Source organism: Drosophila subpulchrella, chromosome 3R, assembly GCF_014743375.2.
Source record: "Drosophila subpulchrella strain 33 F10 #4 breed RU33 chromosome 3R, RU_Dsub_v1.1 Primary Assembly, whole genome shotgun sequence".
NCBI classification, from domain to species: Eukaryota; Metazoa; Arthropoda; class Insecta; order Diptera; family Drosophilidae; genus Drosophila; species Drosophila subpulchrella.
This window is the reverse complement of record NC_050609.1, coordinates 13,274,925-13,332,055: the sequence shown is the minus strand read 5'-3', so window position 1 is coordinate 13,332,055 and position 57,131 is coordinate 13,274,925. Positions and strand designations below refer to the sequence as shown.

The 57,131-nt window shown below is 40.0% G+C and overlaps 13 protein-coding genes across 13 annotated transcripts; 6 read left to right on the top strand and 7 right to left on the bottom strand.

The window, feature by feature from the left end:
- Window positions 1-5,917: 5,917 nt before the first annotated feature.
- Window positions 5,918-6,969, bottom strand: LOC119563372 (probable palmitoyltransferase ZDHHC24). The gene has a single exon (XM_037876723.1). It carries the CDS (start codon window positions 6,878-6,880, stop codon window positions 5,969-5,971), a length of 912 nt encoding a protein of 303 aa, XP_037732651.1. The 5' UTR covers window positions 6,881-6,969; the 3' UTR covers window positions 5,918-5,968.
- A 68-nt stretch (window positions 6,970-7,037) lies between these two features.
- On the bottom strand, window positions 7,038-8,101 carry LOC119563376 (probable palmitoyltransferase ZDHHC24). Its single transcript, XM_037876727.1, has one exon. It carries the CDS (start codon window positions 8,006-8,008, stop codon window positions 7,163-7,165), a length of 846 nt encoding a protein of 281 aa, XP_037732655.1. The 5' UTR covers window positions 8,009-8,101; the 3' UTR covers window positions 7,038-7,162.
- Window positions 8,044-9,263, bottom strand: LOC119563375 (probable palmitoyltransferase ZDHHC24). The gene is made up of 2 exons (XM_037876726.1): window positions 9,128-9,263; window positions 8,044-9,024 (listed from the first exon to the last, which is right to left on the bottom strand). The coding sequence occupies exon 2, from the start codon at window positions 9,006-9,008 to the stop codon at window positions 8,154-8,156; it is 855 nt and encodes a 284-aa protein (XP_037732654.1). The 5' UTR covers window positions 9,009-9,024; window positions 9,128-9,263; the 3' UTR covers window positions 8,044-8,153.
- Window positions 9,264-9,389: 126 nt separating this feature from the next.
- On the bottom strand, window positions 9,390-10,367 carry LOC119563374 (probable palmitoyltransferase ZDHHC24). Its single transcript, XM_037876725.1, has one exon. It carries the CDS (start codon window positions 10,286-10,288, stop codon window positions 9,428-9,430), a length of 861 nt encoding a protein of 286 aa, XP_037732653.1. The 5' UTR covers window positions 10,289-10,367; the 3' UTR covers window positions 9,390-9,427.
- Window positions 10,368-10,381: 14 nt separating this feature from the next.
- On the bottom strand, window positions 10,382-11,390 carry LOC119563373 (probable palmitoyltransferase ZDHHC24). The gene is made up of 2 exons (XM_037876724.1): window positions 10,618-11,390; window positions 10,382-10,550 (listed from the first exon to the last, which is right to left on the bottom strand). Exons 1-2 carry the CDS (start codon window positions 11,324-11,326, stop codon window positions 10,516-10,518), a joined length of 744 nt encoding a protein of 247 aa, XP_037732652.1. The 5' UTR covers window positions 11,327-11,390; the 3' UTR covers window positions 10,382-10,515.
- A 9,768-nt stretch (window positions 11,391-21,158) lies between these two features.
- Window positions 21,159-23,145, bottom strand: LOC119563440. The gene is made up of 3 exons (XM_037876831.1): window positions 22,761-23,145; window positions 22,039-22,698; window positions 21,159-21,643 (listed from the first exon to the last, which is right to left on the bottom strand). Exons 1-3 carry the CDS (start codon window positions 23,116-23,118, stop codon window positions 21,432-21,434), a joined length of 1,230 nt encoding a protein of 409 aa, XP_037732759.1. The 5' UTR covers window positions 23,119-23,145; the 3' UTR covers window positions 21,159-21,431.
- An 892-nt stretch (window positions 23,146-24,037) lies between these two features.
- LOC119562990 lies at window positions 24,038-24,720 on the bottom strand. The gene is made up of 2 exons (XM_037876169.1): window positions 24,594-24,720; window positions 24,038-24,513 (listed from the first exon to the last, which is right to left on the bottom strand). The coding sequence occupies exons 1-2, from the start codon at window positions 24,637-24,639 to the stop codon at window positions 24,119-24,121; spliced, it is 441 nt and encodes a 146-aa protein (XP_037732097.1). The 5' UTR covers window positions 24,640-24,720; the 3' UTR covers window positions 24,038-24,118.
- Window positions 24,721-43,411: 18,691 nt separating this feature from the next.
- On the top strand, window positions 43,412-43,987 carry LOC119562937. The gene is made up of 2 exons (XM_037876093.1): window positions 43,412-43,509; window positions 43,698-43,987. Exons 1-2 carry the CDS (start codon window positions 43,440-43,442, stop codon window positions 43,952-43,954), a joined length of 327 nt encoding a protein of 108 aa, XP_037732021.1. The 5' UTR covers window positions 43,412-43,439; the 3' UTR covers window positions 43,955-43,987.
- A 4,705-nt stretch (window positions 43,988-48,692) lies between these two features.
- LOC119553434 (calmodulin-beta-like) lies at window positions 48,693-49,130 on the top strand. The gene has a single exon (XM_037863827.1). It carries the CDS (start codon window positions 48,693-48,695, stop codon window positions 49,128-49,130), a length of 438 nt encoding a protein of 145 aa, XP_037719755.1.
- A 222-nt stretch (window positions 49,131-49,352) lies between these two features.
- LOC119561602 (calmodulin) lies at window positions 49,353-50,271 on the top strand. The gene is made up of 2 exons (XM_037875202.1): window positions 49,353-49,995; window positions 50,051-50,271. The coding sequence occupies exon 1, from the start codon at window positions 49,471-49,473 to the stop codon at window positions 49,966-49,968; it is 498 nt and encodes a 165-aa protein (XP_037731130.1). The 5' UTR covers window positions 49,353-49,470; the 3' UTR covers window positions 49,969-49,995; window positions 50,051-50,271.
- Window positions 50,272-50,331: 60 nt separating this feature from the next.
- Window positions 50,332-51,081, top strand: LOC119551974 (calmodulin). Its single transcript, XM_037861692.1, has one exon. The coding sequence runs from the start codon at window positions 50,439-50,441 to the stop codon at window positions 50,931-50,933; it is 495 nt and encodes a 164-aa protein (XP_037717620.1). The 5' UTR covers window positions 50,332-50,438; the 3' UTR covers window positions 50,934-51,081.
- On the top strand, window positions 50,945-51,582 carry LOC119551983 (calmodulin-related protein 97A). The gene has a single exon (XM_037861705.1). It carries the CDS (start codon window positions 51,088-51,090, stop codon window positions 51,532-51,534), a length of 447 nt encoding a protein of 148 aa, XP_037717633.1. The 5' UTR covers window positions 50,945-51,087; the 3' UTR covers window positions 51,535-51,582.
- Window positions 51,583-54,344: 2,762 nt separating this feature from the next.
- Window positions 54,345-55,913, top strand: LOC119561232. Its single transcript, XM_037875048.1, has 2 exons — window positions 54,345-54,875; window positions 55,432-55,913. The coding sequence occupies exons 1-2, from the start codon at window positions 54,441-54,443 to the stop codon at window positions 55,888-55,890; spliced, it is 894 nt and encodes a 297-aa protein (XP_037730976.1). The 5' UTR covers window positions 54,345-54,440; the 3' UTR covers window positions 55,891-55,913.
- Window positions 55,914-57,131: the final 1,218 nt, after the last annotated feature.

Genomic DNA, 57,131 nt, shown 5'->3' with positions numbered 1-57,131 from the left:
AACCGTTAGAGCGCAAAAAGGGTTTCGCAAATAAGTTTCACCTCGTAAATTAATTTCCCGGGCTCTTGGTAAGCAGATACAATTTGTTCGAGTGTGTGAGTGGTGGAGTGAAATGTGGAAAACCGAGGGGAGTGGCAAGACTCTGCCCAAGACACGACCTCCGCTAAAGGTCAAAGGGATTTCGGAACTAATTAATTAATTCTCCATCCAAATTGCAGCGAAATAAAGTGACAGCAATAAAGCGAAATAACCCAAAAATTAAACCAAAAATAGTTTCGTTGTTATTTGCATTTCTATTATTTCATTTGATAATTTTATTTGCTTAATATGCAAATTGTTTCTTTTTTTTTTTGGTTGGGGCTAATTTTCATTTGCGGATTACCAGAACGAGTGCGAAATTATTTAAATGGTTTTTCGCATTTATTGGAGAAGGGGCTTAACCGATCATTGATTGGATATGGTTTTAAGGCCCTTTGATTTATTATTGTAATGCAATTGTACGGATATTTATTTATTTACACTTAAATGTGTGCACCGAACGTTTTAGCTTATAATGGCTTAAGGGCTGAGAGCCCTTTGTTGAGCTTTAAATGCCAGGAAATTCTGCATTATAAATGTTATTTATTACAAATAATCACAATTCTAAACTTATTATTTTCATTGTGAATATTGTGATATAATTTAACTACTTGGTTATGCTCAAAGAACATGGGGTTTAACATATTCTAGTGACAATCAGTCTTCCCTTTAGTTTCCACCATACTTTCCAGATAAGCCTCATATCCTTTTTTAGCCTGTCACTTTACCCGAAGGCTGATTTTCGGCCCATTCCCTTTCATCCAAAACAGCTTTCGCTTCGATAAGGTTGCTGCTCCTTTCCCTGTTTGTCGGGAGGTCCTTTGGGCACATTGCCGCGTTTATGTGATTCAATTTACTTCGATTAGGCATTCCGATTGGCGGGAGGAGCTGACAGATGTGCCTTGTCACGGCTGACAGATTTATATAGAGTCAAGTCGGGGCGGGAGCGTTTGAAATTAAAATGGCTTTTGCTCATCAAGTTCCGTTCCGGGGCGATAAGCGCGTGGGGGAGATGAACCCCGCCGGGTGACAGCTGCTCCTGTCATGTGTGTGCGGGATATTTGGATATTGTGTATTGCATATTAGGACGGGGCATTCCAGCAAACAGTCAAAACTGTTTGATATCCGGTGGCGACGCCGGTTCCAACTTTTGCGACGTCGTCCAGACAACACCACGTGCCCTCCAGGACTTCCTTCTTCGTCCTCCTCCGATCGGGGTCCTCAATCCTTGGCCTTCGGCTACGTTCCTCCTCCAAGCTGTCACGTTCCCGTCTGATGGAAAACTGTCAACTTTATTGCTCATACACTTAGCTTAACTTACTACAAATTACACTTATATTTCGATAATCAAAAAATACCATTGATAAGGAAGATTCCACTTTAATATAATTTTAAGGGACAGTAATATTATTATTAACGTGTATTCTTAAGAACCCTTTTCCTTAGGATTATATTACTATAAAATACTAAATGGGAAATTCTTATTCTAAAAAATATATTATTAATATTTGAGTACCCATTTTATAGAAATAAATTTAAGGAACTAATAGAGGTAGACAATTTAATATACAGATTATTTTATTTTAGTTATTTTATAACCAAATATTGTAAAACTTATAATAAAATCCCTCTCATATCTTTTAATATATTGGTGTATATTTCAGACAACTTATTTTCAAGTTTCTTGGAAATCTCAATATTTTATTTTTTTTTTTCAGTGTCAATCTCCGTCACCACGTAGCCCAAAACTTCCGGGCAGCACAAATTTTGACTCCGGCATATGGTGAATCGGATTCCCCGGCAGAAATTTTCCGGAGGGAGCCTCCATTATGTGCATGGCATTGCACGTGCCACGTTTCGGGGTTGAGAGGGTGGATGGAAAAGCGAGGGGGTGGAGGCTGTTAAGCGGCCAAGCGAACAATTGAAAAATTAACAGTATTTATTTATGATGAACAACAAAAAGAGAGGGAAAGGCGTGCCAGATGAAGCTCATTCGCGAATCCACGCCCAAAAAAAGTCCCCTCCTCACACAGCTCCTGCAGTCCAGATACCCAACCCCCTCGCCCACGCATTTTCCACCCACCCTTTTGAATTTTACCACCACTCCCCCGCCCCTTCACCCCCGCAGTGCGTGCTCGGCATGGAAAAGTGGCGAATAATGCCAAGGGCCAGAAAACGAAAACGGCCAGTTGCAACAATTTTTTAATTGGCGCGGAAATTGCTGATGGAATTGACGCTATGAAAGGCAATTTCGGACTACAAGCTGCAAGGCTGTTGGCCAATTTGCTGCTGAATGCAAACGAGATGCATCAGAAGTGCGAAAGGGATAAGGAAGGAGTGGTGCGAGTTTTTAAAGCCAAAGCTCACGAACTTCAGGTACCAAGTAAGCTTTATAAATACCTTTATTATTATTTTAAAAAAAGTTAGAAGTATTATAATTTTAATTAATTTTAATTACCTTGGTAAGCATATTTAATAAGGATTTTTCTTAATTATCCGATTTAATATTTTGTAAAAGTTCCTTAAGTAACAAAAAAGTCCCTAAACTTTAGTTACAAAATATCTTAAGGCCAAAACTCACGAGCTTCAGGTACAAAGTAATCTTTATAAATGTCTTTTTTATTATTTCAGAAAAGGTAGAAGTATTATAATATTTTGGGTAACATTTTGGTCTTATCAAAGGATGGAAAGATTATAAAAAAAGTAAGCATGTTCAGTAAGGTTTTTTTTTTAATATATCAAATTTGATATTTGAAAAAGTTCCTTACCTAACCTTTGGTTACAAAATATACTTTTCACTATTCAAGTACCTTCGGAATATTTCTACCCTATAAACATGCTAACGAAATGGGGGCAGCTATTCGATTGATACGTACTTTATAAAAAATATAAAATATTCAAGCGGCTAACTCTACTTAGAGGCCCTTAGGCCATAAATTCAAAAGGTAAATGGAAATCAATGCAGAGTTATAGCACATTAAAGCCATAAATAAGGTGGAAATAAAGGCGAAGCCGATCGAAATGGGAATGGGCAATCGAGCTGGTCATTTATTTAATTTTTCGCACGATTTCAGCATTTGCCGTTTGCCATCCGGAAAAGGCCGCAGGCCATGTGGAAGCGAGATGGGGCGATGGTGGAAGCGAGACGGAGACAAAGGAAGTCTGGACGAGATAGAAACATCAGTTAAATGACCGCAAAACGAAGGAGAAAGGGGGTGGGAAACGGGCGAATGGCTGAATGTGCGTACGTGCGAGGGGTGGTGGAAAATGGGAAAGTGGCAGCGTGTGAAGTGCCGGGCAAATAAAGTGGGTGGCAGGAATAATATCAAGGGGTCACCACACACAGTCGGAAAAATGCAAATAAAGGCAGGGAATACGAAATGGCGAAATGGCAAAAGGTGAGGCACTTGGTGCAAATGAAATTACCCAAAGACCCAAAGAAAAAGTGAAACATATACGTGAAACTAAGTGCATGCCATATGAAATATATGCAAATGCGGAAATGCCAGCAAACAGCAAACAAGTTCTCGAATTTCAAAGAAAATATGACAAACTCATTTTCGTATGCGCCTAATAAGAATGCGACAATTGTGGCAAAGTGCAAAATTCGGGGTGAGTTAACATGAAAGACTCTGCCGAAAGAGATGGCAATAGTAACATTACAGTCCACTTTTCCCGTCAGGGGAAATAATTGCAAAACAAACAAAAGGAAAACTCGCTGAAACCGAAAAATCATAAAAACTGTCGCTGCTTAGTGGCTCACTTGGCGATGCCATTTGTCCATCATCCAAAAGCAGAGGAAAAGCACGGGGAAAGCAGAGGAAAAGCAGCGGAAAAGCAGCGAAAAAGCAGAGAAAAATCAGAGCAGTGACTGCGCAGCAGCAGCGCAGTCAGCGTCTCGGCAAGCAGAGAAAATTCTTGGTGAGAAGTCTGCAGAAAAAGGCGGTTCACTCGATTGCTTTCGTGGGTCTGCCAAAATATAGCTAGACAGATGGTATTAAAATTATTGCTGGTCAGGGTTGAGATCACTGAATTGTTTAGAATTGCTTATATTACGAATATATTTAAAGCAGCCGGAATACTACTAATTTGGCCCGTTTTCAGAGCACTTTTTCCTTCTGTTTGGAAGGTTTTCTTTTGCAGAGCAGAGCCACCATTATGATTACACTGACCCCCATGAACCTCCATGTCATACCGGTTCCATGTCCTTTTCCCTGTCCCAAAAACCCCTTTGTCCTTTGAACAGTCGCACATTGTTGGCAAATGCTTAGCTGTGAATTTTGTCCTGCACACAGGAGTTGGATGGGTTTGGTTGGGGTTTGGTTGAGAGACAGCTAACAGACCCGTCTCCTGGCAGTGGTTGCTATCTGAATGTGAGGCCGAAAGGACTCAATGCCCATCCTCCATTCGAAATGGGCCCGCATTTTAAAGTTATCTATGCCACAACGAATATCTAAGCTCATTCTAACTGCCATGCCAACGTGTATGCCATGGAAATATCCACAACAGATGCGGATACAGGTTTCTTTCTTCCACAATTTCCACTCTAAAACTGGGCTTACAGGACTGTTTTGGGTTAGATCTTTAAAGACCCGTCACCACACGTATGAGCTGTTATTTTTCTCCTCCCATTTCGACCAAATGCCTTCGGAAGTTGTCCAATTGAGTGCGCTGCAATCAGGCATCAGAGGTCATCAGCCATCAGAAGTCAGGGGAGGCGGAATTGGAATCGGAATCGGGAACTCTGATATGACCATCGCAATAAGCGATTGCCGGAACAAATGTCGCTGACGGGGATTCCCAATGCCCCGCCCCCTTCCGATTGGCCAAAAAGTGTTGACAATGCCATTTCTCAGTGGACTTCAGACTCGTGCCTTTGGCCGAAGGCAGCTGTTCCATGGCCTCCTCGAATGGTTGTGCTCATTTTTCAGCCAGTTTTGATTAATGGTCAGGCGGTTAGAGCCAGAGCCGGCGGCGACTTTTTTATTTGGCAATTATGTTGTTTAGACCTCGCAACAGATTTCGCACCTCGAACATTTTTCATGCACCGAGACACGGAAACGCCCACTCTTGGACTTTGATTCCATGTTTCGGGGCTTGTCACTGGCAGGCGCCGTCATTAATTCTCCCATAGCCCAAACCCCGACTGCCCTCCACAATGGTCTCTATCTCTATCCCGAGTGGCTTTCATTTTTCAAAACGGATTTTGGCTTTTTCCGACACTTGACAAGTGTTTTCGACTTGCGGCAGAAGGTGTCACAAGCCATGGACAGATTTGAGGTTGACTTTGGTGGGCAGAGAGGTCTTCTCGGCGATTTTCGAGGGCGGGCTATTATGCAAATGTAGAGCAAGTCTGAAGTGAAATTGTAGGCTGTTATCAAGGCGACTTTTTGATATCCTACCTGTCGAAATACTGAAATATTTCTATTACTTGCTTTAACCGAAACTAGCACTTTAATATTAAATATATTTTTGCTTAATATTAAGACATATATTTAATATTAGTATTTCGACTGGTAGGATATCATATTATAAAGACAAATGATAGATGAATAGATGAACTTAATTTTTTGCATTTTCTGTTAGATATATTCTTAAAAAATAAATTTTTGCTTGCTTCCTTATATACTATCTTAATTACACTTTCCCTGCAGAATTCTAGAAATTCAGACCAAACGGCTAAGTCTATTGACTCTTTATTAGAATGAGGAACGGGATTCTCAGTACCAAACTGGCAATCCGATAAACTTGGACATGTGGCAAATTCCCCTTTTCATCCCCTCGGTTTCCCTTGGTAATTAGCAGAACTTAATGAAGTGAAAGACTCGATTGTGTGGGATTCAAAATCAAATATAATCAGCAAGAACGATGAGAAGATATCCAAATAGATTTAAGCGGTATTCTTTGACTTCCATTGGGTGCCATTGTGGCTCAGGGGACTTTTGATACTAGGCGATAAGCAGGTCCAAAATCGACGACGTCCAAGGACCTGGGCAAAGTTTTCCCACAAGCCCAAGTTATAGGTGCGATCAGAAGTACTATGCATAACCGAGTTGTTTCGGATAACAACTATTTGCGAGATAAACAGGGCACCGGGAAATACGATAGCGAATATGTTCATGGTCAATATTAATCTTATTATGAACTGACCAAGCAGGTCATGTGCACTCGGATTCATGAACTCGGCAAAAAGAATAAAATGCATCGTGAAAATGTCGAACAATTCAACGCCATGCTTATGGGCGTACAGCAGATTATCGTAGAGGGCCAATCCGCTGCCAATCATTGCGTAGAACGAGAACCACATGAAGTACCGCTGGTTATTGTGGCCCACACAGTTACCCACGAAATTGCAGTGATGATCCCGTTTCAAAATGCACGTACTGCAGGTCTTGCAGTGCCAGGATCTTGGCGGCACAGTCCTTTGGCAAAGGTCGCAAAAGTGCCACAGACTCTCCTCCCCCTCCGCAGGTTTCAGCATTTCCGGCGGCAAGGTGTCCATAGTATTCGAGGTCTTCGTGCAGGCCCTCAAATTGCCCAGGATGTTGTAGGTAAGCCAAGTGCTTACCACAAAATGCACCGCCAGTCCAAAGATCCCCAGAAATTGTGGCATTACATAGAACACGTCGAAAAAGTAAAAGAAAAGTATCATCGAGACATTCAGGGACACTGCAATGGTATCAACCATAGGTTTGATACGTCTTTTAATGCGCTTTGGGATACAGGTGATCCCTTTCTTGTCCCCTTGATCCGGTGAATCCATCTTAACTCGAAGCCTTAAGGATTCAATAGGGTCTTCCATAAACTGCAGATCACTAACTCGAAACGAACTGTAATTTAGTATGTATGGTACTGAACGTACACTGAGTACTATTCCAAAGGAATGTTTGTTATGACATTGAGTTCGGGCAACGAGCTTTGAATTTTAATATTAGGGATGGGGTATCTTTAGCATACATACTTTTTATTTGCCACAGCTTACAATTATTCAGATTCGCTTACAATATGATAAAATATAAACTTTTGTCTATTTGTTATATGTGAGTTTTCGATTCTATCTATTCTATCTATTGAATATGGAATATCAACACTCGCTGATGTCCTTCTCTTTAGTTAACCACTTGGTGCCGTCATGTGGCAAAGCACTTTTAATGGTAGGCGATAGGAAAGTCCATAGACCCTTCTTACCCACAATCATCTTGAAATTCCTCCGTATTCCTCTGTTGTACTCCTCACTATAAAGGTCATGCAAAGTGCCATTTATGCGTAATGCCAAAAACTGAACAATCAAGGCAGATCCTGGTGCAGCAAGTGCGTAGATATTGACGAATAGGGTCACAAAGAGCCAAGTTGGAAGGCCAACCACATCACGAAAGTTTAAGAAAAACAAGTTCATATAGCTGCAATATTGTAAAACAACCAGGGTATTAGTTGTCAGGGCCGCGAAAGTTCCCAAGGCCATATAGAAGGTGAACCAGAAGAAATATCGCTGATTATTGTGCCCAATGCAAGTGGCCGTGAAGATGCAGTGATGATCGCGCTTCAGAATGCAGCAATTGCACAGGACACAGTGCCAGGACCTCGGAGGCATCGACTTCTCGCAGATATCGCAAAAATCCCACAGGTGCACTTCTCCCGGTTCCGGCGATTGCCGATCCTTCGGCAGACTCTGCACCGAAGTGTCTGTGCGGTGGCAGGCCAGCATATTGCCAAAGATATTGTACGTTATAAAGATGGCCACCAGCCAGGACAGTTTGTACATCAATGTATCGGTTTTGAATAGGTTGGGCACCACGTAAAACATTTGCAACACCACAAAAAAGACAGTGGCCACCAGCACAAAAATTACTGTGAATGGATGCAAGAATCCTACAAAAATCTTCGGATGCCGACGAGCGAAGGATCTTGTGCAGACCCATATGAAACACATTTTGTGAGGCAATGAAAAAGTTTAAGATGTAGGTAGCGTTGACCGAATAAATTTTTATTTTACTAATGACAAGCTAAGCAATTTATCCCTGATGAAAGAATATATAAATATTTTTCAATATAAGGTAAACAAAATATTCATTAAATTAGACGGCCTGCTTCATCGGCCACCGGGTTCCATCGCGTGGCAAGGGACTCTTCAACATGGGCGATAAGAAAGTCCAGAGGCCTCGTTGACCCATTATATCCTGGCAGTTCTTCCGGAAACCCAGGTTGTAATGCCGACTGTATATTTTGTAGTACGTAGAGTTCGACTTAAGACTCTCTATTTGAAAATACAGCATGTGGGCAGGAAAAAGGCCGGCGAAAACGTTGAGGAGTATGATAATGTAGCGACAGTAAACAAACCGCATGGCTGATTTTAGGGAAGAAGTTTCCAATAGCAACAACCGCCGCCACGTCACAAAAGACCAGAATTCCATTACCGCATCAATAAATAAGGCAGCTAGACTCAAGCTGGTTCCAAGGGTCAAATAGAATGTGAACCAGAAGAAATATCGATGGTTATTGTGTCCGATGCAATTGGCCGTGAAGCTGCAATGATGATCCCGCTTCAGAATGCAGCACTTACACAGTATACAGTGCCAGGATCTCGGAGGCATGAGCTTTTCACAGGTTTCACAGTAACGCCACAGGTGCTCCTCTTCTGGAACCGGAACTTGACAATCCTTGGGCAAACTCTCCACCGATGAGCTTGTGAAATAACAGGCCAGCATATTCCCCAGGATATTGTATGTTATAAAGATGGCCGTCACCCAGCCAAATCTGTGCATAAATGTATCGACACCAAATATATTGGGCACCACGTGAAACATTTGGAGGGAAACGAAAAATGCGGAGCCAGCCAATACCAAAATCACTGATAGCGGATGTGCTATTCTCACGAAATTCTTGGGATCACTTTTGGCTGATTCGCGAAATAGTTCAATCAAGATGCACATGTTCACGATATCGATTCTGGATTATATGAAAAAAATGGTATACAGATTAAATAACAGTTCGTGGCTTAAATCAAGTGAGTTCTGCTCTCTTGATCTTAAAAAAACCAAAAAAGAGTTACCTAATGATCTGAGGCTGGAAAACTGTTATCACTTAAGCCGCAGAAATAGCTGAACAATCTGTGTTTTTTAATCCCTTGTGTTTATATAGAAATTTCATTTAGCATTTTTAATTTAAAATCCATGGCCTGCTTTATTTTACTGTTTGTAGACACCACAGCGGTTTCGTGCTGAGAACTGCTAGATAATCGATTTGTTTTGCAGGTCTGGGCCTTTAATAAAATTAGATTAAACAGAAAAATCTTGATAACCATATTATTTTCTGCTCAGTTTACAAATTTCATTATGGGACATCCATAAATTTATTCTTGCTTCATCTGCCACTGAGTGCCATCATGGGGCAAAGGACTCTTCAGCAAGGGCGATAGGAATGTCCAGAATCCTCGCTGGCCCATAATAAGTTCGCAGTTCTTTAGGAAACCCAAATCATAAACGTCATCAAAAATTTGGTAGTAACTAGAGTTAAGGCATAAAATCTGAACTTGGTATGTTAGCATGAAGCCAGGTATGAGGAAAGCGAAAATGTTCAGAGAATAGGTTATGGTCTGAAAAAGACTGCTGTTGGAGGTACTGTCATGATTTTTGCACAATAACTCTAATAGTAAATTCGAAAACAGGTCCGGCATCATAAACATATTACAGCCATTCCTTGCCAAATGAATGCAAAAGGTGGCAAAGCTCACGATTAAGCCAAATGTTAAATAGAATGCGAACCAGAAGAAATATCGCTGGTTATTGTGACCGATGCAAGTGGCCGTGAAGATGCAGTGGTGATCCCTCCTCAAAATGCAGCATTTACACAATCCGCAGTGCCAGGACCTCGGAGGCATTAGCTTTTTACAGGGTTCACAATAGCGCCACAGGTGCTCTTCCTCTGGAACCGGTTTTTGGCAATCCTTGGGCAAAGTCTGCACCGATGAACTTGTCCTATAGCAGGTCAACCAATTTCCTAGGATATTTTGCATTATAAAGATGGCCAGTATCCAGTAGAGCTTGTAGGCCATATCCTTGTACACCTGAGGTGCAATATAAAACATCTGCACTGAGAAGAAAAATACGATGGCCGCCATTACGAAGATTGTCGACAGTGGATGAATTATCTTTACAAACGTATTGGGGCAACGTTTGGCACAATATTGGCAAAAAGTATTCACGTAGCACATGGTTGGGATTACTCAACAATTTTATTAGATGAAAATTTGAACGTCCTACACAAAATAATAACAAGTATGAGTGAGCCGACTATATAATTTAAGTAGGTACTGTACACATAGTGTAATTTTTCCAAATTTTTAAACAAACTGCTTTTGAATCCAAAAGGTACCATCGGTGGGAAGAGGACTTGCAATTGTGGGCGAGATGAAAGTCCAGAAGCCGCGTTTTCCCAGTACTAACTCAAAGTTTCGCCGCCAGCCGACATCGTAACTGCGGTCGAATATCATATAGCACGTACTGTTTCGATGGACCATCAGCATTTGTAGGACAAACATACCGAATGGAACCATAAAAAGAAGGAAATTCAGTTTGAAGATGATGGCGACAGTGTACTTCCACTCGAAATCAGCATCTTGAGTGTAATCCAGGCCAATCATTAATAGGGGATCGGAGAGCCCAAAGGCCTTCATTTTGCTGGTCAACATGGCATTATAGACGAGGGCCTGTCCGCTACCGAAAGTCAGGTGAAACAGGAAGCCCAGGAAGTACCGTTGATTATTGTGGCCAATGCAATTTCCCGTGAAAGTGCAGTGATGATCCCGCTTCAGAATGCAAACATTGCACAATCTGCAGTGCCAGGACCGCGGGGGAACTAGTTTTTGACAGGAGGTGCAATAGTGCCAAAGGTGTGCCTCGCCAGCTGCAGGATGTTGCCTTTTCGGTGGCAAACTCTCAACGGAGGTATTCCTTGCAAAGCCAAGCCACCAATTTCCCAGTATATTAAAGACAACATAAATTCCCAGCAGCCAGTTTAACTTGTGCCACATCCCCTGGGGATCGGTTATGGCCGGCAAAACATACCACAATTCGAAGATAAATAAAAATCCAATCAGAACGAGTAGAAATAATGCCGAAAAGGGATGCATAAAGCCCACGCATTTCTCGCGATGTCTCTGCGTAAATCGAAGGATCCCTTCCTCAGCTCGAAAACACATCCTGCGACTCCAGCAGCAAGCAGCTCTCAAAACCACTCGAAATCGAACCATTTATGCAAGCAAAATTTATGAAATTCTTTTTTTTTAATTTAATGGACTTTGGTTGCTTTGATTTCGAAATATTTATCTAACTGGCATAATCGCATCACTCAGTGAATTGGAAAAATATGGCATTTAGTGGGGGGTTAGCAATTCAATTTCTTTTCATTTTTAAGCGGATTAATGCGAAATTACTTTTTATAATTGTCAGCGGCTTGTGGCTTATAAGACAAATTATAAAGAGCATGTGAGTGAGTGAAAGATGGGGACAATTACGTTTTTCAGGGGTGTTTTTTGCGTATAGATACAAATATAAATATATGTAGCTCAGACAAATTCTAGTGTCTAAAATAATACAAAATTGTTATACATACACTACAATAAATAAAATGGGTTCAAAATACAATAGTCTTAGAACTTAAAGTTGTACAATAGACGGAAGAAATATCGATATGTTACTGGAAACAAAGAGGCTTTGCATTTTTAATAGTTTAAAGAACAAGTTTAGAGCCTTTCCCATTTTTCCTCCTTTTACCAAGCTGAAATAACCCAGAAAAATATACTAGGCGGAACCTTGCTTAAAAATGTAAGCTTATATGCAGAAAATAAATTGGTACAAAAAACAATGGAGTGTATGGGGCACATCAACATGGGGGAAATATGGTGTATGGTGTTTTTGCAGCAGCTGTATGTTATGTAAACAAAGAGAGCTGAATAAAAACAACGGGGAATGCATATCAAATATAGGAAACAGATGGCCGGAGTCGACTTCATCGTCCCGCCGACCGCAAAATGGCAGCTGTCAGCCAGGTTTAGACCGCAGCAGCGAATGTTGTCTATTTCGCATAAATTTTTATGAATTATTAATATGAACTAAGCATTTTGAATGCGGCCTGTTGGCCGTTGGAAAGGTGAAGAGGTCGCGGTTTTCCATTTTAAGTTTGCGGTGAGGCTGCACACCTATAGAGAGGTTATTTTTTTTTTAACTTTGACTTTTCGCAGCAAGTAGAGTGGCAGTGTGCTTTTCGTTTGCATAAAATATGTGCGAGGGCTGGGCGGAATTTTCCTCACTTCGTGGCTAAATGTGTTTGCCGTCTTTGGCCTAGACCGGAAGCAAACAAACAGCCATTTTGTGCTGCCATTCGGCGCTGCCATTTCCGGCAGCCACTCAGTGAGTCAGTCAGTCAGCCAGCCAGTCAACCTGTGGCTTGACTTTCTCCCACTCTCGTTTCGCTTTCTCTTTGACTTTGTGTGCGGGCACTTCTAGTCATTAGCATTTGCTCACTGCTCGGGGAGACACACATATAAAAAATGAGAATGGTTTGCGGAGTTTGGCAACTGCTTTTGGCCAACTTCTCGCATAATTGCCGAGTTTTGCTGCTAATTTAAGATGTTTTCCCTCCTCCAAAAAACCGCAGGGAGCTCGTATTCGGTGTCTTTGTTTGATTTCATTACGAGTGGAGACTCTCAACTTCAGGCAATTGCTCGAGAAAGTTTTCGCAGTCAGCAGCTACCAGTTTTTGTCTCCCCTGGCTTTTACTTTTCGGGATTGGGTTGGGAGTATTACTGTGTAATTTGCAAGCAATTACCTGGCTGGGGTAGCACCCACATCATCCCATATCTTCCGGCTCCCTCAGCGCGTCTTCTTGGAATGTAATTGAGTTTGAAAAATGTTTAAAATTAGATATGTGCGTGGCTCGGGCCGGGAAAAGCACCTGCGTGAGTGGCATGTAAACGCATGAAAAGCCCAGGAAAATTTATTCAACCCCAGATAATCGACAGAGCAATACCTCGGCGTGTCTTCTAATCTCGGTGGTTACGGGATTTAACTAACTGGAGATTTATTTGAAGTTATGTAAGGAAAGTAGGAAAATCAGAAGACTATTCTAAATATTATGGGAGAAGTGGGGTAAGGTCTTGTATGAAATACCAAATTATGTTTAGACTAAAAAAATAATAATTACTACTAACCATATCCCTTATTTACCCGTTCATACATGTGAAATCTATATTTATTAAACAACAGTACATATCCAGGAAATTCTCACATTTTTACTGTGAAATATAACCCATAACAGGCTATATTTAGATGCTATTTTTAGATGTCACAAACGTATGAAATTACATTCTCAGTTCTCCATTTTGCAATTTCGGGAAAGTAATGACTGTAAGTACTGGCGCACGTGTGCCAGGTACCCCATTAATATTACTCCGCACAGAGAATATGTTTTTATTTTAGGTTAAGATCCCCTCAAGACTCGACTTTGCTCGGCAATTAAGGTGCAGGCCAGGTTGCACACTTTAATTTATTTTGCTATTTATCTAAGCTTGCGGCAAGGCATTAATTTAGCATGGGTGCCACTGGGAAATGCTCTTCCACCTGCCCAACTTGAACCTTTGAGCTCCTCAATCTAGCAGGTATTGCATCGTACATTTAAATGCTTGGTCCCCAGCACCTGGTCTCGATTTATTGTGCTCGATTGCTTCGAGCCAATGCAGCAGGCAAAATTTTAATGAACCATCAAACGGCAATTGGAGCTGTTCAATGCTCAACGGCGGCAACGTTGCGTATGAGTGATTTCGCCAAAGCGAGCCAGCTGCTCGACTCGTTTCGTTCGTTTTGGGATATTTTCCTATAGGAGCTCTCCATTTTGCCGAGCTGTTTTGTGTGCCAAAATATGTTTGGCTGGCTGGCATGTAAAATATTTGGCACTTGGCACACAAAATGGCTTGTCATTTGGGCGAAATGAGTTGGAAGTTTCACGTAAACGGAACGAAAAATTCACTTTTTGCAAGGGGCGTCCCTTTGCAAAATATGTTTTATTTATTTTTGTTGGTTCACGTTTTTTTTATCCTGGCGCGACATATTTTCCGCTGCTCTTCTTGTTGTTGTTTCATTTGCGTTTTCATAAATTTTTCATTTTGCTTGACAATGTTTTGCGCCTTCGACATGTGTTTGCAATTTGCATGAGCTGAGGTGAGGTGTGTGTGTAGGGGGTTTGCCTGTTTGTGTGTTGAAATTGGAACGAACACGGGATGTGTCTGTGTGAAGGACCTTTTTGGATGCCACGTTTGCTGATTGATACTCTGTGGGAGTGAAGTATTTGCCATATGTGATTAAAGCTACCTGATACCCAGAGTTGGCAGAGCATAATTTGTTGACAAGAGAATAAATTATAGGGATTTGATCTTAGGTTTGACTTATACGGATTTTAATGCGGGGAAGATTGATTATTAGCGTTCTTAATGCCAAACAATTCTTAACTTTTGAAATAAATGTTGTCTCGGCATTAATAGGTCTTTGTTACAAATGCTTTTGGGTATTCAGATAAGTTATAAATTCACAAAACAAAAATTTAAATTTGAATGAAATTTGTTTATAGGGACATGACTAGGTGGGAAAATAAATAAATTATAAAATGGTAATAATGCTAGTAACTTCAGAAATAAATATTACAAAAGGCTTATCTTCTACAGAAATAAAATAATTTAAAATGTAATCTATCCCATTGCAATTTTCTATCCAATTCTTCCCTCCTTTGTCAATCTTACACTGAGGGTATTTTATGGTCGCACTGACCTCTTGCGCGACCTATCCATTTCCATATTGACATCCCTCTATATGTGTGAAATATTGGAAACCTAATAGTGAGCGAGAATGCAGGCTAGCACTTTGGGTTTTTCATTATTTTCATAGATTTATTGCGAAAGTTTTGTGATTACTTTCCCTTTCATCCCTGCTGCCTCATTCTTTTTTTCTGGTTTTCATTTTTTGTTCGCATATTTTTCATGCCATTTTCTGATGTGGATCGAGACCCAATTGCTGATTGACTTTGCCGCAGCTGGGCCGCGTAAAGGCTGTGAAAACGAGGGGAAAACGAATGAAAATGGATGAAAATGGGGAAATCTTTAAGGGAGACGTGAACTATTTACGTGCGGATCGCATAGTCTCGCATAGTTACGTTAGCTGAAAAGCAATTAAAAACTAATTACAGTAGCTGAAAGCCGGAGACGAAAAATGCGCAGAGGCATTTAATAAAAATTTAAAACTTAATTCAGTAAATGCCAGACAGCAATGGCGGCAACAACAAAAATGCTGCTGCCGGCGGGTGGGTGACAACGCGGATAATTAGAGGAAAAGGCGGGTAAAGAAAAATACCACCCACTGGAAAGGAGAAAAGTGGGAAAACTGGGAAAACTGCTGCCGCCACGCACACCTGACTTTGTTCTATCCGCGCAACGTGGCGTATGAGCAATTAGTAGTTAATTGTAAAGTTACCCCAAGTGAGGGGGCGGCGGGAAATGACGGCATGCAGTCGTGACATTGACGACGAGGATGCGCCAAGGATGGCAGGGGGATTCGCAGGGAAGGGTTCCCTACAAAGGATGGGATAATTAAGTAGCAATTTTTGCCACTGCAGCTGAATTTTTAGCAGTCTGTGTGTGTGTGTGTGCTTGATAAATTATCGCCAGTAATTAGCGTATCAATGGCGATAAAACAAAGTGCCGGCACGTCGACTAGCTAAGCCTAGGTAAAAATAATAAAGTAGCCATCCTTTGATCGGGTAAAATGTCAATTAAATATTAACCTAATAACTCAAATGCAACAGCAGCCCTGGGATTAAGCTGGCAGGACTGGAAAAGCACTTTAAGCATTGCTCTCCGACTAATTGAAATGAAAAGCCCGGCTAAAGAGGGCCAAAGTCAGCTGGCAGGATAACTAAGCAAGACGATTAAAAGACCAACTAACCGAGAAATGAACAATGGCTAAGCCAAATAGGAAAAAAACTAAAACAATAAAAAAAATCAAACGTAAGATGCAGATACAAATGGCAGAGTCCTCGTGCGAAGCCATCTTGGCCAAGTTAGCAGGACGAGGGGAGGTCGAGCACTTATGTAAGCAAAGTGAAGCCGAGCCGGGAAAGCGTTGACAAAAATCAAACAATGAAAGCGCTGTTCAATAAAAACAAAACAGGTCAAAAAAATAAAGGAATGGGGCAGAGATAAGAAGCAGAAGGCAAACGGGTAACCCAAGGCACGGCAAACAGCCAGAGAAAAGCAAAGAAGGGCTTGGGAAGTCCTTTTTTCACCTCCCCATATCGGGCCAAAATGAAGTGGCAACAAAAACAGAATTGTGGGCAAAGAAAGAAGGAATGTGCTGGCTAATGCTGCAGACATGGGAAAATGAAATTCAAGCCAAGTGGAATATCCTTGCGAAAGGATATCAAGTGTGAAAAGCGCTTAACTCAATAGGCACTCAATGGCAGGACTCATTTTATGAGAGCTTGAGCGTTTTCCGCACAGCATCCTTTGAGCAAAGAGCGGGAAAAGCTGGGAGAAAAAAGCTTTTCCTGCAGAGAGCGTCAGAGAGTTAAGGAGAGAAAGTTGTGGTTGGTAAAAATCTCTCCGGAGAGCGAAAAAATCATTCTCTTTAAACGGATTTGTTTACTGGCCTACTCTTAGAATTCTATTATCTGGCATACTTGTTACAGCAATTGTAAAACAACCTAGGCATCTCAATTATTAATTCGCAAGCCCATTTCCCATTAGACCCTTAAGATATTTGTCTGCAATTAAAATCCAACTCGACTAAATCAATTAGTTTCAGTAGCCATTCATTTAGTCGATTTCATATTTGTCCGCCTTCCACTCGATTGACAAGTTGTGAGCCAACAAATGTGTGGGACTTTCGTGGGAATACAGAAGTGTCCTTGCTGCTTACACAATTTTCTCGGCCTGCAGGCTAATAAGTTTTCAATAACTGTCTGGGAAAATGGATTTATCCCGAGTCTCGAACGCACACCGTTGATGCAATTAGGACATTAACCCCTTGGTGCCAAGATGATGGATGGGGGCCGTTGGTTGCTGGATGGTCTGCTCTATGTGTCGCCGCTCAACTAATCCGTTTTAATTCTTACGCCTCGTCCTTTGAACTTTGACACACCCAAAGACACAGACACACAAAGACGAACGTGTCAAACAGCTGCAGCGGCGCCTAAAAGAATGCTTTGTTTGTCTTTCATTATGTGGGGTCCTTTTGGGGCGTGGCAGTGTCTTTGTTTCGACTCCATCTTGCGGCACTGAATAAATTACATATTTGGTCGACATGTAAGTCGCATTCCATGTGTCATTGACGCCGACTTTTGATGGAAAGGTCATGACTTTTGACTTGGTCCGGCAGGGGCTGTTTACTTATTGCATTATAAATATTCAATTGCAATTAAAATGATAATAGCAATGGAATGCAAATTCAAATGCAATAGGTTCAAAGATAACTTTTCGGCTCTCGTTCTTGGGTAAAATTTACTTATATTTAATATGTTAGCCTTAGCAGCAAGAGTAACATTTAATTAAGAATCTTAGAGTTCAATCCAAGTAAATGAAAAATATTGTTAAGGTGATAATGAAAGAAAATAAAACTCTATTAAAACCCTAAAACCCAGTTTAATAGCATCTTTTAATAAATCGAGTAAAGTGCGTCGGTTCGTTGTTTTACCAATTTTGCAGTGAAATGGAATGAAAATTCAAATGCAATAGGTCCAAAGATAGTTTTTAAGATCTCGTTCTTGGGTAAAATGTGCTAATATTTAATCTTAGCCTTAGCATCAAGAGTAAAAGCTATAGATGAATTTTTGAAATTGAACACAAATCAATTAAAATGCAATTAAAAAGCATCTTCCAATAAATCGAGTAAAGTGCGTCAGTTCGTTGTTTTATCGATTTCGCAGCGTGTTGGATTTCGCACTTAATGAAATCATTTAGCGCTGGAAAAACACAACACGCAATATCAAGCATACGCCATGTGGCAAAATTCATTGACTTCTGGCCACCCTTGGCCGAAATGAAAATGTTTAGTCAAGTGTTGCCTGACCTCCTGCACAGACACACACACACACAAAAGCACACTCTGTGTGTGTGTGCATGCTCAACTGAGCAGCAGAAAATACGTACAAAAACAAGCGCTTTTCCCAATTTCCCCAGGAGGCAGCTATTTTTAAAGCCTGGCCCTTGGACTCATGGAAATTTCATTTGCCTGCTCAGGTTCCTTTCGGCCGGATCGGCCTAACTGCGGTAATTACTCACACTTGACCCAAAGGGTTTTCCGGGCGGGTGAAATCAACTCGATGGCTCAGCTGGCTGCAGATAAATTGAAATTTTCCGGTGCACAGTAGGGCCGGGAAAGTCCCGTCGAAATATGCAATAAAATGTTGCAACTGATGAAGTTTTGCAATTTGGGAAAAACATTCCCCTCTCCCCGGATTATCTGTGCTATCGAGTTGATTAGATTAAAAACCAAACTTATTAAGTACCAGAACGTAATGGCATACCAATCCGCCTACCTGAGTTATTAAGTAAATGTGGCATTGGCGCAACTTCGAACTCACATAAATTCACTTGTTATAGTTCACTAAACCAAGGCACACATACAGGCGACACTGGGTATAAACAATACTTTATTTACAATGTAATGGCACATAAAATGGCTGCCGTTGCCGTTTCTGGTGCTTTTTCTTGGTCTGAGTTCGCTTTTTCGGTTTATTTGCCAGTGGTCAGTTGCTTAATTTCCTCGCTTTTATTTGCCACAATTTCAGTGTGTATGTGAAGTGGGCGTGGTCCTGCCTCCTTTTCCCGCCCCCTGATTCATTTCGCTCCTTGCTGTGTCTTGCCTTTCTTATTTATTTTCGTAATAACAATAAATTACATTTTTCTTCGGGTTTTCCCCCTTATGTGAGTATGAATTCGAGTATATGTGTGTGTTCTCATTTGCTAAGTTGTTTTATGTGGCTGTCGCTTGTTTGTGGCTTTTTGACATTATTTGGATTAAGAAAATAAATCCTGGCCCCGGCTGGACAGCAATTTTAATATTTTCCCCTCACCTACTGCTCAGTAAACTTTGATTTTCATTTTGTTTTGTTTTTATACATTTCTGTTGTGCCCTGGCAAGCCAAAGTTTTAATCTATGAAATGGCTTAAATCAAATTCTAGCTCTCTGGGCTAGAAAGTTTTCCAACCTGAGCTTGTCATTTCAGCACAAATGCAATTAAACAATGTTAAAGTACAAAAAAAAACAGCCGGTCTGCCAGTCAGAATAATGCAATGCAACGTAAAAACATAAATAAATCAAAACAAATACTCATGGATAAAAAAAAATATTTTCATAAGCAATTCATGATATTTACATGCTCTCATTTAATTTTTCAGGAAAATGCCACAGGCTCGTTTATTATTTCGACAAAGTGCAACACATTGAAATTGTAACTGCAGCTAATAATGAAAACTATGTGAAAGCAAGTAAGTAAGTACTCTGTATTCCATTAAGTTAAATCAATATCAACACTTTTTTAGAGGGTAGTCCTCATATTTAAGCCAAAAAATATTGTAATGGCACCTGGTTTTTTGAGTATAATTGTTTGGAAATAAGCAAAATAAAAATGTATTAAATTTTAATTTGATGCGTAATAAAATAGTTCAGAAATGTCATTGTGGCGTTTTTTACGAAATGCACAAATTGTCATTTTTACTGTGTGTTTGTGAGGCAGTAAAGGCATCCCAAACACATATAAATATTTGACAGAAATGGCTGATGCACAGACACATAAACAAGGTAAAAAGGAACAGGAAAATACAGAAAAAAAAGGACAATAAACAGTGATGGCAGCGAGAATAAAACTGTGGAATCGGCATGCTTTTTACGTGCAACATTTATGTCGCATTCGAGGACGTCTCTTAGTAAGATGGCAAACACATAAACAAGTAGCCACACACACTCATGCAAGCCCACTCACACACTCGAACATTGGCACACAAAGACAATCGTTTAATGGCATGCATTAGGCTTAGTTGGAATTTTCGAAATGTTATGGCGAAATATTCCCCATCGTTGTTTTTCAGTCTTTTATTCTGTGTTTCCTGTGCCCAACCAAAGTGGAACCTTTATTTAACGAACTTGCGTATTCCTGTTTGGAATTTTGTGGACAGTTTTGATTAGAAAGTATATTTTCATGATCAGAAAAGAGATTTGGAATTTGTTTTCTCCCTATCAAGGTAGCAGATTTACATTTTCCGAGCCATTGGTTTAATAACAGTCGATATAATTAGCAAATATTATTAAAATACTATAAATGTGAATAGAGTGAATAGTTTTAAAAAGAAAATTTATTTCTACGCCCAAAAGAGAGCTACACATTTTTTAATAACCTATTAAAATTGAAGTTTTTTAAAAAACTTCTAAGCCAGTTTTAAAAAGAAAATTTATTTCTACGCCCAAAAGAGAGCTACACATTATTTAATAACCTATTAAATTGGAAGTTTTTTAAAAAACTTCTTAGCCAGTGATTTTGTGACTGTCAAAATAATTACCTAATATTATTTTGAGACCAAAATATCTTGTTCTTTGGCAGAAGAGCTTTTCTCCCTAAGGAAGCTCTACTGTTTTCCTCCTTCCCTTTTAACTACAATAAACTCTTGCCTAGTTTCGGGCGCAGGCCGTGCTAAATGGCGCAGCTTAGCCTAATTGCACTCGGCTTTAATGCAGTTTCAAATGCAGCAACGCCAGCGGCAGACACGCCATAATTTGGTTAATTTTCCAACAGCTTGGCCCGGCATCTCGCACTAAAGTTTTAATTAAGCAGCGGCCAGAAGCACGTGCAGGATACCCCATTTTCCTCGACTTTCCCTTTATCACCCACATTCACATCGCCATCAACATTCACATTTTGCATTTCTTTTTATTCACTTTTTCAGACACGCACTCACAGCTCCGCATGGCGTCCATTCATTTACTCATTCAAAATGCTAAACAATTCAAAAAATGTGTGTAACTATTCTCGCCCTTCCATTCGCCGCCTCCGACTTTCCATTTTTCCACCTTTCCATTTTCCCATTTGGCAGCGGCTAAATGTGTTGCGCTTTTGTCTGGCCCAACTGAATGTGTTTTGGCCTTTTTCGTTTTCTTCTTTTATTTTTCCCAACTCGGTTCATAATTCAAAAAGCCTCTGACGGCTGGCTTTAAAATGCCTGCGGCTGTGGCTGCCATGTTTTATGTTTATTAGCTCGTCTAATTGAAATGTCTAATGGGGGAGTTTATGAAAAAGCTGAAAATCCGCTCCGGCCAGGTTTATAGGCCCTCGTACTGCCGCGGGTCCAGGAGTCCTTCGAGCTCAAATTGCTCCGCCAGCCGCCTGATGGAGTCCTGGATGTCAGGATTAAGATACAGCCGCCTCTTCATGTTCATTCCACGGGGCTGGTCTGAAAGCAGGGCCGCGAAATCCGCATCGGTTTCATCGGTGTTTAGCAACACGGGCTGCAGGAGTAGGCCGCAATGAACAGCTGTAGGAATAAATGATAGTAATGTCATTAAATAGAATTTAAAACCAAAATTAAAAAATATATAAATTAAGAAAAAACAGAAAGAAATCTTTAAAACCTATGCTAGCTATTATTTAAGTGATTTTTAAAATTACTTTTAATCCCAATAATGTTGTATATGTTGTTGTTCGAAATGATTGCTGATAATAAAAAAAGTGGTAAAATTCACTAGATACAGTCAATAAATATATATATTTCATATACTGCTCTTCTTCCATTTCAAAAAGGTTAAAAAGGTAGACACGAAAATCCAACACTAAGGACAAGACTTGCACTTTAAGTTTGTAAGTATTTTATAAATGAATTATTTATGATTTTCCGAATCACCCCAAAATGAAGACTTAAAATATACCCACCGTAGAAGCGTTTCTGCTCCGACTCCAGGTGAAACTGCCTCCGACTGGGCAACCTGTGACCCTTGAACCCGAGCCTCCGCAGTTCCCCCACGAAGACCTCGTGGTAGACACACCTCATCTTAATTTGCAGCTCGCTCCGCACCGCCTCCACGGCCGACGTGTTGAGCAGATGATGGATGTCCAGGGTGGACGAGCCCCAGAAGGCGTACTGGAAGTCAATCAGAAGGACATCGCTCGGCACGCCCGCCTCGTACTTGAACATCATGTTGTTTGTCCACAAGTCGCCGTGGGTGAGGACATTAATGTGCGCCTTCTCGGGCTGAAAACAGCGGAGTCCCAGTGCCATGTAGTGGGGTGCCAGTTCCTCTAGGAGCCTGGCATGGCTTTCATAGCCCAACTGGGTTTTCAGGTAACAGGCACAGGACTTTAAACAGCCCAAAAAGTAGGCACTAAAGCTCTCCGTATAGCGATTGAAAAAACCACGATCGTATTTGGTTAAAGATAAGCCATTTGCTTTTGAATTCTCCTCCAAAACCGCTGAAGCTGCCTGCATTTTGGCCAGCTTTCTAAGAACCAGACTCACATGCTGCTCATCTAATCTCTGGAGTCTTGGAGCCATCACATATCCACTGTGGCTCAAGTCCTCCATTATTAAGGCACCTCTTTCCCGATCTATGCCATCACATATCCACTGTGGCTCAAGTCCTCCATTATTAAGGCACCTCTTTCCCGATCTATGTGTAGAACTTTGGGGCATAGTTGCTCGCCTGCTAGTTTCTGCAGTTTGGGCAACACCTGTTCGTAAATCTCCAGCTCCCGGTTGTAGATGTCATAGGGAGCCTTTTTTTCCCTGGTCTCCGCATCTTCATCTTCTAAAAGGGTCTTGGCCATCAGATGCTCCTCAACTTTGCTGCCCAGGCCATCGCTGTACACAAGGCGTATTCGCGTTAGGATGGCTCCATAATTCTCTCCTTTTCCCAGGGCGGGCTTTATATCTAGCGATTCCACTCGAAGTTGGTTGTTCTGGTAATGCCGACGAAGTGCCGCCTCCAGGTATTCAGAGGTGAGCCAAGCTGCCATGACTGAACTAATCGGACTGAGATTCTAAAACCTAATCACAGATCTTTGCAGCTGTTACTGATAACTGAAAGCTCTCAGTTCACAACTGAATAATAATTTCATTTCTTATCGCTTTATAAGCTTGATTCTATGTTTACAATAACTTTGTTTATTCTCGCTTTAGAAAAAAGTAATTAATGTTTGCTTTCGCAGCTGCAATCGTAGGGTGTAACACATGTTTATATTCCTCAGAAATCTACGGCTGAATGGAAAAAAGTACTATTTTAAGCGGTTTTTCAATCGTAGTTTAGCCAAATCAAGGCGTACAGCTAAAAGACCGACTGTTTTGAGCAGCTTTCACCCTATGCTAACGATCCCCATTACGTTAAGGAAAATTAATTTTTTGACCAATTTCCGCATTTTTTATCACGGTTTACATCATCTATTTTTGCGAAAATCGGTAAAAATTAAAAAATTTTAGGTTGTAATGCCGATCGGTATGAAATTTCTCATTGTGACCTTTTATTGCATTATGGCGATCAAAACACTAATTTTTTTTTTGCAAAAAATCTGAATTCAGATTTTTGTCAAAAAATGCTCTTTTCTACCGGTTTTTCGATTGTAGTTTGCCCAAATGAAGGCGTAAAGCTAAAGGACCGACTGTTTCGAGCAGCTTTCTACCCATGCTAACGATCCCTATTACTTTAAGGGAAATTAATTTTTTGACCAATTTCCGGATTTTTTAACAGGGGTCACATCACTTATTTTTGCGAAATTTGTAGAAATTAAAGATTCTTAGGTTTTAATGCCAATCGATAGGAAATTAAACTAAGAGCTCAACGAGGTATGATATTCCTCATTGTGACCTTTTATTGCACTATGGTGGTCGAAACACTGAGTTTTAATGGCAAAAAATCTTTATTTGCTAACTTTATTGCCTTAAGAAATATATGCAAATGTATATATGGCGGGCTTACAAAACCCCTCGCATCGGCTGCATTAATCTCATGCAAAACCCATCTCACCCAGTTGACCCGAATCCTGACGGTTCGCCGGCTGCTAGTGTCACAGTGCGGGACTTAGGAACCTCCGGCTCCGGTCCGGATTCGGATTCCGGCTTCGATTCCGGCTCCGGCTGCTTGCTGCAACTGCTCGATGTCCGGCGACTGGCGCACTCGTAGACGTAGTTGGCCAGAACCACCGCAGGAGGGGCCGCCGGGGTTCCTCCGACCCCCGGATCTACTGTTCCCATTGAATCTGCTGCAATGTCGACTGCAGACCTTGCTGCTGGTTTGCCCACTGCCGTTGCATTTCTGGCCAGTAATGACGCTCGATTGCAGCTGGTCGTGCCGGTGGGAGGCTTCAGCTGCCACATGTGGCCCGTGCCCCGCAGACAGTTGGCCTCGATCGCTATAACTGCTCGGATTGGATGGGGTTGGAGTCGATGGTGAATCGGGGTGTGTTGAGGGTTAATTAGAACACTCAAGACCACTTACCGAAAGAGTGGCCGAGCAGGCAGCAAATAAGAAATTTCCAGTTCATATTTCACCTTGTTGCTCGTCGACTATCTCACTCGGTTTCGTTGATTTATGTACAGATTTTTGGGTCAAGGACTACTTTTACAGACAAACAAATATTATTATATTCGAGTTAATACAGCTGGTTACTTGGGTAAAATATATACAAATATAATATAACTAAAATATTACAAATAATATAATAATAGTATTTGTTTACAAAATAAGGAACCTCTTAAACCCTTTTTCTGTGCATTAAATATATAAAAATATTAAATATATATAGAATAAATTAAATTAATTTTAATAATTTCTTGAAAATCTTTACTTATATTTTTTTTACAAATTTATAAATATTTTTACAAATATAAATTCGGACAATTTTAAATACTTCTTTCGCTGTGTACTGTTTTTGCTAAAAGTTTCTTGGCCAAACTTTCGACACTGGTTCTTGTTGATGTTTTTATCTGCTGGGGCTGCAGATTCTTCTGCTGCAACTGAAATCCATTCAAATTGACGCATTGACAATTGTTTTACCAATTTCATCTCGCTTGTTTTTCGACAGTTGGCCAACAAGTTTGTTCCCTCCGTTACCAGCAACGTTTTGACAACTGCTTAAGCTGTTGTTGGTTGAATTGCCATTGTTTCTGCATTTGTTGCAGCTTAAAGTTTCCGGTGCCCTTTTCTTCCCATCACCAGTTTTTTGTATATTTTTTTGCTGCACTTTTCCCTTCTTTGCATAGCCAGAGAGAGCTAGTTTATCAAAACATTTTCAAGTTGGAGTGCGGCTGCAAAAACAAAAGCACCCAAGACATCATCGATTTTCTTGAGTGGAATGCGCCCCGAGGTTCGAAGGTCGGGTTGTGCGGGGATGTGGCTACAAGGAAAACAACTCAATCTCAATGCATGGCACTTAAGCAGCTGAAGGAGCAGTGGCAGCAGCGGCAGCCACTTGGTTGCAAGGTGCAGAAACTTCCATGACAGCAGAATGCAATTTCTGGAGGGGCGCCAAAAAAGGGCGGCAGACATCGGTGCACCCGGGACATGTCGAAGGGATTATAATCGAATATTAAAGGCATTCAATGGTATACCATTCAGTTGTTTAAAGGAACGTCGGAAGAACAAACACTTCCTATGTGTATTTAAGAATTAATATCTCAGGATGGATATTTGCGAAGTGCATCCGACAGCTAACTATTCATCCATAACCCGTTCTGAAGGCTCACGTTCATATCGCTGCACTGTGTTAATTCATTGAGAAAGAAACTGAATCCAGTAAGTTTGCTCATTATAATTACAGAGACGCAGTGCACTTGGCAGCTGATTTCACTCACATATACCATAGATTCGCATTCAGTATATAATGGGAAGAAATAGATACTACCAAAACGAGGGATGACTAATTAATTAGGAACTTTTTTAAGAGATTTATCATATGGATTCTATAAAACTTTTTCATTATTTTATAAAAGAAATTTATTATTTAAGAGAGGTGACATTAAAAATCATTAAGATGTGTTTTATAAAAATATTCTTAATGTTCCAAATACAATTGGAAATTTTTAAACGACTTAAGAACTGCTTAAATTATATATTTCATTTCAAGGGTAACAAGGACATTACCAGCTAGAGCTAATAAAATAATAATGTTGGAATTGACCATTAAATTGTTTAATTTTGATTTTCATTTATTAAATGTATATTGGAAAAGATTCAAATTTTTAAAACTTATTTCAAATGTAAATGTAGACCACCTTAATACACCCGATTAATGTGATTTCCCGTCTCTAGAGACTTTTTAAACATCCCATAAATATTCTGGAGTGTTCCAAGGGGAATCCCACGAACTTCTCTGGCACACCTCGTGCACAAGCTGGCCCCGGAGCCATGGCACCTCCGAGGACCTTATCCCGGCCAAAGAGGCGGCTCACGGATGCGGGCCAGGCAAACGCTTGGCACGTGCATTTCATTTGATAAATGTTGTCGTTGTCGCCGTCGCCTTTGCCTGATTATGCAGCGCAGCCAGCTATGTGTTTTCCCGCTTTCCACTTTCCCGGTTGCCTCCTGGTCGCCTGCATCCGCCGTGGATGCCAAAAACTTGCCTCGACTTCCGTTATGCCGCCACGGGATGGGTATATCTTTTTATTGCACACGCGCGCTTGAATATAAACCGCAAAAAGGTGAGGAGCTCCGCTCGGCCTGGGTTTTTGTATGCGGCATCAGGTTTCGCCTGTGTGTAAAATTTACACTGACATGAGCTAACTAGTCCTGTATTTATGCCGGTGTGAGTGCGAGTATCTGTGTGTGTTTTACCGGGGGTCTGGGGCACGCTGTACGGTATCTGTGTATCTTTGGATGCGGCACGTTGCCGTTGTAACTTGCAACTTAAATGCGCACGTGATGCGCTGCCTGCTCTTGCTTTATTGCGTGAGCTGCTCGAAAATTAACAAAGTTTTTTGCCCAGGTTCCTCACTTTTTCTTCTTGTCATTTCCATTGCAGACACTGAAAAAAAAATGGGAAATAAAAAAGTATATAGTGTTTTTAAACATTTTTGAACTAAGTAATAAACGTTATAATTAATGAAATTAATTACTTAAAATTATTAGGCAGGTTTGTAAACCTGTTTTTCAGACTGTAGAACCCTTTATAAAACTAAGAGGTAAATTACTAAAAACATTTACTTGTATTTAAAATTAGACAAGATAACTTTTCAAAGTTGTTTAACCTTTACTTAAGATTTGGTGTTTCTTTTGTAATTTTTATAAATATTTAAAGAAATTATTTATAGAAAATTAAAATATATTTTACAAACATGTACAAACAGTGCATCTCACAATATGAATGAAGATGGCAGCGCGACAAGTGCGAATGAGCACGACCTGGCATAATATCACGCATACGACACGTTGTCGCAGCGAATTTTTGATAGCTACTGCAATCAGCTAAGTGAACGACGGCAATCAGCCCAGCGGCATAACAACAGCGAGGAAAATGATTAAACGGAAGCGGCAGCTGGCAGGCAGCATCTTTGAGTTTTCCAACTTTCGGATGACATTTTCGCCGAAGCCAGAAGTCGCTGCATTCGAATTATAATCAGGTTGGATGGGGAAAATCCGGAAAAAGGAAGGCTGGGAAAACCGAGGCAAAAACTTGCGCTCGCGAACAGAAATTGAAAGTCAACACACACACAGGGGGAATATCGAAATCGAATCACAGCATCGTCAAATGCATTTAGAGCTATTTGCATTGCTTGGCATTCCTTGTGCTCGCTGAGTCCTGCTCCTTGATTCCATCGATTCAGATTCGGATTCAGCGGCATACTCAGATTCTGATTCAGATTCACATTCAGATTCAAATGCAAAGGCTGTGCGCCTCGGCATGTGTCTCTGGATATTTTTCCTCTTGCCATCGGCTTTTTTGCTGCAACGCTGCATTGCAAATTGATTTTCATCGCCTTGGGGCATGCATTCGACTCGTTGACAGATATTCAGCTTGCATTTCATAGTTTGTTAGTCTCGGCCCGAAAATGTCAAAAAATGTAAGAAAACTTTGTAATGGAAAATGAATTTTCTGTACATTTTTTAATTACCATATCTGACAGCATTTTATCTGGAATTGACTTTGTAAAAGAATGTCAGCTTAAAATAGCCCCTGAGCTCGAAGATAAATAAATAGTTTGTATGATTTTATTGAAATAAAAGTTTTTTTATTAAAAATTAAAAAAATACCTACGAAATTTGTTGACAATTTAACAATTTGACAATTTAATTCAAAAGGTTTCAGGGTTATGATAATATTTATTTTATTTCCACAGATAAATATGACAGTGACCTTATTTCAGTACGAATACATTAGTCTTACAGATTAACATTTTTGAAAAGTCCAACAGACAAATGAATATAATTTGAATGCAGCCATTATTCCCTTAAGTACAAATTTATATAGTTTACGCTACCCAATAATTATAATAATGTTCGCCACATACACATTTAAAATATTTTCGTTACTGCTCCATTTTACATACATTTTGTAAAATTTATCGAGGCAAAATCCGCGTTACAGAATTTTATAATGCACAGATCAAGCTCTTCTTTTGTTAATCAACGAAATGGCATCCATTTTAAGCTCAACCCATTTAATGAGCGAAAATAAACAAAATTAAGTGCCAGAGTAGGATTTCGACCTGCATTATTAATGAAGATAATAAAAAGCGTAATGTGTTTGCAACTGATTATCGAAACACACATTGAAAATGGCGAAATTGTAATTCGAAGCAGAATTCATTGTTTTTTTTTTCATTGTGTTAATTATTGACAATAATTATGCATTAATGCGCAACAAATGTATAAATAATTGGTCGGACAATTGTTCGTGCATTGAATATTGCGCATACGACATGTGTGGCAGCCATATGTTTCGATATCCACGCAATTTCAACATGTTTGCGTAACTAAATTGTTGAACATCCATTTGATCTATGTTCGAAGTTTGTTTTAATTTCAGTCTTTTGTTTCACAAAACCCGGCAAAGTTAACTATGAAAAACTGCGCTCAAATTGAGCTAGTAGCCACGTGTACCTGGCCAAAAAGCAACCAGAAACTTGTTCTTTCTTCTGCTTTTAATTGAACATTTTTAATTTATGCACAATAAAAACTGATTTACCGCTGGCTACCCGTTCAGCTAGAAAAAGTTTAACTTTAACTTTTTATGACTGACCCAAACAGAAAAAATATTGGCGAGGGGCAGAATAAAAAAAATGATGAGCCATAAAAGCGTCCAAGGTGTGTGGGTTTGTGTGTGTCTATGAAAGCTAAACTAAAGTTTTGGTAGAGCAACTTTTGGTTTTTAGTGCCGGCAGCTTGGTCCATTTTACAGCATTTAAGTGGCCATGAATTTCCCGGCCAGTGAGCATCCGCTGCCAGCAAACCGGAGCACGTGGCTCCATAAAGACAACAGGGATTCAGGACCGAACCCATCCAGAGTTTCTATCCCAAAATTGAAGCCACCTGCTGGCCTCTGCAGGTAGGCGCCTTTGTTTTAGTTGCGGTCATTTCCCCGGTTTCCCAGGATCTCAATTGGTTTTGGTTTTAGTTTCAGTTTCGACATGGCAGCCAGAACACGTTTGCCCCGAAATTGTTTTAAGTTAGCGCGAAAACGTGCCGGCAATGAATTGATCAAAGCGAAATACTCCGTCTAAAAGCAAAAAATCATGTTTTGATTTGGAAGAGGAGGAAGTCGTTTTATTTCGCAGGAAAAAGTGTCAAATTATTGTTTTAAATTGATTTTGATTGGCAGTGGTATTGAAAAAAACTAATAAAAGAGTGAAAACTGAATCTAACCATTTTTTAAGTAACAGTTAGTTTTTGAATAGGATAAATCACAATTCATGTTCGATTCGGAACCGGAATCGAAACACAAAACTGACCTGCTAAACTCCATAACTTGAGTTATTGGATCCCGATACCCCTTTGAGTTTCTGGGGCAATTATCTATTAATTAAAACATACATTTTTCTTTTATTCGATGGCCAAAATAGTAACCCATTTTCATGTTTGGTTTTTCCGTATTTCCCATGGATTTCTCTATCGGACCCAAAAACTCAATTTCTGGACTTCATAACTTGAGTTATTTAATCCCGATTTAGAGATGGGATGCCTCGATAAGTTTGTGGTGAGATTCTCTAACATTCTAATCAAATTTAACCCATTTTCATGTTCCATTTGTCCGTATTTTCAATGAATCGGAATCCGAACGGAAAAACTAATATTTGAGTTTGAATGTCTCCGATCAGAATTCAAAACAGTTTCTAAAGCGCGATCAAAGTCGCGGGGGTAAGGCCAGTATATATATTATATTTAAATATAACTTCACACATTTAAAATTAGATTTTACTTTTGCTTTTAATATCCATATCAAATTCAATTTTACACCTGTAAATGCAAAAAGTGCTGCATGATTTTTTCACTTTCTTTTCACTTCACAAAAAATTAATTTAAACTCATTCGTTGATCCCTACTTTGCCAAGATGAATCTGTATTTGGTTTTCATCCTTGCTGGACTTCTGGGTATTAGTTCCCATCCATCTATTCCATATATTTATGTGTGTGATCCCCCGAATCCTGCTTGTCTCCAGTATAGGCCGTTTAATTACACATCCAATGCTGGTGAATAAAATTGTAAACCAAAATGTAATAAAGAGGAAATATAATCAATACATATGTTACATCTAATAACAAATGTTCTAATTTTGCATTCGTTCCACAAATATTAATTAATTGGAAAAAATAGAAGACTTGATTCGGTTGCTACAAGGCGTACTGTTTTAAGTTTCGCAGAATATCCATATTCTAGCTTGTGTTAAACCTCAAATTAATGTTTCTATTGAAATAGTAATAATTGGGTGTCCCTTAGGAATCATCTCAAGGATATATTTCCTTATAGTTCACTGGGTAACCATAAATACGTTGCATCCGTCATAGCCACCATATTTTTAGGCAATCCAGGGTATACAAAATGTAGCACAACGTTTTATCACCCCTTCGGAGGTGGGAGGTTGTGGCACTTTGCATTGCACTGTAGGGGTGACAACTGCAATGAAATGACGAAGATGTATAGCTACAATGATGGGGGAAATTCTGAAAAGAAAGTGCGAGGGAATAGCAGGTGGACTCGTTGGATATCCCCTGTTCTTCCAGCAGTGACAACAAGTCGGGAAGAAGCCTGAGCGACAGCCACAAACAGAAACAGACGACACTCACCCCGGTCTAGATGGAGATCCTTCGCTGTGTGATGTCCTGGCCATCTGCATCCAGCTTGTTTGGGATTTTCGCATTTGCCACATGCAGTTTGCACACAGTGCAACGTCTGACATTGATGCGACGTGAACACATTAGACTAATGAAATTTTTTCATGTTTCCAGCTGCCAGCGAAAAGGGGTTCCGGGTTTTCTTCTGCCCAGTTAAATTTTAGCACTCAAATGGTATAGCCTGCTATTCTCACATCCCATAAAGGTTTTACACAGTGGCTGGCACAATTTCTCGATTGCCCTGGCCACCAAATTGGCCCACAATTCACTGTTTTAATTATATTGGCCTCTATCTTCAGGAACGGAAGGCTCATTAAAATGTGCTGCCTACTTTCAGGTGGCCCACGAAAGACATTCAAGTTTAATTGCGGCAATAAATATTTGGCTTGCCCTTCACAAAGAGTATTTCAGCTCTGTGAAATCTAAGGTTTTACTATAAATACATTTTTTAAATTTTGTATTTCTTCAGATAAAATTTTAAATTTTATTTTGATATATTATAACATAACTTATTTTAAAATTCTTTAGAGTATTTTAAATTCGTGTATACCCCATGTAATCTTCGATTCCACTTCGGCTCAAGTTTGTCCACGTGCCGACAGCTTGTAAGCTCACCTGGCCACCTTTTCGGCCTCTTGCAAAAAGTAATTGTGTTTTGTTTTATTTTTTTAATGGCTGTGTAATTAAAATACAGAGGGGCCAAGTGCCAGAATTGTTGAAAAGGTGAGACCCCTAAAGGAAGCTGGATTCTAAGTGTTTAAAACGAAGCCACTGCAGCAACGGCTACAGAATATCAAAGACAATTTTAAGCTTCAAGTGCCAAAACAGGACGAGGGCTTTGATTGACTAAATGTCGCATTGCTTGACTGACAAACTGGCTGACTCGGTGACTTTCAAGCAGACTGATGAACTGCAGTTGGGCTGGGAGTTGTCTGCTTTTCAGGCTTGAAATTCGTAGAGACTCAAACTTCAAAACAAGCTAAAATGGTTTTTCTTTCCATCCTGGAAACACACTAAGAAAAAAAATGGTGACAAAATGTATTTTATATTTAATAAAAAAATGTTTAATTATTCTATATTTTACCTTTCCTTCAAGTATAAATGTGTACTTCAACTAATTTTAATATATTTTTTATTTTAAGTATATGCTTATAATTAACGCGCTGGAAACTAGACAAGGAGTATTAGATACTTTATTATAGACCCATGTCTAATAATGTGTTACTTAATTTGGTTCTGTCCTCACAAAAATCCATGTTTTCCGCAAAGTGCAATATCCATTGTCATTGGCTGAGGAAGCTCCAGAGCTGGGCTCGAGGCAATTTGGAGAAGTGGAACATCCCTACCTAATGATACCACGCCATGATGAGGCTGCTGCCTCCTCCAGTCATTGCCATAAATCAACTCAAGTGCCTACGCCCCAGCTGATTTATTTTGCCCTGGCAACTCGTCAGTTTGTTCCGGGCTTCTTGGGGTTCAGGTTCAGCTTCAGGGGTTGGGGCATTTGCCTAAAATATTTAACCGGCACTTGTGCACAACAATTCCAAGTTCCTTGGTTGTATCTGCCTTTCCTTTCCCATTCCCTACTCGTCTTCATTTTTATTTTGTTCTTTTATTAAATTCTCAAGTGGCATTCGAAAGTCGAATTTTGTGTGGCCTTTTTGGCTGTTTTCCTTTTGCTATTTTCAAGTCGGCAGCAGCAATAAGAGGAAAATTTCATTGTCAATTTCCGTATAATGCACAATAATAATACAAGAACAGGAGCGGGGAAAAGAAACAACAACCATTTGCGGCTAGTGATTACCTTAGACATTTTGCGGCTCGCAAATTGCGCAGTTCCCACTGCCGCATCGCCCAAGGGGATGCGACCTCCAACCTCCGACCCCTGACCCTTGAGTAGCATCCCACAGCTTCCCTAAACTCTGATTGTTGTTACTGCCGCATTTAGTTGTTTTTTCTTATTTATTTTTTTGGGCCAAAACCAGAGCCGACGTTCCCCCAAAGAGATCTACATCAGCGCGAGAAGAGCGAATTTAATTTTTAATTTCGTTGCGCATCATAAAAAAATGGGTCGAAACAACAGCGATAACTAGAGATGTGGTTTGAAGTCGACTGCAAAATTTATACAAAAATATGGGATGGTAAAGAAAACTTGGTAAGTCGTTTGAGTAAATTACTAGAGTATAGGAAAGAAAATTTATAAATTACATTTATAAAATCATTTATTTCCTTTGGCTTTAATTTAATAAATATTTAATCGTATCCTTTAGATCATAGACTGTTATTAGAATGTTATCTGAAACCAAAGCAAAGTCCATGGCAAAACTTAAGTCTTTTAGGAGTGTGTATATGGAAAATCAAGAGCAATCATCTACTCCGCATTGTTAGTTTCAGCCCATCGGTCAAAATTGTTAGCACTACTGCCGATAATTACTGGTTTACAATATCTGCACAACAAGAGCTACAACCTTCAACCGAAAACCTGTAAAACACACAAAATCAGCAGAGGGCAAGCTGGAAATTATTCACCAACAAACTCGATATGGCGAACAGGGCGAATGAGTAATGCAATATTGTAACTGGCACCTGGTCGAACTTTGTTCTCTCTAGTTAATGCAATTAGATGCAAAATTACAGGCTGTGTGTGTGTGGATGCGGGGGATGCAAATGAAACAATGAAAATGAGGGTAAAAAGGTTCAACAATAACATGGCAGGCAAACTAATTAAAAAAATAAACTTTTTTCCCTCCAGTTTTTGACAGCCTTCTCATTTCGGAGCCGCTTCATTTTTGGGCTAAATAAATACACACAGCGAAATGGATACCACAGGGCCGAAAACCAAAACCCGTAAACAGAGAACACAGCACCCGGAACGCACACACACACACACAAACCGGAAACGGAAACTCACAGAAGCCATTTTGTGGTCTCGTGCCACGCGTTGTGCTAATGAGATTTTGATAGAAGTTTGAGGCAGCAGTCCCGAAAACTGTTGACAGTTGCCTAATTAAAAGTCAATTCCTTTGTCTGCTGCCAGAAAGGCGAAACAACAACAAAAAATGGGAGTGTGAAATTTGCGAAAAATTGTAACTTCTTCTGCAGATGCAAATTTTTTGGGTGAATCCATAGCGTTGGATTTAATTTTGAATGCCCGATGGGCAGGCCAAAAGTGGAGTGCCAGTGGGGAAGCGGTTGTGATAGCGACAGTAAAGGGCATAATTTATAAGCAGCGAGTCATGGTGAGTCAATGTTGTTGTCATGTTGCATGCAAATGAGCTGAACGAAAGCCAGGGGACCAGGGAAAAATCGTGCAAGAAAAGCTCACAGGATCTCGTGACTCAGCTCCTGTTGCAGATTGAATGTTTGCCAGATATGCAAGAGCTCCCAGCAGTAAACAGGGAATGCAACTTTAAGTCAATTTGTACCTCCATAAACAACTTGGCTCCCCGGCCAAAGAATTTTTCTTATCTTTCTGGTTCCCCCGCCACGGGTATTTTAAAAAAGTACTCCTAAACCCTTGGTATAAACCCAGCTTTCTCTCCCTAACTATCTATTTATAATACTAAACAATTTTTAGATTTAGAATTTTGTTAAATTATCATAATATTAAACTCAGACTTTTTTTTATTCATTGCTACCTTTAATACAGCTATCGATTAGATATCTAAATTTATAACTATAAAATAATATAATTTTATTAAATTTTAATAATGTTTTTCACTATATTTATGGGCTTTTCAAAAAGTGTGTCGATAATTGGTTCCCTTACTACCGTGTTAGCTCTGAGGTGCTTTTGTTTGATGACTTATATTTTACTTATTTTTGGCTTCACTGTCTTGAATGCAACAACCACTTGGTGAAATAACATAAATTTCCGCTTCCTTCCCACAAACACTTTACTTATTATGTGTTTTTCTTTGCGCTTAGCCCCACTGAAAGGCAGACTTGGCAAGAAGGGCCGAAGAAAATGTAGAGAAAATCGCATGGCAAGGAAAACCGAGCAGCTGACTGACATAGTTTTCCACCACGGGCTCATGCCGCTTTTCCTTTTTTCCTTCGTCCTTGCCGCTTTGCTCGTTGCCTTGGGGCCTCGGGAAGCATTGAAATAAATCTGAGCAAGTTCCTTAGTGCAAAGTTTTCTTCTTTTGGCCGGTGAAAATGGCGCTGATGGGATGAGGAACGAGGAATTCGGAATGTAGAATGTGGATTGTGGACTGTGCGTCGTCTGCTTCTGTGTCTCGCCGGAGGCCAGCCAAAAGTGTTATTTACCTTTTCCCTTTGTTGGCCAAATGCCTTGGGAAACTATGCAAAGTTCACTTGCAGTCCTCCACCAGCACTTTGCTTAATGTTTGTGCTGCATAATTAAACAATTGTCAGGCGAATTGTTGCAACTCCCCCTGTATGCACTGCCGGCTGTCGGGCAAACAAAAGGTTCATTTGGCACAATGACAGAGGTGATCAGCGAAATGGGTCTGTGGGCCCCGGGCTGAAAAAAATAAAAGAGGGCGCACCTTTAACTAAATGGCTGCTCGAAAAATTGCAATTTAGCCAACTCAAATGGTACTGCTGACACACATTCTCCCGCCGGCGGCATCCCAGGCCCAAGATGTTGGCAAACATTTTAAAAGCAACTAAAAATAGCAAATGGCCAAAATGAGGCTAATTAAGTTGGGCTAAACAATTTGCCAACGACTGAGGAAGGCGCTCCTAGGCACCTCGCTACTCAAATTGCAGTTGGCCAACTCCTTCTAGTTGCCAATTTGATTAACCGTTAATTAATTTCATTATTAGACAAGGCGAAGCATCGGGAATCAGCCGATGGGCGGGGGCATACCAATTAGTTCGCCAAACTTTCCGACAGCTGCGAACGGAAATTGTCAGAAATTCTGTTAGAAGCGTACAGGCACTGAGAGAAAACTAATTTACGATCTAAAAAATTCCAAGTGTTGTCCATAAATTAAGCAACACAATAAAAATAGATTTAATTATAATGACAACCTTTATTATATTTTTTTAGAGACAGATATTAAAACTATTTTTAAAAAAACTAAAACTTTTTAAAATTTCATTTTTGAATAACATAATGCTAAACTAATTTAAATAAATTATACACTTGTCGGAAACTTTCTTTAAATTTTTTAACAATATACCTTTACAAATTTTCCATCTGCCTATAACTTAAGTAATTTTTCCTGTGCGTAATACCGGAAAGTAAGCGATACTGCTGCCGATTTAATGCCCAAACTCATTGCATAATTCATTTGCTCAATAATTGCCAAATGAGCTTCGCTCTTGAAATTTGCATTTATTTGCTTATGAATTCAACAACAATGATTGCCATAAATTTTTAAAGCTTTTTGCCCACAACCCTAATGTCTGCGGTTTCCTACCCAAAATCGAAGTCGATAGACAAAAAAAACCGGACTACAAATTGCACAGTCAGAGAATCGAAAACGAGGTAGAAAAAAGTAATCCCCAGAGCATACAAATTGCAGGGCAAATAAAAAGAATTCACTATAACGTTGAGGGAAAAAACAAAATTGTGCTTAAAATTCACAAATAAGAGCCACGTAACATGCAAGTCGGAAAAGCCGGGTGGCAGGAGTGGTGGGTTAGTTAGGATCCAGGAAATGTCCGTTCCCCCGGACAGGCAAATATGCAAAAACTGTGAATTTGTATTTCAATTTCTGCAAGCGCACAACTTGCGGAGCGGGCAGCCACAAAAATGGTAGCCAAGTGGATGTGGCGATGGCGAGGATTCACCGACAGGTTGAGCAGTTGTCCAGCTGTCCAGTTGTCCACTTTTCGAGTCCTGCGGAACGGGATGAGTTCCAGGGCTCGGGAACCGGTGGCTGAACCGAACTGACACAGCGCATTTGAAAATTGATCACCGGAACATCCGTGCGCTGACCGGAAATGCACAAATACTGGCGTGATTTATGCCAGTGCGTGAGTGTGTGTGTGTGTGTGTGTGTGGGCCTTGTGCATGTCCGCTTCGAAGCATGAATAACTGTTTTACATCTGACAATTGTTTGAAATTTCCAAATGATTTCCATTCACATGCCACTTAAAGGTCGGCTTTAAGATATCCCTGTCACGGGATGAATATGATTGATGGAAGAGATTGTTAAAGCTATCGCTTATCCATCGTTCAGTTCACTAACCAGTTGAAAAACAATTTAAAACCAATTATATCTGAATTATATTTAACAACCATAATTAATTAATTTTTTATTTTCCAATTGGTAAAGGGATACTCAAGCATTTTTCTTCGATTTTTAAAGTTTCATACAACTTTTTTGATATTTGAGCTATTTGAAAATCAGATATTATATCAAAGGGTAATATATCATAAATATGAACCCTTAAGTTCTACTCCCTAAGTTACAAATTATCTTAGGTAATCAACAAAACCACTTTAAAGCTCGATTTTCTCTAGAAATTCATCAATATGCAACTGCAATGTATTCCTTAATTCATGGACTTGAAATTGACAGGCGTTGGCCGCGAGCAGGTGGAGAATTCCACTTTGCCAGAAGTGCCATTTCCTCGATTTTCTCTGATTAGCCAGCTCGCCTGTGGTCGCCACTTGTCTGCGTCTTAGCCACGTTGAAGTTGGCAGAAGCACCTGGTCCGCACTCCTGACCATTTTTCAGCTGGCGCTTATTAACTTATTTATGTGGCAGCCAGTCAGTGCTGGTAAAACCACCGAATGTCAGTTCGGCTCTGCCGGGCTTCCATGTCCTCTCCTAGTTATCCAACTAATGGAAAATTATGTTGTGAGCTGGAGGCGAGCAGCTGGCAATATGTCAAGTCTGTCTTAAAGTTTATTTCAACTTGACACTTGGTTTGCCATTTTTTTTCGGCTCACTTTTTGCGAGATAGCATTTTTGCTGTCGATTTTTCGGGGGCGAAGATTTGACAGCTGCACTTGGGATTTGTGTGGAAGTTTGTTGGGTGTTCAGTTGCTTGAAAGTTTCGCCCCGGAAAAGTTGGCCAATAACTGACAGCCCAGTGCAGGTCCATATAGATAAGCACTCTTTTCCCACTCCCACTCCCACTCGCCAATGAAAACATTAATTATTTCTGCTGTAACACCAATCCGACCAACTTTCATGACAGCCGGCGAACAATGGTGGCGATGACTCTATAATGAGCATAATTAAGCCACACAATGTGCATTTAAATTATAAATTAATTGAGCATTGAGTGGGTCTGAAGGGCAATTGAAAAAAAAACCAAAAAAACAGGAAAAATTAAACCACAAACAATAGCAGCGGAAGAACTTTATAAAACTGTTGAAACTGTTGTTTACATTTTGACAACTAATTCATTTATGAGTTAAATGAAAAATCAAACAGCAGAAGGGAATTATATATGGACTTCCGGGTTTTTCTGTGTTTATTGGTAACTTGCCATGGCAGTACTTAATCAGCAAATTTGAATTTTCATTTACAAAAACTTTATCTGCCGAAAAATAAAATTTACACAAATTAAAACCCTAACGAGCCAACATTTTATGACACATTTTTCACTACAAAACGCTGACAATTCAATTGAAATGCAACTTCTGTAGGCGGGGCTGAAAAAGGAGTTTTGCTCTGCTGTCATTGAAACCCCGCCCACTGGACTGAAAAAAAAATAAATGGGGCAAACAGGAATAAAACTCTGGCGAAAGAAATTAAAACAAGCAGCAGGATCTCGAAAAAAAAGAGGATTGGGGGAACAGAGGGTTAAGGGGTTGTAAAGCATTCGAAAAAATGCAAATATGTATGCCAATGTAAAACAGAAGCTGCAACCGGGGTACCATCATATAAAAGTGCTCCAGATCCATTCTCCTATTTTTCCACCACCCCAAAAAGGACAATGAGATGACATAAAAAATGTAGGTTCGGGTGGGTGATAAAGAAGAACCCTACTGAATGACATGACTAAAAATACATAAAAAAAGCACAAAACAAAGGAAATGATGAGAGTGTTGATGGAAACCAAGGACGAAGGACACAGGAAACGAGGGGTATCGAAGTGGCAATGCACTCGACAAAAGAGCAGAACCAGAACGAGTAGAAGATAATGCAAAACCGAAAGAAAAGCCCGGAAAATTCGTGGAGGAAAAACGGACCAAAAAAATAAATTGGGTTAAACTGCGGGTGAAACGGGTGTGCGGGGAAGAAATATTTCATTTAAGTACGGAAAAAATATACAATTAGAGAGCAAACGTAAACAGAAAACGGAAGGATACGAAAACTTGGGGGAAATGGGAAAGGGAAATGTGTGGAAAAGCTCTTTTAATTTAGTCTAGCTTTCATTCATTCTCTATTGGAAATTCTTTTATGTTTCCAAAAATTCTTTACCTTTGAAAAGTAGGGTTTATTAACATTAAAAAATTCTAAAAATTTTTTTTTTTAATATTAATTGTTCTTAATATATTTAAAAGCACAAAGTTATCCTGATCATCGATATGTCCTTCTTCGCGTCATTGATCAACGAATATTGCGAGTATTTTTGCATTCCCTTGCTTACCCACATTTTTTCGACCGTTTTTTCATGACATAAATTAAATTGCGCATTTGGTCGGTTCTGGGAATATTCGTTTCTGTGGGTTTGTAAATTTACATACATGTATGTCGGCCCCTCTGCACTAAAAGGTATACATATGTACATGTGCATCCATGGGATACAATATAAAAAGCGGAATGCAGCCAATAAAATATTGACAGACAGTTGACCAAAACGTAGCCAACGGAAAACTTTGTGTAAACACGAGAGGGAAAAAAACAAGACAGCAAAAGACAAAAGAGCTATATTTGGTTGAACAACATCAATGTGCATATATATACGGCATATATAGTAATTTGGTTTTTATGTAAATATTTTTCCAACCCATCCGAGCTGCAATCGGACGCTCATTAGCTGATTTTCAACGGACTTAACTAGATTCCAGATACATAAATTACAGTCGCGAGTCACAGGATGTTACAATAAACAGATTTATAAATTGCCGGCAGCAGCCAGCAGCTGGCCATTATTTATGGCTGTGGGTTGACAGACAGTTTTCCCCTTTCCCGCCAGCCGTTTTCCCTGAGCTTACAGGAGGTCCTCGATTTCCAAGACACCAGAACTGTGGGGGGCGGTCCACAGGTTAGACAGTTTTCACCGCACTTTTCCTTTTTTTTCGCCCGCTAATTGGCAATGGCTTACTCTTAAGGCTTACTTTTGAATTACATTTTCTTTTAAAGATTGAGAATTTTTTTAATTATTTGCAAGTATACTCGAAGTAGCACGATGGAAACTGATGATGGGCCACACACCTGCGGGGTAATTTTCCACACTTTGCAGCGTTTTTCTATCAGCTCCGGCATCTTATCATTTATCAGCAGTCGGGGAAGATCAAAAGCGAGACGAGCCATCAAAGGCAGGGATATATAGTATGCCATGTATATGGAGTAGGGGGCTCTACTTTGCCATTTCTCACGGCCCCACCCCCCCAAAAACGTATCTAAGCCAAGTCTGTTATGTGGGTCGAAATGCTGCGACTGGTGGCCATGCCATTTGGCCAAATGAAACTAATTTTGTTGATTGTATACTCGCGCTGGTGGAATGGAGCACCAGCAGATGCGAAGATGTTAGGATGCGAAGCTTTATAGCCATCGACAGTTGATATATGGGCGGTTGGGGGCGTGGCATTAGGTCTTAGTGGAAGCTGCCAGTTTAGAGCAATCTCTTCCTGGTTTTTTTTCGCACATTTACTAGGTATTTTAGGGGTACCTTCCTTTTCTTTGTCCTAAGAACCCTTAAAACATTTTATAAAAATTTAAAAAAAATTTCTCAGGAGGCTTTGTAAATTATAAATATTTAAAAATATTATTATTATAAAAATATATTTTATTTTTAAATTACTGGGTATGCCATAGACTCATATACCATTTCTCAGTAATCCCATTCCATTGTGTGCCCTGTCAAGTGAGATGTTCGCAGAAAATGTAGCTGTTGTGAAATTATCTCTAATTGATTGAAATCTCTTTGTCTCGTTCTCATCGGGTGAAATTACCTCTGTTACCTCCGTGCCGAGCTGTCTAATCGGAGCCAAATCAATATGTAGTTACTGCAATCAATCGGAATCGGTCCTTCAGGGGCATCAGATCCATACAGATACTTATTCCCTTTGTCCCCGGCGAATTATTGGAGCCTGAGCCTGCTGCATTGCTCTTTCGTCTTATGACATTTTATTATACCAATTAGACTGTTCTCCTTTGCATTGTTTCATGCTCGAGCCTCGTGACAGACATTTCCCGGGTCCATTGTTCCCTCCGGATGGAATTTTCTCGTTTCCTCTATTTCTCCTTTGTACTGGCCTTTTTACTCCTGGCTTTTCCCCGCCTTTGCCTTTTCTCACACCTATTTCAGGAGCTGATGACTGCTCAGAATTTACGGGTCTCGATTGTGTTTTAACATTTATTCATGGAGTGTGGGCAAGTGGACGCTGGACCGTGTCCTGGTTGTCCTGGTTGTTCTGGTGCCACTTCACTGGCAACACACATTTCTCAAATGTTGCAACACTTGGGCAACGGCACCGTGCTCGGCACACAAATGACATTTACATTTTGAGCACATAATGTTGGCAGAATTTGTAGCTAGTAGTTTTACTTTTTTCGCCCCTTTATTTTTGCTACCTGTGACCAGCAGGAGCCCTCTTGGCCCTGTAGTATTTTTTTGGGTGATAATTGCATACGGCGTCGTGCACTCGACAACAGCAACAACGAGTGCACTACAAGTTGGATGTTGCTGTTGCACTTGCTGTTTCTCATGTTGCCAGCAACTAACAACTTCCTACTTATAGAGAGGGACCTTCATGGCTTTAATTTGTGCAGAGGCAAGCGAGTTTCACATGACAGCGTTGCACAGGAAAATAAAATACAAAAAAATATCAAAGTAAAATATATAAGTATCTTAGAAAATATAATAAATGTTATCTTATGTCTTATGACACACACAAAATATTGACTTCATTGTGTAATTAAGAAATCGAACTAAGATACATTAATTTCATAAATAACTCATCTCATTTATTTTTAAGTAAGAAATATCTAATCTGTCGAATTTTTATAAATAGTAAATAAAGTTAAAAGAAAATTATATAAATATATATTGTTGCATACTTTTAGACACCTTTGTGGGTAATTTTAAAGCCATAGCAATTTTTGAGCACTCTAACATAAAGTGCCTTTGCTGTTATTTTATTCCCATTCACAACTAGTACTTATAAAGATTTTTTCCAGTGCCTTTCTGACCAAAAGCAAATTATTGAACATCGAATAGGCAGCCAAATGAGAAAGAGAAATCCTGGCCAACGGCTTAGGCCGTTTATCAACCGAACTGACCAGCAGCTTGACAGGCAATAAATTAAAGGTCCTAAATACAAACAGCTGATACAGTTGCTACTCTCGACGGGGGCGTTCCAATCCAAGGCGAAAAGCCCACTTCAAAGAGATTGCCAGGGAAAGTATGCCGCTAAGTCTAAATATGTTGCCCCGGTTTCGAGGGTTGCGCAAAAAGGCTTTAAAAGTGTTGGCGGGAGAAAGTAAGCCGGAAAGGGAAAGCCACTTTAGACGCATGTGATGCGATGATCAAAGCGCCTGGCTCCAGACGAGGGCGAACTTTATTGAACTAAGTTTGTTACAAAGCCACCTGTAACACGAAGGGGTCAGGGGTCGGGGGTCAGGCAAGTTGGCAAGTGGCAAAAGGCAGATTGTGGCCTTAAGTGGCTGAAACGTAAGTTGGATTACAGATAAATCAGCATCAAGATGAGCAGCTAAAAATAGAGTGTTGCCAGGCAGAAGGCTAACAAGATTATGCAGTTTTCAGAAAGTTAGATAAAAGTTTAGTAGTTAGTTAGACTCGATGACCGGGGCATCACAATTGGTTACAGTTTCAACTAACAGCGAAACTAATCGTATGTTACGAACCTATAAGTAGACGTGAAATATAGCTAAGGCACACAGTTCATTTGAAATAATCATGTCGCTAACATTGTTCACTTTTCTAGTACTCTTTGGTTTTGCATTTCTAGGTCAGCATCAGGCAGGTGGTAAGTAAACCTGTTTTTAATAAATTGACGAATATATTCTAGAAACTACTTCCCATCTTTAAAAATTAATAATTATATAAAATATGTGGCATTATCTGTGGCTCTTAAATTAAAATGGAATGAATATTTTAGCTCGCAATGATATGATGTAAAATATAGTTTAACCAAAAACCCCTACGACCTTCTAGCTGACTGCGGTGCTGATCTCTGGAAGGATGATACGGATGTGGATGAAGGATCTTGCAGTCGTTCCCAGACAACTAAAATTGAAGACGATCTTTCAGAACCTATTGAAGCAGATCCATTTGTAAAGGCATCAACTATTCCAAAACCGAAAGTTAGCAAGCCAAACACGGAAGTTCAGGAACCTTTTATGCAAACCATAATTAAGGCTTTTAAGTTTCTGTGGCAGATCCTGAGTATTTGGATAAATTTCAACCAATAAATGAGATAAGGCACTTCTGCCAACAGATCCAAATTAAATGGCTTTGTGTTCTTGCAGGATATATCAGAGTCAAGAGTTCCTTTTCGTCTCTGGCCATTGTTTTAACGGCTTTGTTCAGAACTGTTCTGTTGACGTTTCAGGCAGTGGCACTCTTTGTTTTTTTCCTGTTTTTTTCACTGCTCTTAGCCCCCCGTTGCATTTTGCAATTTAAGTTATGAAAAACGTTTCGTTTGGCTTTGTTGTTGAATTGTGCTGCATTGTGGCTTTTGTTTGCGTTGTTGCTTTGCATGCATTTCACATGAGCCGGCAGTTGCCGCTTTCCATTTGGTTTATTGCGAATTTTATTGTTTTACGGTAGTTTATGGCAAATGCCATACACCGAGCCATGTAAATATTTGTTCTAGGCCGTACATTTCCCTTCTGCATCGGGCTTGCCTTTGAGCCAATTTTCACAGAAACAGACACAGACTCGGGGATACAAACATGCTTAAATATGCACACGTTGATAAAGTGAAATGTTTGCTGGCCCATTTCAATCAGTGTTATGCTGATGACCAAACTATAAAAATAAAGGCATGTGAATGCTGTAATATCATCAATTTTCATACAGATTACTTGATTTAAGGCAACGTGCGATTCAGGTCGAAACGTTTAATTCGATACTCTGTTTTTTGGCATGACTGCAGAGTAAACGCACTTTTAAAATATGGCAGCTTGTTCACTGAGTGAATAATAAGCTTGTTAAATTGTTTTCAAACAAAAAATGAAATGGAATGAAAATAAAAAGTAATCGCTCAATTTGCAATGGTGAATTTTCTTTGGTTAATATTCATGCTGAAAGTGAATTTTTATTTATAAAAATATTCACTGGTAAATTTGTTAAATGATACGATTGCATACCTATATATTGAATCTCAAAAAATGTAGGGTAACCAACTAGTTTTTTCTTCATATAATTTCTAACCATATTAATTTGCAACAAAAGTTAATTACACTATATAAACCAACTGAGGTTGACGGCGACTTCTGTTTGGGCTATTAGGCTAATGGGCTTGCACAAAACTTTTGGCCAGCCCAGAACAAACGAGCCAACAAACAAACCAACTGCAGTAAAAACAAAGCGTGTAGAAATAATGTGCTAAATGAATAAAGCCCCAGTTCCTTTTTTGTAGGGGGCGTGCAAATACTTGCAGAATACAAATAAAATTAACTAAAACTCAAACTCAAAGCCAAAACTCTGAGCCAAAGTCCAACACAGGCCGAGACCCATCCGTTTTTGTTGTATTTCCTGTTGTTGTTTGGCCGAAAGCCCACCGGAAAATTTTTGGAAAACGCTCAACTCTGAAATAATTAAAAACTAATTAAAGGGGCGCAGGGATGGGCAAGTGGCAAGCTGTTGTAAAACTTAATTAACTAAATGAGAGCAAGAGCAACAACAGCAAAAGCATAGCAGGATCGCCATAGAAATTGTTGTCCAGGCGCACACACGAGGCGTATGAGTAATTTAATCATGTTTCATGCTGTCCTGGCCAAGAGAAGGCGGTCCAGAGAGCTGCGTTTGTTGACACCCACAGAATGCAATTTGCGCCACAAAAGCAAACAAAGAAAATCTTGGAAAATGGGGGAAAATACAAGGCGGCAAACAAAAGTCAAACAAAGTTATATTCCAGATTGGATTTTAAGTTTTTGGATTAGTTGCAGCTCTGCAGATGCTTTCAGCATAATAAGAGTGAACGCAACGAAACAGGAAAGTGGGAATATTTACCGAGTACTATAATTCCTTACAGCCCCTACGCAAAGCTTAAGTCCTTCAAAGTCCTGCTCTCTGCAAATTTAATAGAAGTTAATGGGTTAAAAATTGCTAAGCTGAGCTGAGAGCCTTTATAAACACTTGATTTTTCATGAAATATATTTTTAACATTTTGGAAATCATTAAGAAAGTCATTTTTTATATTATTATTTTGGCAATAGCCATTCGCTCCATATGTATATTAATATTTAAATTTGATCTGCTAACTTTAAGAGCATTTATATTTTATTTTGTTTTATGTTTTTTGAACAGTTTAATAAAATTGTCCTGTTTCGTATACTGCCTTTCTAAAAAATGTTTAACATTTTATTTTATTAACTTTCTTGAGTTGCCGATGACTTTCAGGAATGTGAGTCATAGACAATATATATTCCTTTTACTCTCGATTTAAAGACGGTTTTGCCTGAGTGCTCTACTTGTTGTACAGCGTATACCCAGCCGTCACTCCGCCGGGAGGCAACATTCTGCTATTGACTTGCATATTTGCCTTTCCACTCCAGTCGAATCAACCCGGCAGCCACCTTACCTGGGCCCAAAGCCAAGACCACTCCACGCACGTGCCATCAAAGTGAAATAGAAACAAAACAGGGGAGGCCATAGGATCCCTTGGGTTCTGGACCCATCCCAAGGAGCCGGGTTTGTTCTGCACTTTTTTCTTTGCCGTCTGGCTTAAGTACGTTGTTTGCCCAGTATATATACATATAGACCGTACCATGCCAAAGGTGAGGGAGAGCCTGATATCCATAAACAAGGACCTCCTGGACTCGGTCTCCGCTTTTCCATTCCCATCCCCATCCCATGGTGACCACTGATTTAAACCGACAGCTGCAACGCACAAGATTGAAGCCGGAAAACAAAAAACAAAAGAAACTCCTCCGGCATTCATTCATTTCTCAAAAATGCCTCTGCTCATTGTGGGCCACAACTGATTGCAACCGGTGGCCATTATTCATTTCCGTAGCTGCACTTGTGACCCGGGTTCGAGTCCGGGTCCTACGTATCCGCATATTGAAAACGCTTTGGCATAGACAAATCTGCGACTCGAATTGCAACCCGCGGTGATTGAATGGCAATACTTTGCAACTGGTCGATGGTCGATCCCTAGCTGCTGGATGCCCATCTGCCAGTGGCCACTCAATTGGATTTCGGAGGCACTCATTGTGTGCCATCCTCTGGCCAATGGAGTCCCAGTCCTCATAAGCTTAATTGAAATGGCGAGTGGGAAAAGCCAGTTTCGTATTGATGAACACAAAAATCATTCAATTAGCCCACTCATCTATGACTTCTGTATTTCTATCCCATTATTGGGAATTTATTGCCTTTATTTTTGTACAGCATAGTAGAACATAATTTCTTTTTTAAAGCGATTAAACAAGGTAATAAAATATATGCTGACTATGTAATGCAGTTTCTGATCTAGCTTAAAATTGTTAGAGTCCTTCATCTGCATTTCCATACCGAATTCTATTACTATGAGCAGCTCACTGGGGCATAATATCATATAGAGTCCTTGCTCCAACTCAGACATTAAGAGATTTGCACATAGAAACCCTTTGATTGTGTGTCCTACTTCACTACAGAAATGCAAATTATCCAAATCCCCCAAAGGTCTGTTGCCATTTCGATTGCGGCTCGGCTGTTGCCCTTTCGTCCTGTTTACGCCTGATTAAAGTCAAACAACAAACATATTCCAGGCTGCATTACGAGACAATCGTATAAACATATTTGCACAATTGTGGGCATAAGAATGGGTTAGTTTCAAAATGCTTTAAATAATAAATTGGCTTTCATGTAATCCACCCATTTAGAAGAATGTTCAGCAACTCACATTTCCCTTTTTTGGAATGATTCAATTACATTTTAAGCTAAACAACTTTATAATCAATAAGACAAAAAATATATATAACTTTCAAAACATTTAAATATTTTATTTACTTACTTATTTATATTCTGGTTTTGATTTAAAGACTTTATTTCCAGTCAGCTGTATTATTCTGCATCTCTGGTCCGAAAGGTCCGTTGTAATCTATGCAGAGAAATGCTTGACAATGCCTTGTTTTGTGGCTCAACTTTGGCCCCCATCCCAAATCCTTGGTGTCCTTCGTGGCCAGGATTTGCTTCTCATTAGCAAGAAGTTCCCATTGTTGGCTCCACTGGGGAGCGCACGTGTGAGAAAGGATGGCCAGGGGTATGGGTTTGTGCAGTTCGGTTCTCGCCTTCTCCGCTCCCAAATTATGCAAATTGCTCGAAATTTTGCATTGGATAATTTTCCTATTTGCCCGTAACGCTCAATAAAAAAACAAAACAAAAAAAAAGAACAACATTTTATGCCCCAAGGGAACGAGGAAAATGGCATAAAATGGCTGCCCACAAAAAAAATACTCAACAATTGTATAAATGCACCAACAAAAATACAAATAAAAATAATATAAAAACGAAACAAACTGCGTCGCATTTAATTAAAAATGTAATTACCCATGCTTTTCAACAGCCGCAACGCTTGAAGCCGTGGCCAAAGGCTATAAAAACATTATTCGGGAAATTGTTGCAAATTTAATTGTTGAATCCTGTTTTATTTTACTGGGGTGTTACTATATTACGGCGATGTGGTCACATGCAATTTTTCCCCCGTCACAAATTGGGGCTCTGGGAAAAGGAATTTAACAACCATGTCAGTTTCACAATTAACTTACACTCAAAAATGTTTTTTATAATGAAACAACTTTGGTTTATCAAATTAGAGGAGAAAATGAGGTGATGATATTTGTTATATAAATTTAGAAAATATTTCAAAAATGTATTCTTTCATATATTTCAAACAACTTTCCTACGATTTTTACTTTACTTTCTAAAACAAATATTTTGGCTGAAAAATTAATATTTAAATTTCAAATGGATGGTGTAAACGATTTCATTTTCATGGACGAGATGAGTGGACCTAGGTTGGCAAACTATAAACATAGCTACAGCCAGCTTATAAGAAATGAGCGGGGAGTGATAACCAAAAAGGAACTGGGATCCATGATCCGATCTCTAGGTGAGATTCCCACGGAAAGGGAACTGGAGGAAATTTTCAAGGCCTCGGATGTAGACGGCAATGGCGAAATCGACTTCAGGGACTACTGTTTTGTAATGGCGCGTTTCGAAAATGAAGAGGAGTTTGAGATGTGCCGGTTATTCAAACTTTTCGACAAAGACGGCGACGGTTTCATTACCGAAAGCGATCTGATTCAGTTAATACAGATCACGGACTTCCAGAGCGAAAAAAAGATCATTATGCACTTGATTAGGGATCGATATTCTGACGGAGATGGTCGCATAAGTTTCACCGAGTTCATGGCTATGATAAAAAGAACCTTTGCCTGAGAGGGTTTTTTACCTGGATTTGTAACGCCAAAAATTTGAAGTTATACTTTTTATAGAAAAAGTAAATATGTTTTTATTGGATAACGAAATGATTAGATAATAAAATATAAATTTTATTTTACCTAAGAATCTACGTTTTTTAATACAAATATTTTTTATTCAAACATGTATAAACCTTTTACTTTTTGATGCATTTTTCGAACTATCATTGCCTTTAGTTTCAAAAATACATTCAGTCTAAAAAAGTTTTAATTTGCAGACCAAATTTTAACAATATCTAAATTTTAGTAAAATCAAATTTTAAGTGAAACCCGAACTTTCCAACGCTTAAGTATTGGCCATGGATGACTTTGATTTTAGTAGCCCGCCGCCAGAGGTGCGAACCATTCATACGCACACCCTGGATGACGAGCAGCTCAAGGATTGTGAGGCGGCCTTCGCCCTTTTCGACGATGAAAATACCAAGGTCATCCCTATTAAGTACCTAAGGGATTGCTTACGGGCCGTGGCCCACACCCCGCCGGAAAATGAGCTGCAGGACTATATCACCGAAATCGATACGGATGGATCGGGCGAGCTGTATCTCAGCGATTTCCTCTGGATCATGTCGAAGCGGTACGAGAATTCGACCCCCGAAGATGAGGTTATCCTGGCCTTCAGGGTCTTCGACAAAGATGGATCTGGATTTATACACGAGACGGAATTCCGCCAGATAATGACCGACTTGGGTGATGAGATGGAGGAGGATGAGATTGAGGAAATGATTCGCGATGCAGACGCCAATACGGAGCTGAAAATTGACTACGTTCGATTTGTAACCATGATGATGGAGACGTAACACTCTCTTGAGGTGTTTTACGGAACGGTAAGTACTTACCAATATAAAGATAATATTTTTTATTTTAAACTAGAATCTGCAGAACTGGCAAATGGAATTGAATTCTTCTGAGCTACAGCGAAATCTATATGATATTTTTATCACTTGAATGTTTTTTATAATCCATGATCATCTGGAATGTGGACTTGGAAATAACTTTCTTGGCGGGACCTACAATATCAGATTAATCATTATACTTCCCTTTAATAATTCTTTAAGCTTGTTTAACAATAAATAAATAAATAAATAATGAGTGTTAATTTAGAAAATTACATATTAAACTTAAAAGTAAAGATATATAAAATCCTTGATTTTGACTTCAACTCTTGATTTATACTTCAAAATGAAGTTCTGAAATTATATTATTCCAAAATTTGTAGTGAAGGTGCAGTGATCCCCAAAATTCCTCAGCCCCAACCCCTTTCCTGACCATGGATTACGATTTCCTTACTCCGCCACCAGAGGAGCGGATCATCCGCACCAATAATCTGACCGAAGAACAGGCCAAGGATTTGGAGATGGCATTTTCCCTGTTCGACGATCAAGACCTCAAGGTCATACCCATAAAGCATCTGAGACAGCTAATGCGAGCTGTGGGCCAACATCCCAGTGATTTGGAGCTGCAGGATATAAATACAGAAATCGATGCTGATGGATCTGGAGAGCTATATCTTAGCGATTTTTTGTACATCATGTCTCAGAGGTACGAGAACATGACGACCGAGGATGAGATTATAGCGGCATTCCGGGTGTTCGACAAGCAAGGAACCGGATTTATATCCGAATCGGAGTTCCGTCACATCATGAAAAACATGGGAGAGCAGATGTCAGACGATGAGGTGGAGGAAATCATCCGCGATGCTGATTCCGATCATGAGGGAAACATAGACTATGTGAAATTTGTCAACATGATGTCCACCACATGAGGATCTATAGAAGTAGGCTTTGGGGGTTGGGACCTGGACCTTTCAAATTCAAAACATTTTCGGTCTCTCAAAATCACACGATCGGTAGCCTTGACATCATCTCGATATATATACAGATATAGTCGAAAACAAAAGCCCTGAATATTAATTGAAGATGTCCGAGTTAACGGAGGAGCAGATTGCCGAGTTCAAGGACGCCTTTGTGCAGTTCGATAAGGACGGCACCGGCAAGATAAACACTCGGGAGCTGGGAACCTTGATGCGCACCCTTGGCCAGAATCCCTCGGAGGGAGAGTTACAGGACCTGATAGCCGAGGCCGATAGCAATAGCGAGGGACTACTGGACTTTAGTGAGTTCTGTGCCATTATGGCCAAGCAGATGCGCGAAACTGATACCGAGGAGGAGATGCGCGAGGCGTTCAAGATCTTCGATCGCGATGGCGACGGTTTCATATCACCGGCTGAACTCCGTTTCGTGATGATCAATCTGGGCGAAAAGGTCACCGACGAGGAGATCGACGAGATGATCCGAGAGGCCGATTTCGATGGCGATGGTATGATCAACTACGAGGAGTTTGTATGGATGATCAGCCAAAAGTAGTTCGTTGGTTTTGGATTATACCAAAATAAAATACAACACATATGGGGTCACTGCAAAAAATGTATCAATTATTGGTTGAATAGGATAAATGAGGGGAGTTTCTTGGGGCCGATTTCTCAATGTCATGTTAAGCTTGTAGTTAATTTGCCAAAAAAAAGATAATATGAAGTTAGATTGTTTCGGAAGATAAATTCATTTTCTAAAATTGATGTTATTAATGGTGTTTATTTAACTAAGTGACAACAATTTTCTTAAAGGTATTGCTTACTTTTCTGAGTGTGTTAATAACTTTATGGAAACACTTAAAACCCCCTTAATTCTACCAATTAATTTTGCGGTGTGCTAGTTAATCCTTTAGCCTAATTTGGAGACCAAGAATTTTTCGAGCATGTCCCACTCTTAAAAATATTTGATGAAAGCACCGCATTTCCGTAATTGTGGTTGGTTTAAGGAATTCTGAGCTCTTTTAGCTCGCTCGCCTTCAGGTGAAAACTTTGAGCATGGAGCACTCTGCGTGGTTTTAGGCCACCTCCACCTCGTTTCCCTGGCAAGTGGTTTTTGCTTCCACATGCGGCACGGCACCTTTGTGGCCAGACGAACAATTTTCCTGTTGCTTAAATTCAATTTGCTTATGCATTAAAATTAAATTTTACTGTGGCCTCAACGGCCCCGGTTCGTTCTCCATTTTGCAACGAAAACGTACCTCTTGGGGGCCGAGGCTTGTGCCTGGGTCTTATAAATATTTCGTGTGTATTCTGTACACGCATATATGAATTTCCAATTTTGATTATTTTTCCTTATTGGGGAACCTACAAGTTTCGGTTTCATCTCAGACATGTCAAAATGCCAACTTGCTTAATTGAGAGTCCACAAAACAACGAGAACCGAATCGAGACCTTAACTGCAATGTGCATCAGCATGGAATAAGAACAAAAGCCCAAGCAGATTCCAATTTCAGATCTGACATCAATAAGCACTTACAGTGGCATAAATATTATATATACTCGAGAGCTGGCAAATATATGTGTCTATATGCGGTTCAAACACCAGAACGACATCGGCACTTCGCCACCTCACCACCTCGCCGCATAGACGAGTCGGTTCTCGACTCTCGGTTTTCAGTTTTCAGTTAGCAGGAGGCACAGGACATGTTCGATGGACTGGCTACGAAGGAAATTGAATTTGTGGGCAGGACCTCATCTCTCTACCGCTCCCCTTTTGGTGCATCGGATGAACCAGATGATATGTGGGTGTGGGGAAACTGCAATATCGGGCCAGGATATTTGAGTGGCAAGTAAATCAGAAATAAGAAAGAAATCACATCGGATCCAAGAGTTTTCCCTGAGTTTGATCTATGTGTTTTTCCTGAAGACCAGAACCAGACATTCAGAAAATTGATGTGTTTGTTTTCATTCATTTCTGCAGCCCCTTTGGCATCATATTCCATAAAGTTCTCCACTAAGACTATGCAGTATGTTTTTCATTAGAGCATTTCAACTTCGTTTTGGTTGAGTCATTCTGCACACTGAGAAAAATAGAAAGAAAATATATAGTTTGTGTTTGTAGTTGTTTTTTTTTTTCAGGGGATATTTAAATAATTACTAGGAACCGAAACCCAAGAAATACAGATTATGTATTTAAAAAATTTAACTATTTAACTATTAAATACATTATTTAAGGTAGCATAACTGACATAAAATAAGTTTCAAACTTAATATTTTATTTATTTGTTTTTTTCAAATGCAGCTTTCCGTTTTTCCCAGTGTACGAAAAAGAGCAGGCATTCTGCTGTCTGAATGCTCATGCACATCGATTTCTTCTGGAAGAGTCTTTTTATGCGGTTTACCACCCACGTTCCGCACTCAGAGTGTCATTTTTGGGTGGGGTTGGGATGGTATGTGAAGAGATGGAGAATGGGATTCGGGGAATGGACACTGGGGAACTGGGGAACGGGGAGTGGGGAATGGTATGGAACACTTCCGCACAGGCACTTGAATACGCAAAAAGGCGAATGCAAGTGACGAGGTCCATGAACAAGGACGAGGGTGTCCTGCTCGAAATGCGGACTTTTGCGCCAGAGGACGACTTTGGTGAGCAGCCATACCCTGGTCAAATTTGGTCTGTGGTCCTGGCCACATATACACACAGTTTAAACTGTTAAAGTTATCTGTTATCTCTAATTGAGAGAGAAATGTGTGTGCGTGCTTGGGGGCTTAAATTTTAAGTTGTTGATTTTATTACGCATACGCCTAGTGGCTGCCCTTTTTTTTGTGGCCATAACAAACTTACCCGCTTAATGGCGAGCCAAAGCTTTCTCGGGCCCTCAATCAAATGGGTGGGCAAAAGCCGGGGCTTTCGTCATGGGAAGCCGGCAAAAACCCCTTTCGGATTAACAGATCAACGCACAAATGACCCGAGCAATCGTCTTGGGTTTTCCCTTTCCCAGTTCCCATTTCCCCGTATTCCCTTCACGATTTTCTCTCTGTTTTTTTTTCCTTTAAGCTGCCATTTCGATAAGGCTGAAAGCTTATCGGGGCTGAAGGACTTTGACGACCCAATTAATTCTTGTTCAACAACAGGCCGAAAAAAATGTTGCCACATGCATTGTTAGTCTACTTTTCATGTCAAGGCAAGCGAAGAAGGACAGGAGGGCCGGGAAAAAAAACTAAGTGAATAAAGTACAAAAGAAAATAAAAATGGGAAACTCGTGAACGTTAAGTTAAATTGCGCGGAAAAGTTATGCGGCCCTGCTACCCAGAGTTTTTCTAACAAAAAAACTTTGTTAAACATTTTATTCCCCAGAACGCTCGCCACGTTGGCCGGGCGGAACTACTTCAAAATGTAAAAATGTTCAAGCCGGTGTTGAGAAGGCAAACTTGGCAGCAACTTTGAAGGCTCACATAATTATGCGCATTGCATCGCCACCGATCCTGGTCCACATCCTCCTCTGTCACCTGCTCCTGATCTCGCCCAGCCTCTCGGCCAGCTACCAGCGTTCCTTGAACTGCCAGCAGCAGCAGCAGCAGCAGCAGTCCCGATCCCAGGACCAGTCCGGGCAGCTATCCATGGGCATGCGGCAATGCAACTCCAAGGAGACCGCCTCGAACATCGCGCTGAAGGCGGCCCAGGAGGCCAAGAAGGCATCGGACACCCAGGCACCCGCCGCCCTGGCCGCCGCCCGCCAGGTGAAGCATCAGCTGGCCGACAAGGCCGTCGCCGCCGCCAAGGCCGCCGAGGCAGCCCTCGCCGGCAAGCAGCAGATCCTCGAGCAGCTGCAGGATGAGGTGCACGAGGCGGAGATCATCGTCCAGGAGGAGAGCTACTCCCTGGTGGGATCACAGGTGAGACTCCTAGACATCTATCAAAATATTTATATTTTATCATACATCAAAAATTTGCTTACCAGTTTAAAGATGCATCCGAGTTTTATTAAAATTCAAAGGCATTACCTTTAATCAATAGCTAACTACAAATTATAAGGTGGCCTTTATTTAAATGTGGCAAAATATAGAACGATAAATTTCTTTTAATTTAAAAAAAATAAAAGTCAAATCTTTTGTAGGTCTGAACTTAGTTTTTCCGTAAATAATTAATTATTTTGTAATATTCCATGTCATCTTTAAAAATACATTTTAAATTTCTAGTAAGCTTTTCTTTTTTTAGACCCTTACCCTTGTAGACCCTTACGACAAAATCTCAGTTAAGAAATATAATCAGAAAAATAAAATCAAATGAATTAATAAGCATGGACCGAATACATTCAATCATTTTTGTACTTTGCGAAATTTCTATTGTACCTAGTGGTAAATGTGTATAAAAATCATAAGCTGATCAAACATAAAAACCTTTTCCATACTAAAACCTATTATTCATGATACAATTTAAACCTAATCTCAGACCAATCTCAATGCCGCTGTTGCCACTGCAAAGCAGACGCAAACGCTGTTGCAATCGCTGCGAGGCTCGGTGAAAATCGCCGAGGATGCACTGAGCAATGCGGAGGCAGCTGCATCCGGTGCCCAGCAGGAGCTTTGCGAAAAAACGCAGCTGGTGGAGACCGCTCGCCAAAGGGCGGAGATGCTGATGCAGCAGTTGCGTTCCGCCAAACTGGACTACACCAATACGAAGAAGGCCGCTTACAGGGCCGCCTGTGCCGCCTCTGAGGCCCGGCACAAAGCTGTACGAGATCGGAGATCCCCAGGGGAGGAAATGGAAATCGAAGGAACTTCCGGGCAGCAGCAGCAAATGCTGCAGAGCCAGAAACAGGAACAGAATCTAGAGAAGGGTCAAGCGGTCAAGGGTCAGGCTGAAGAATGGGAATACAACGAGCAGGGCAAAGCTATATTTTCTAATTAAAGTCTGTTGTGCATTAAAATTTAGTTTGACAAAATAAATACATTTTAAGCACAATTAATTGTTATTAAAAATATTTATCTTTTATAGTACTATATCAAAAAAAATATATATTTTGTTTAAACTTAGGTAAATGAACTCTAAATTTATTTTCAAAGACAGAATAATTTTAAAAAATTTGCACATGCCCTTTCAAAAACTTTCGCAAATTCATATCGCCCTACCGAAAAATACCATTCTGCCATAAACTTTATTTTAAAGTTCATCAGCAGCATAACCCTCTTTCGAATGGAAAGCGAGGCGAACTTCCTCTGCCAAACGCCTTCGGGACTTTGGTGCGCCAATCGAAGCGTTAGGAACCGCAGGACTCCAAAAAGGCAACATGACAGTGCCAAAAAGGGACACCAAACCCAATTGGCTTGTAAAACAATTTGACCAAAGCTATTTTGTTATAACTTTTCGGTTTTTTTTTGTGTTTCCCTTTTTTTTTGCCTTTCAGTTTCCTTTTTTTTTTTGAGAGAGAGAGTGACAGTGGAAAAGGGCGTGACACAATGGGGGGCATTACAAAAGTTTTTACCACACGTTTTCAATAATGATTAGTTTCGGGCTTCTCATTGGGGAATTGACAAAGGATGAGCAAGAAACATTAAGTTTAAAGTTTTTCAGTCTCGGTCCTCGCCTTCAAAAAAAGTTGGCTTACATGAATGGCAATAAATAAATGTTGGTTGTCAGCGTATTAATTGGGTCATCAGTTGGGAAATCGTAAAAGTTGCCCCAAAAGCCAAAGGCTTCGATCCGTAAAAAACTCACCGGGGAGCGGTTAAAGTAACGATGCGGGTTTTCGGTTTTTTGTGGCGTCTATTTGGACACCAATTCCCCAAAGACAAGACAAAAACAAGCGATTGGTACTTGAGACAAGAGTTATCAGGCATCAACTAGCAATCTGGGAGAGCTATCGCCAGTTCGATTTATGATCTGGCCTAATAAAATGTATCTCTGAGATGTCAAACTCAGCCCAAGTAACTACCCAATTTATAGTTTTGGCCACATTCTAAGAGCCCTTGCCATTCGCCGTTGACAGGCAAACAGAAAGGGTTCAATTGAGGGGCAGGTTTTGTCTTTCTAGGCCTGGGACTTTGTTGAGCCTACCCCATTGAACACTGAAAGAAAATAACCCAATTTAAGAAACATTTAAATTTCATTTCACATTGAATTTTTTATATTATATTAAAAATATTGGTGGT

What these genes read in the sequence shown, in the direction of transcription:
- LOC119563372 (XM_037876723.1), bottom strand. Translation starts at nt 6,880, where the DNA reads ATGGAAGACCCTATTGAATCCTTAAGGCTTCGAGTTAAGATGGATTCA.
- LOC119563376 (XM_037876727.1), bottom strand. Translation starts at nt 8,008, where the DNA reads ATGTGTTTCATATGGGTCTGCACAAGATCCTTCGCTCGTCGGCATCCG.
- LOC119563375 (XM_037876726.1), bottom strand. Translation starts at nt 9,008, where the DNA reads ATGTGCATCTTGATTGAACTATTTCGCGAATCAGCCAAAAGTGATCCC.
- LOC119563374 (XM_037876725.1), bottom strand. Translation starts at nt 10,288, where the DNA reads ATGTGCTACGTGAATACTTTTTGCCAATATTGTGCCAAACGTTGCCCC.
- LOC119563373 (XM_037876724.1), bottom strand. Translation starts at nt 11,326, where the DNA reads ATGGTTCGATTTCGAGTGGTTTTGAGAGCTGCTTGCTGCTGGAGTCGC. An exon ending in TCTTTTTATGGTTCCATTCG is followed by an intron (nt 10,551 to 10,617) that starts GTATGTTTGTCC and finishes ATTCGACCGCAG; the next exon opens with TTACGATGTCGGCTGGCGGC.
- LOC119563440 (XM_037876831.1), bottom strand. Translation starts at nt 23,118, where the DNA reads ATGGCAGCTTGGCTCACCTCTGAATACCTGGAGGCGGCACTTCGTCGG. An exon ending in ACACATAGATCGGGAAAGAG is followed by an intron (nt 22,699 to 22,760) that starts GTGCCTTAATAA and finishes ATCGGGAAAGAG; the next exon opens with GTGCCTTAATAATGGAGGAC. An exon ending in GGAGCAGAAACGCTTCTACG is followed by an intron (nt 21,644 to 22,038) that starts GTGGGTATATTT and finishes TTATTCCTACAG; the next exon opens with CTGTTCATTGCGGCCTACTC.
- LOC119562990 (XM_037876169.1), bottom strand. Translation starts at nt 24,639, where the DNA reads ATGAACTGGAAATTTCTTATTTGCTGCCTGCTCGGCCACTCTTTCG. An exon ending in CCTGCTCGGCCACTCTTTCG is followed by an intron (nt 24,514 to 24,593) that starts GTAAGTGGTCTT and finishes CAATCCGAGCAG; the next exon opens with TTATAGCGATCGAGGCCAAC.
- LOC119562937 (XM_037876093.1), top strand. Translation starts at nt 43,440, where the DNA reads ATGTCGCTAACATTGTTCACTTTTCTAGTACTCTTTGGTTTTGCATTT. An exon ending in AGGTCAGCATCAGGCAGGTG is followed by an intron (nt 43,510 to 43,697) that starts GTAAGTAAACCT and finishes ACGACCTTCTAG; the next exon opens with CTGACTGCGGTGCTGATCTC.
- LOC119553434 (XM_037863827.1), top strand. Translation starts at nt 48,693, where the DNA reads ATGAGTGGACCTAGGTTGGCAAACTATAAACATAGCTACAGCCAGCTT.
- LOC119561602 (XM_037875202.1), top strand. Translation starts at nt 49,471, where the DNA reads ATGGATGACTTTGATTTTAGTAGCCCGCCGCCAGAGGTGCGAACCATT.
- LOC119551974 (XM_037861692.1), top strand. Translation starts at nt 50,439, where the DNA reads ATGGATTACGATTTCCTTACTCCGCCACCAGAGGAGCGGATCATCCGC.
- LOC119551983 (XM_037861705.1), top strand. Translation starts at nt 51,088, where the DNA reads ATGTCCGAGTTAACGGAGGAGCAGATTGCCGAGTTCAAGGACGCCTTT.
- LOC119561232 (XM_037875048.1), top strand. Translation starts at nt 54,441, where the DNA reads ATGCGCATTGCATCGCCACCGATCCTGGTCCACATCCTCCTCTGTCAC. An exon ending in ACTCCCTGGTGGGATCACAG is followed by an intron (nt 54,876 to 55,431) that starts GTGAGACTCCTA and finishes ACCTAATCTCAG; the next exon opens with ACCAATCTCAATGCCGCTGT.